At 45.4% G+C, this 72089-nt stretch overlaps 3 protein-coding genes and 1 pseudogene across 3 annotated transcripts; all 4 read right to left on the reverse strand.

Annotated features, from left to right (window-relative positions):
* Nucleotides 1-8501: 8501 nt before the first annotated feature.
* On the reverse strand, nucleotides 8502-10871 carry LOC136525988 (protein FAR1-RELATED SEQUENCE 5-like). Its single transcript, XM_066518794.1, has 3 exons — nucleotides 8922-10871; nucleotides 8681-8755; nucleotides 8502-8579 (listed from the first exon to the last, which is right to left on the reverse strand). Exons 1-3 carry the CDS (start codon nucleotides 10869-10871, stop codon nucleotides 8502-8504), a joined length of 2103 nt encoding a protein of 700 aa, XP_066374891.1.
* Nucleotides 10872-14498: 3627 nt separating this feature from the next.
* Nucleotides 14499-14922, reverse strand: LOC136525990 (very-long-chain 3-oxoacyl-CoA reductase 1-like). The gene is made up of 2 exons (XM_066518795.1): nucleotides 14775-14922; nucleotides 14499-14683 (listed from the first exon to the last, which is right to left on the reverse strand). The coding sequence occupies exons 1-2, from the start codon at nucleotides 14920-14922 to the stop codon at nucleotides 14499-14501; spliced, it is 333 nt and encodes a 110-aa protein (XP_066374892.1).
* Nucleotides 14923-17149: 2227 nt separating this feature from the next.
* On the reverse strand, nucleotides 17150-34435 carry LOC136525991 (probable L-type lectin-domain containing receptor kinase S.5; annotated as a pseudogene).
* Nucleotides 34436-35426: 991 nt separating this feature from the next.
* On the reverse strand, nucleotides 35427-35768 carry LOC136525992 (very-long-chain 3-oxoacyl-CoA reductase-like protein At1g24470). The gene has a single exon (XM_066518796.1). The coding sequence runs from the start codon at nucleotides 35766-35768 to the stop codon at nucleotides 35427-35429; it is 342 nt and encodes a 113-aa protein (XP_066374893.1).
* Nucleotides 35769-72089: the final 36321 nt, after the last annotated feature.

Here is a 72089-nt window from a genome sequence, read left to right on the forward strand (position 1 = left end):
TAGCCTTGTCTACATTTCTTTGTGCTAATTCTAGTACTTATCTGAGCCCGTAGTGTCTAGGTGCATTGATTGATGTATCTAAGGTGAAAGAATGGAATTGGTCAAAGTTCATCTATGATTGGATGTTTTCTTCCATTACAAACTACAGAAAGAAGCATCGGAGTACAATTGGTGGTTGCAGATACTTTCTAGCTGTAAGTGTGCCTATATTTGTATTTTTTTCCTTTATTCAGTTGTCCGTTTTTTGGTTATGCAGCATGTTTTAGTGATGCCTTTGAAATCATATGTAGGGTTATTATCTTGATTATATCAACTTTGGAGTATGTAATCAGCTGCCCCTAGATCTGCCAAGAATCCATTGTGGGAAGGGCTCGATGATCAAGACCTTTGCTTCATATGATCGTGTGTCTAGTGACATTTATGGAAAGCGACCGGTGAGTAGTGAACCTGAAAATTCATATTTGTAGTTGTGATGTTGTGTATCCATGAGCTTTATTGATGTATCATGTATCCTTGCTGCATGAGTTTAGATCTTTCTGGAGTTGTATAAATGTTACTTAGTCTTAGTGCCCTAAGGCTCTTCTGATTCTTACTGTCAGCAAAATGTTGACCTTGTGCTTTCTTAGAAAAAATTCTCTTCTGATTCTGCTAACACAACTTTTCATCTATTTATTGTGGTTTTGCTTGCCCAATATACATTGGTGTTGTATTATCTAGTATGAAAAAAATCTACCAAAAATCTTGAGTGTTGATCTTAGGTTGCTTACTTGATCAAAGGCATTTATTGCAATCACCAATAATATAAATTACAAGTTACGACCATTGCAATTTTAGTTATAAGCATGTGCAATATGCATGTTAAATTTGTGCAAGTGTCATTCTTGTATTAAGTTCATAGCTCAAGATTGTGATTTCTGTAGCGATGTTGTTGGTCTGACTGTGATTAATTTCAGAGGCTACCTATTTAGTTTTTAGAACCAGTGGCTATCTATTTAGTGAAATTTGGTAATACATTGAAGAAGCATGTTTTAGCCAATTATCTTGATGGATTGATAATGTTCTGTAGTCATAGAAGAACAAATCTTTCTGTAACTTTTTCCTTTTTTTATATCTTTGTAGTAGTTGCAGGCAGTGTTTCATTTTGTCCTGTGCAGTATTTATTAAGTTTTAGAAGTAATTTATCTACTGTGTGATATCTCAAAACTTTCTACATCTACTTGTCCTATCCAAATAAAAGCTCTCCTTTACTTCTCTTAGCCAAATAAATGGTCTAAACACCCTACTAAAAGAAAGCTGTGTTGAAATAGAAAATATCTTCCTCTAAATTTTATTCTAAAAATCATACATGCATGATGAATCCTAGGGCGTTGGATGGTAATCTAATAGCCCCTAGTTCTCTATGAAGTTTGTGTGGCTGCCCATGCCTTGTTAACATTCTGTTATTGGGTTTTTGTTGACTTCTAATGCACATCTAGAGTTGTATTAGCTATAAGGGTTTTTTGAGATCACTGGTTGAGTTGATTTTATGTAGGTGAAATCCATCGATGACACATGCTATGCTGAAGAGTATCTACCGGAAGAGGCTTGTGCTGTTTTTAGGAGAACTTTGGATAGACGTTGTGATTTCATCGGGACAAATGTATGTGTCTTTGTGCAATTCTTTGATTTGATCATTTCATTACTCTTGTATAATGAAATTTACATGATTCATATGTTACTATTAACTTGGCATTACAGGACATGGATAACATGTGCAAGATTTTTGAAAACCACCATACAAGACTAGGCTTTAGGAGCCTGGGCACACTTGTTGCTAATATGTTTATGTACATGCATAGGACTCATGTAATTAATTGTGGTGGTGATGCTTCTGATGAGGCTGAGGGTTCTGCTGCTAGAGTGCCCCCTCCAAGACATGATGATGGTGATGATGGAGTTGTTGATGGTATCCCTGCTGAATATGAAGCTCCTCTTCCTTCTCCAGCACATCATAATGGTGATGATGATGCTGTCCGTGCTGAATATGAAGCCCAACTGCCTTCTCCAGGACATTTTGTTGTGCAAGATGATGTCTTTGATGCGGGAATGGCTGGTGATACAAGTAAAACAGCTGTGAAAGAAGTGGATGGTGCTGCTACTGCTGCAAATAATACCATTATTGAATATGTGCATCCTATAGTTGCTGCTCCTACTGAAACAAATGAAGAAGAATGCTCTGTGACTGATAAAATTGAATCTGATGGATTATACGATGGATCTGGTGGTGAGAATTGTCGTGCTTCTCAGTCAACTGAAATTATTCCTTCCAAAGACTCATCGGCTGAAGGTACATGGAATGTTGTGTAACATTTATTTCTCCATTTAGTTGATTTGTTTGTATGTGTGTTCATAATCTTATGATTATTTTCAGGTTTAGCTATAAGTAAAAGGAAGAGGAAAAGATGTGCATCACAATATTCTAGCGCCAATAGTGTAGCGTCTAGGACTCGACTCTCTCAACGTCTTAGCGAGTCCCCTCTAAGTCACATAAAAGATCATAATGCTGAGGTGAATGTTCCTATTTCTCATTTTATTTGTCTTCAGTTGTATATTTTCTAAATTGTTGGGTCACTTTTGTCTTTTTAGGCAACTATGCCGGATCAAACTGGAAATGGATGTAACAAGGATAATCCTATAGTTATTGAGGAAGACCAAGTGTTAACTACTAATGTTGCAACTAAACGTCAAAAGCTCTATCTAAAAGTGAGTTTTGCATTATTTGGTTCTTGTTTTTATATGCTTTTGTAGCTGTTCTGCTATTCCATGATCAGATAGGCATAGGTTCTAGCATATTTTTGCTGTTAGTAATATACCCTACTAGGTATTGATGTAGTAAATGAAATACCCTACTGAATAGACTTGTTTCATTCTGTTCTCTATTGTTTAGGAAGGCGAAGCAACTAGTGCATATACTGCTTCCCCCTTGGTTCCTACTATTCATGAAGGCGAGACAACTAATGCGGCCGCTGCTATCCCCTTGTTGGTACAGTTGAGAGGGCCCTAGGTTTGTCCCGCTGATGAAAAAAAATGCTTTACGAAATCTAAGATATATGAATTGGGCTCATGTTTGAGCATGGTCTCTATGTAGGACAAACAAGAGAAGCACCGAGTCTAAGGAATGCTATTGGTTCTCTGAGTGGTCTTGGTCCTTGTGGAGTGGAGAATGCTCAAGCTGGTTCTAGAGCTGACTTGGATGAAAATGCAGTTTCTGCTCAAGATCTTAATGGTTAGTCCCTATGTTTTATGTTGCATTCTCTTTATCAGTAAATTGTACCTTTGTAATTCTACAATTGTAGTATTTGAATTGTGCAATATGACTTTTTTTATTTCATTTAAGTTTCAGCCTTCTTTATTGTCTTATATTTTTTTTGCTGGAAAAGCACCTGTCAAGGAACCTTGTCTGAAGACAAAGACTCCATTCTTTCGTAGCCCTAGTGTACCTTCGTTCAGAATGTTTGAAGAACTAGATGACTTAGGAAATTATGTTGCAGATCCTAACTTGAGGCGCCCTGTTGGTACAACTTGTGATACATCTTGTTATCTTGATAGAGCGTTGTCTATGGTACATGTCCTCTTCCATCTTGTTTATTCTTCCCATGCTAAGTCATTATATATTATGTATATGAAATTTTATTTATTCTTTGTTGCTGCAGTTGAGTAGAGTTTCTACTTCAGGTCAGAAAGTTGGTGCTAATATGTCCCATGGAGGTGTCCTTGGAAATGTATGTTGTTTTGTTTCTGTAGATGCCAAGTAGTTTTTGATGTACAAGGAATGTTTTCCCACCTGATTTAGTTTCATTTTTTCATAGGTTGAAACCAAAAGCAACTTGAACTTGAAATCTAGGTCTGCATCTAAAGAATGGGTTTTTGTTGATAAGCCGACGTCTCCTAGAGGTGGTAATGTGAGCAATGAGGAGACCATTGGCACTAGAAATGCTGGGACTAAGATAAATGGGAATGTTGAAAATGTAATCCTCCCTATTGCATTATATCGATTTTGTATTGTGATGTAACTTTTGATCTCTCTGGTCTTATTTCTGCATTTATTGTTGTTTTAGGACGTTATCCGTATGGAGTCTTTACCTTTTACTGAATATTCTGAGATCAAAGAAGATCCAAGTCAACCTGTTCCTCTTGCTGTAGTCAGTCCTTATGGAGATCCTATAAAAATTGTAAATAGGCGTACCTAATCTTATCATTCTGGAAAGTTTGTGGTGGGAGATAATGTGATGGTGCCTGCTTCCTTTTGCTTTATCTTTTTTGGAGACATGGTAGTAGAAGGGGAAGTAGTTAGTACAATGCTACATGGTAGCAGTTGGGGCTGCTTTTGGATCATGTAATAGCTTGTATAAGTAGTTGTAGTAATGTTCATACTCTTGCGAACCAGTACTAGTGTTGTATATATATTTGGAATAAATGCCCCCTTCTTTTTTCTTTGTAAGTGTATCGTATTGTGTTTGTGTGATTTTTTGTGATGCAGTTTTAGGATATATTGAAATTATTAGATCCTTGCTCTAACACTATTAGTTTTTCCATTTTTCGAACAATTTTATGTGTTCCTTGTTGTATGTTTTGCAGACACCTATTCAATCACGTCTTCCATCCCATCGTGAAAAGTTTGTGGTTGGTGGGCCTTGCTTGTCTGCAAAGTCTGTTGGCAGCAATGGATTTGTATTGAACTCTGAGTCGTCCAGTGAAGCTGTTTGGCAGTCTTCGAGTTCAAAGGTTGCTATTCATCGTCCTAGACGGCTTGCGAAGCCCAGCATGTACAAGATCAGCCCTTTTATCATCCCTCAATCCAAGATTAGTGTGTCCAAACTTGAATATGATGTGTATGAAGCTGTTTTGAAGATGGGAGAAAGCAGCGAACACTTGAAGTAAGTTTGAAATTTACACAATTTTCCCATTCTTAGCCTTCTGCAGCACCGTGTGTTAATACTTGTACCAATTCACTGTGAGTTGTTTTGTTTTTGTGTTTGCAGTCTAAAAGTGGTGGATTATGGGTTTGTTGTTGTCTTGTTGAGTGCACTTTCATCTTCTCTTTGGCCTGGCGGAAAGGTCAACCATTTTGTAGTGAACGCATTTTGCAAGCTGATGTTCCTGAGAAAACACCCCAGGGATTCTAGAAAGCATTACTTCTTCTCTAAAGTTGGGGTTAGTAGTCGTTGATGTATTCTTTGTAAACTATATGTTTGCACTATATGAAAATAATATCGGTCAATTTGTTATTGTAGGATTATCTTATTGGAAATCATGGTCGTGATGATGAGAAGGAGAAGGAGCTATTTGAGACTGCTGTGAGATGCTTTAAGGGTGCTCATCGTGCCAGGCCTTTAACATCCAGCGACTATGTGCGAACATATCTTCTCTATTGTTTGAAAAAGAGTACTAGAATAAATGTTGTGTTCTAGTCCTACTATGTGATGTTACTAATAATCACAATGTTTGTTATTTTGTTAGCTCTATTTTCTAATACTCTTCCATGATCGGTGGTATGTTGTTGTACTGTATTTTAGCCTGAGATGGTGTATAATCTTGGATTCATGCACAGTGTGCTTTGGAGTAGACTCAGCTTTCCACAAAGCTGTGAAAGATGAATTTGTAAGTATCAGTTTGTATTTGTATATGCACCATTTGTCTATTTTCAGTATTGCAGTGGCAGTTTTCCCCATTATTTTTAGTGCTACAGTAGTTTACTATATCCTTCATCAAAACAAATATTATTTTGCATGGTGTAGTCATTTTCTTTTTGCCTAATTTGTAGCTAGACAACTTGGCCATCATCTGGAAACAAGTTGTTAATATTGACTATGGCTTACATGCATTCCATGTCTTCTTTGGAACTGTACCCTAGCAATCTGATAAGTATGTGATTGAAATGTAGTCCTTTGATTTATATAGATCATGTGGATTTTGTTTGTGCTTATAGTCCCATTGTTTCCTGTTTTTCCCTTTTTGTTTTTCTTTTTTCAGCATAATCAATGATAGTGGTGTGTATGCTATAAAGAATCTAGAGCATTTTGAAGTCCATCTGAATATGTTGGAGAAGTACACCGAAGATGATATTAGTCAACTTCGCATCAAACTTGTTAATGACATGGTTTTCAATGAATACAATAGTGCATATGATGGTACAAGCAAAGTGAAGGAGGTAATATTAGTTCCAACGTCACTTTGTTTATTATAACTTCACGTTTTTTAATCTGATTGTTTGTTTCTATTTTTTTCTTTCTCAGGTCTCTGGCAATTTGAATCAGGGAGCATGATTTGAGGCTTGTCTCTAGATCTTGTGTTTAGGTCAATATAGGGTGTAGGTTCTTGCTATGAGTGCATGCCACTTTGTAAAGAAGTAGCTAGTTTGGTAAGAGCATTTGATGCTAAAGTGGTTGTAAATTTTAATATACATTGAAGAGGCTAAAGTAAACAAGATGATAATATTATGTTGGATTGCTAATGTTAACTCTTTTGTACCCATTATTCTAGCTTTATGGTTTTCTCTATAAGTTTTTTTTGTTGTGTACTACTAACCTTTTATAGGGAAGACAAGGAGAAGTTTGAGGGTTGTGCATGTTCCTCTTGTCTTCTTGTTTATAGATAGTTCAATTGGGTCTTGTGTTATATTATTATGAGTTTGATTTTGTTCTTACAGACCAAGATGTTGAAGTATGACTTTTGTGCATGGATACTAGAAGCACCATGAGGGTACGCGGTCAGTTAAAGTCCAACCAGCATCTTATTGAGATCCTTTATCCTCAGTACCATGGCAACAGGTGAGTTTTGCATTTTTTAAATTTAGTCTGTGTAGCACTTGCTTTTTAACTCATTGATAGTTGTTGAATTGATCATATGATGACAATATGAGTCGCCTTGTTATATGTTTCTTGTGATTTCTTTGTTATTTGTGATTGTGCTTACCCTCACCAAGTTTTTATCCTTGTCCTTCCATAGAAAGAAATTGTCCTTTGTGATTTGTGCTAACACACCTTGTCTTATGTTTGTTGTGTTTGTGATTTCTTTTTTATTTGTGATTGTGCTAACCCTCACCAAGTTTTTATCCTTGTCCTTCCATAGAAAGAAATTGTCCTTTATGATTTGTGCTAACACACCTTGTCTTATGTTTGTTGTGTTTTGTGTCAGCCCACACCAAGTTTTTATCCTTGTCCTTCCATAGAAAGAAATTGTCATTTGTGCTCTGTTCTATGTGATCTGTGTTTGTGTTAGATGAAGGTTTGTGGAGGTAGGCCAAGATGTGGGGGCTGTTCCATCTGTGTTTTTCAACAAATTCTATGCTTGGTCTGAATATACCAAAGTATTTGTTACTGCATAGTTCACAGGAGGTTAGATGGCCTCATCAACAATTGTTATGTGTTTTTCTTGATCTAGAATGATTTCATCATTTAGTTGTCTTTCCTGTTCTGTATATTCTGTGCAACCATTTCTTGCATATTGATTATGTATGCAACCATGCTTTTCTTGATTGGGTTGTTTTTGTATTTTATTTAATTTGGTTGTTTTCTTTAGGGGTTTAAGAATTTTCCCAAGTCTGCAAGAGAACTAGTAGACCGAATGCAGAAGATTGATAGTCCACGAGGAAGTAAGTTTATCCATTTGCCTTTGTCGTTACAATTGGATCTGATTTTCCCTTTGCTTTTAGTCTTATGAACTGCATTTATCATGCAGTTCTACTTGTGTCCGTGGTACCTTGCAGTATATTATACTGTAACCATGCTGCCATGCTTGCTAATATTTCTGTCAACTTTTTCCTATGTATTGTGATTTGACTACATTGTCTTGTTTGTTGGGTTTGTCTGTACAGGAAGATGGGAAGGCCACCTAGCTCCAATTCTGCCGATATCAAGAGTGGGAGGCCACCTGAGCAAGTTAGAGCAGAACATGCCATTGCTCAAGCAGAGGGTCGCCTTTCTTGATATTGCTAGGATTTGTGAACTCTTTGTGTGAGTGATTGAAATATTTATGTGTTGATAATTTTAGTTGTGAAGCGTGATGGTAATTTTCATAACAAGGATGACTCAAAAGTTGTTATTTTTTTGCAGCTTGCAACAAAAAAGAAAAATGACAATCCAATTGAAACCATGGATGAAGCATATGGCAGGTATGTATGTCTGCACCAAGTTCTCTTAGCAGTAGCAGTAGCAGTAGCTGTAGGCCACTGCATATGTAAACCAAACAACTTAAATATTCAGTTATGTAATTGCAGTTTGATGTAATGTAAATTGCAAGTGTAGGGCACTGCAATTTTAGTTATGAGCACGTGCAATCCATGTTTTATCAAGTTGTGGCCCAGTAGTCTCTTCCAGTAGCCTCAGATAGATACATTTCATTGTAGGTCTAAAGATATAATAGTACTGAATTTACAATTGCTCTATTACTAATAAATTACATAGATTATTTGGCCATTGTAATTGCAGCTATTAGCATTCCATCTCTTGTTTTTGGTTTTCTCAATTCTTGACTTTCCCCTTCTTTGGTTTGCTTGCTGCACTTACACTGCTACTATTTATTGGTGTTGTTAACATCTCCTGCATGATAATATCAACAACATTAGATGAATATACATATGAAGTGACATATGTTGTTGTAGTGCTAACATTTACTTTTTGCCTATGTTTCTCTGTGTTACCTGATTTCCTTTTCTTTGTTTTTTTAGGCACAGGAGGAAGATGCTTTTTTTGGCATGTCTTGATGTTATGCCCTCCTTCACGACAGACAGCATACTGTCAAATAGGCAAACATATGTAGTACAGTAGCTGAGATATATTTAGGTTTGTGAGCACCTTGATGATATGTCAGCATATTATACCATCTTTTTCAAATTTGCAACACAGACATATGTAGTTTTTCTGTGTCAAGTCTACTGTTACAATGTATCTCCTTGTTCTGAACTCAAACTGCCTGTGGTACTCTGATTTTAACACTGCATAAACTTTATCTTTATGGAGTTCTTGAGCCTCATACTTTCTTGCCAATATGAGCTCCTTTTGAAACTTGAAGAATATCTTTCTGTTGTACAGCCTTGTAGCCTGCCTTTCGAACTCATATGCTATACTCAACCAAGGCGTTGATCTGGTTTCAAAGTCCTGTTCTACTTGATTCATTTCTGTTGTATCTGAAATTCTTTGGAACTCATTCATAAATCTCATAATACTATACCTTGGTGTAACATCCAGTTTGAATAATGCATTTGTGCCTTCACTTCTCGCTGTAGAGTTATTGAAAGGGAAGAAATGCTTCTTGAAGTAACATGGAACAAAATTTTCCCTATTAAACCACATGTCATCAAGGTATCTGAAGCCACCGACATCATATGTTTGTGGCAACTTCTTGTACAAGCACTCAAACTCTGTTTCGGTCAATGAGTTCCTAAGAATGTCAAAGAGATTGTCATGCAGCTTCTTGTTCCTTTCCAATGAAAATATCCTGCCACCTTTCTCCTGAGCTTTCTTCACAATGTGGAAGAAGCAGTTCTGATGAATAGTGTCCAGTAGAACATTTCTGATACCAGCCTTCATTGCTAGGTCCTGTTCAGTGATTATAGTTTTAGGGTGCTTTCCTCCCATACAAGTCAGCATTGTCTGAAACAACCACTCAAAAGTTTCTGTAGTTTCATCCATTATGAAAGCGCAGCCAAACAGGCAATTGTCCCCATGACTTGTAATACCAACAATTGGTGCAAACTTGAGGGAGTACTTGTTTGTGTTGTAGGTTGTATCAAAACTGATGCAATCTCCAAATTCCTCATAGTACCTTCTGCTTGTACCATTGGACCAGAAAATGTTTTTCACTTTATTGTTTTCATCTATGGAAAACTTGTAGAAGAACATTGGGTCCTCAGCCTGTTTCTTAGAGAACCAGTCATACACTTGTTGCATGTCATTACCCGATGTTGCCTTATTTATCTTTGTCTTCTCATTGCTGATATGTTTCTTGTTGTATGGAGTGACATCCCCTCTTATATAAGATAGGACTACCATAATCTTCCTATCTGGTAGGTTCACTTTGTTGAATGTTGCAATAAGTTCCTTCTCCATTTCAGTCATCCTAATATATGAAAACAGTTTATTCTTCTGATCCTTGCTTGCAAACGCATGATTGTGCTCAAGATTCAACCTGGTTATTGTCCATTCTCCATTCTGTAGTGTGACAACAAGTTCAGTGGGGCACTCAGTTGGTACAAGCGTACTTGTTTTCCTTTTGTTTGGCACAGGATTAGGTGTTGGCGGTGTACCAGAAATCTTCCTTTTGTTCTTTCTTGCGCTTTGGACTCCTAAAACAGAAATCTTCCTTTTGTTGTTTCTTGTGCTTCGTACTCCTGAAACACCAGTGCTATCATCCTCCTTTCTCTTACCAGACAAGTTACACTTGTATGTGACCCTTGTTACCTGGCCATAGTTGTGATCTTTCGTGTCTTGGCACTTGTATGTGTGCCATTTGACCAATGAAAACCCGACTATAAATGCGTAGTCATTGTAGAAACTATACGCATCTTCTGTTGTTTTGAATTTCATGCCTAGCTGAGGAACATGCCTGCTAGCATGTTCGTGAGACAAACGCTTAGCTGCCATAATACTTTGGCTTTCAATCTGAATTGCCCTGAGCTCTTCTTCAACTTGTTCTTCACTTGCTACTAGATGTTGTTTTGTCATGTTGCCCACTGTATCTTGCTCCCCTTCACTGCCTTGTTCATCTTGTCTTTCCTCATGTACCATGTTTTCTTCATTTGCAAACTCTGGTACTGCTTCTGATTCTTCATTTCGATGGTCGTCTGCATCATCTTGTGGTGGCTCATAGATTCTACTGGTAGTGATGAACATCTGGTTCTGTTTTCACCGGTAAGGAAAAAGGTGTACTGTTAGATATTTCATCTTGTATTGTAGCAAACAAAGTAATTTAGCTGTATATGTAGAGAACAAGTAAATACCTCTAGTGGAAATGGCTCATTGAGTATGTCCATGAAACTTCCTGTCATTTCAGATGACAAAAATTCTTCATAATTCTGATTTGAAGATTTAGCCTGAGCTATGACTTGGTTCATAAGGCTTGTATAGCTTGATCCGCCCTATGATAATACATAACTTGTTCCTCCTGGTGACATGATCACCTGCAAATTTTGGGGTTCACCATTACAATAAAATCTTAGTTCTTTTGTTAGTACCCATTTTTTAAAAAAAATTGTGAAATGCGAGTTTTAGGAATCTCACTTCTTGTCTCTGCATTTCTTGTTCTTGTCCATAGCTACTGTAGTTCACTGGTGGTATTGAGCTCTGCTGTTACAGCATGAGGTCAGTCAAATGCCAAGGAGACAGAGAGGAAGACAAAGTAGTGGAATAACACATTGAAGCAAGACAAAGTAAGTCAAACTTGTAGTGCCTGCTACATTATTATTATTATATTTTTTGCACAGGGTTTAACAAACTTATATATGTCACACTGACAATATGTGTTATAAGTTGAATTCCTTTTTACCTCATGAGTATTGTTGGCATTTTCAATGTTTGTATCAAACATGTAGTAGCTCTCAGGATTGAATTCCACTTCTCTTTCGGACGCACCCTGCATATGAAGAAGACTATCCTGTCCATAACAGTTGTAGTCCAGTAGTGCTGATGAACTATCCTGTTCATTACAAACAAACAAAAAGAAACTCAAATATCAGTAGTTGCAATTAGGAATAGTCTAAATTACAAGTTTGTAGCATTGCAATTGTAGTTTTCTTAATATGTAATAACTACAATTTTTATTTACCTCATTAGTATAATTGGGGTTTACAATGTTTGAATCAAAATTGTAGTAACTTTGAATATTGGCTTCTAAATCTCTTGCTAAAGCACTCTGCATATATTAAGATAAACCGATTAGTGAAAGCAACACTGCCAAAGCACTCTGCATATAATAAGATAAATCAATTTTTCAAACCTGTTCACAATGTATGTTAGTTGTTATCTCTGATAATTGTGTAAGTTCCAATCTAGTGTCATCATATCCAATACCCATTTCCCTTAAGAAGTCTTCATCTCCTATTTGATGCAGTCCTTCGTTGTGAACCTGCATAAACATGCAACAAACTATTATTTTTAGGTGTAAGAAGATCTTTTGCATTGCAGTCAGCCAGTGGGCAGTGACATTTGTGGTGGTCATCTAAACTTACAACCAAAACAAACAAGCAAAAAAGAAGGGTGTCTACCTCTATGGCAATTCTGTCATGTGCAAGGAATTCCACAAGCTGATCAATTTGTGATCAAGTTGCCTCTGAGTTCTTTACAAGTTTCCCCAAAATCCTATACAAGTTACCTCTAAATCCTATACTAGTTGCCTCTGAATTCTATACAAGTTCCCCCTAAATCCTATACAAGTTGTCTCTGAATTCTATACAAGTTGCCCCTAAATCCTTTACAAGTTGCCTCTGAATTCTATACAAGTTGCCCCTAAATCTTATACAAGTTGCCTAGGTTTATAACACATTGTTCTTGTAGTCATCAACCACCATGTAGGCATGGATCCCACTAGATTTGCTCTATAGTCACTGTTATGATTTGTGCTACCACTTAAATGCAGTTTACATAACTTATGATGTAGCATCCTACTCTTAAATGCAGGTGAATGTCTTACTAAATTTTTTAGGCTCTGTGAAAATGCAAATGTGACTTTGACATACTACTATGTTCCTCACTCCTTGATGGGCTTATAATACTAGTAATTAGTTTGTATATATACATGTATTTATATAAGTAACAATACGTTATAGTTGCACTATTTGAAACTTGCAATTTTCATATACTTGTTTTGTAATTGTTGGAGACAGATAACTGGAAATCTAAATCGGTTTGACAAGTGTACTTTACTTTGGATAACTATAGAGCTATAGCAACATCAACAAAGAAGACAGAAGCAAGATGGTTACGGTTCAGGTGTTTCAATGAACTGATGCAATGAGAAAAAGGAGATGAAAGCAAGAAATAGAATAATCTTGCTGGTTAGTACCTTTTTCCTAGGCAGATCATATCCTTTGCCCTTGTTCATCTTCTTGTGTTTTACCTGTGCATTTATTCTCTAATTTTCGCTCTTCTCTCTACTCTAATTTCCCTTCTAGATCCAGATTGATCGGGGGTGTTTCTTTCTTGCTGGAGGGTGTAGTGGCAGAGCTGTAATTTCTGTGTACTGTTTTATTGGGCCGAATAGCTGCTTTGTGGCTCGAATGAGTAGTTATTTGATATAGCGGGTATCAGATCTTGCATCCGTTAAGGTTTGGCGGGCCCGGTAGCTGTTTTGGTTGGGTTTGCGGGTTCATTTGCGGACCCGTTTTGTTGCCTGCTACAGAAAAACAACAGAGAACAGATCTGACCCTTGGATGCAGATCCAAGGACCCTGGACGTCGCCTGAGATGGTTCATATATTTCAGGCGACTGAAATATAGCTACTCCCTTTTTTTAAATAAGTTCTCTTTAGAAGTTTTTTTTCCTCAATCGTGTTTCATTTTGTTTCGATTAATAACATTTCTTAAATATTTTTTTTATAAATTGTCCAAATTATATATGAATATGAAATTATGAACTAATTATCTCTTGCTTTTTAGACTATAATACTTTTTTTTGAAGGAATTTCGATACTATATAATACTAACAGCCCGGCTGCATCATACGTTGCAATTAGAGTTTTCATCACTGGGTCCACATAAAATTCGACGCAATTAGTCTTGCAGAAAGCGTTTGGCTCGTTGGCTCCTGCCCACCACCTTCAAGTACTTCACGGTTCTGGAATATAAAAAAAAAAGTCCTTCACGGTTCTTTTTTTTACTGGGTCCACATATTTTTCTTTTAAAAAAAACACACCAACAATACTTTGCTTCTTCCTCCTCCGTTGACAGATAGATCCGGAGTCGCGGCGACGCCTTCGGTCCTGGCTGCTCCCCTGAGCCTGCCAGCGTTCGTGTCTTCCTCCTCCTTTGACCTCTGCCACACCGCGATGAGCTGCACCCTTGTTCGCGATCCAGCCTCCATCTTTGATCAGGAGGCTTGGACGCCTCTCCTCTTGACACGCCGAGCGGCTCGGCGACGGCGATGACGTCGGGTCCAATTGAAACTTTGTTGCCGCACTGTGACGACCGAGAGAGAGTCGAGCTGTGTGATTAAGTCCGTTGCGCAGGGGTACGTGACCGAGAGGGAGTCAAGCCATGGGATTAAGAGGGCATAGGATAATGTAAGATCTTGGACGACGGAGGACTCATATGACACGGTGTCTAGATCAAACGATTATTAATGAGGAAGAGTAAGATCTCGAACGACGAAAGGCTCGTATAAAACGGTGTCACGATCAAACGGTTATGAAAGAGAGATAGAAAAAAAAAACTCGCTCTTTTACAGATGACGATAGAATAGATTAGCATTGATTCTAGGATCACATTTTTTTTAGTAAGTACTAAGAAAAGTCACTTTGCAACCGGCCTAGTTTTCGGGCAGGACAGCGGCTGTCACCTCCGTGAGGGCCCACAGGTTGACACGCACCATCCGCACCAACGCCTCCACGTCGGCCTCGTGCATGGACGGCCTTGACACGCCGGCGTTGTTCACCAGCGCCCCGACGTCCAGCCCCTCGATGGCTGCTCGGAGCCGCCTCATGGACTCGTCGCCTGCCAACCAAGACACACGCACTAGGGAGAAGTGCCCGTGGCCCAAATGCTCAAGCACGCGCACTGACGATGAGAGGTACGGTGTCCTCACCTCGAGGGGTGCCCACGAGTGAGAGGTCGAACACCGCGGTCTTGGTCTCCACGCCGTGGCGAGACACGACCATGTCGGAGGTGTCCTCAAGGTTGGCGGCGTCGAGGTCGAGGAGGACGAGGTTTAGGCCGCGGCGCGCGAGCTCCATAGCCACGGACCGGCCTATTGCCTGACGTCGGGCCGGTGACCACGGCCCACGCGCCGTACCGGCGGCGTAGGTCCCTCGGGGGGCGCAAGGAAAGTGCGAGGTAGGAGAAGAGGCGGAACGACAGCGACGCCGAGTGGGCGCCGCCGACGAAAGCGATCAACAGGAAGAACCATGCGGGCGGTGGCGGCGCCTGTTCTGTCATGCTCACAACTCAGCAGAAGCGCTGTCTTTCTCCGTGTTCCTTCCTGCTACGCTTCTCAGTTTTCAGGCTGATGACTACCTCTGCTGTTACTATCTCGCCATCGATCATGACTGCCCCCAACTACCGTCTCTGCTCATAACATCCACTAATGCTGTTACTGTTCTCATGGCGTGCAATTGCCCCGGCAGCCACCAACCATCATCCAACCGGCTATACACAGACACAGGCGTGGAAAACGGACTCAATACGCATGTATAATCAGATACAAATATCACTACTTATCATATTTTTTTGTCCTATATATGAATAAAATATAAATATTCTTGATACGAATATAAAAAGAATAGCTCAGATTCAGATTCACATTTGAATATATATTCAATTTAGGGGTCGTTTGGTAAGGTGAAACAGTTCGGGTTCCTCAGTGGAATGCAAGAATTTCGTTGCCAAACGAATTTAGGCTGAGCATTTCCTTCTAGAATCCAGCAGAACCATTCTCCCTTTTAAACTAGGCACGTAAAACGCCTCAATTCTGGTTTCGATCGACTCAGTTTCTAGCCTTTCTGTATGCACTAGTGATTGTATTTTTTAAGTGGAACAAGTTAAAATGAGTTGTATTTAAATTGTTCTTCACCTACAAAATGTTTAAAAAATTTAAGTACATTATAATCAGTATGATTTTTTATTTAAAAACATCTTTTTTGTTGAATCAGAGTTCAGTCGATAGCTAAATATTTTCATAAAATGATTCTTATTCATGACCTGAAACATTCTTTTTTAGAGAATCTGGATCTAAAATATTTCTATAAGAATCTGGATCTGATCCATACTACACGCACCCTTAGTTGTCCATAAGTATACACCCAGGTAACCAATGGTTTAAAAAATAGGTTATATAATGAGAGATCAAAAAATAAGTATACTACAATCTATACATGTAAACAATAACTAAAATCTTTATAATTGTAAATCATATATCAATTATTATATTAATTATGAGTGCATCACTAGTATATAAAATAAAATGTGGACTATTAATTATTGCAGACACAAACTTTTAAATAGTTTCGGCTAGTGTTTGTCTAAGCGCATTTAAATGGCCGTCTACATGCGTTTTAACGTTAAACAGTGGGTTCACGTATAGTTTAGGCCCTACCCACTGAATTAAACGCTAGACGCGTCTAAATGGTCAAACTGGTCAAAAAAACGGTTTAAACAATAGCATTAAACAGTGACTAAACAGGTGTAAATGCCAAAACATGAATTAAACAGTCATGTAGGCAATAAACCATGAAATTTAGATGCTAGAAAAACATTTTGAGCAGGCATAATTGGAGTGGTGCGCCTGGAGAGGAATTTTTTGTGCTAATTAAACGATGTCTATATGACTGTATGCATGACTACATTACAATTACTTAGTGTCTAGTCAAATTTTGCAACTATGTTGCTGCCTTAGTTGCACTGAAAAATGTATATAAAAGATTATAATTTTATATGTATATTTATTGCTAAAGTGCAAACCATTTTAACCATCTAGTTGTTGGTCGTCTAAACCATCTAATCGCTATGGTTGACCGTTTACCATTTATATTATAATCTAGGATAACACTAGTTTCAACTTTTAAATGTTGAGAATGAAAGTTATTGACAAACAAACTTATATATCACTATCATTTTAATTAAAATTATCTTTTTTTCAAAGAGAACTAAAGTTAATATATTTTTTTCCATATTAACACTAATGAAAATTGATTATACTAAAATTAAATAATTATGTAGTATTTATCATTAATTATATTAAAAACTTGTAAATATTTCCAATGGGTACATAATTAGTAGTATTAAAACTATGCCATTAATAATTACTTTTAAATAGCTTCATCGTGCACATAATTATTAGAGGTATATGCATCGTAGGCCCTTGAACTTGTCTCGTGATGCCACTTAGGTCCACAAACTCTCTAATTGTACTTTTGGCACCCTAATGTTGTTTAAGTATGCCACTTAGGTCCATAACTTATCGGATCAAGGTTTTACCGACGTGGCGGGGACAGAGCGCACGTGAGCCGCGCGTGAGCCTGGTTTGGGCGGCCACACGAACCGGGGCTTGAACAGTGGCACCTCGGGCGGCGGCGTGGCCTTGGTCAGGACCTGCAGCACCTGCGGCATGGTGGGCCGGTCACCCGGGTTGGGACTGCTACACGCCAGCGCGAGCAGCAGCAGGCGTCTGGCCTCGTCGTGGTCGAACTCGTCGGCACCGAGGCTCTAGTCCACGGCGCCGAGCAGCACCGAATGCGAACACGTCCGACAGCAGCGGGCACTGAGGGTCGCCGGCGCGGAGCGCAAGCTGCCCCGTGACCACCTCCAGCACGAGCGCACCGAATGCGAACACGTCCGTCTCCCGCGACGCCTTGTGGCCGACGGAGTACTCGGGCGCGATGAAGCCGCACGTGCCGGCGACGTGCAGGTCGGTGAAGGCCTCACGGTCGTCGTCGAGCACTTGCGCCAGGCCGAAGTCGCCCAGCCGCGCGCGGAAGGACGCGTCCAGCAGCACGTTGTTGGCCTTGATGTCGCGGTGCAGCACCATGCGGGTGTACTCGTGGTGCACGTAGTGAAGCCCCGCCGCGACGTCGCCCACGATGGCTTACCGCCTCGCCTAGCTCAGCACGGGCCACCGCTGCTCGTGGACGCCGCGCCGAAACAGGTGCTGGTCCAAGCTGCCGTTGGGCATGTACTCATACACCAGCAGCAGTTGCCCTTTCTTGTAGCACCAACCTAACAGAAATGCAAGCGACACAGTGCTCATCAAATCAGATTGGAAAAAGAACAAGACGCATCTCATTGTCCAGTGGACATCACTGCACATTCACTCTAACAACTATAACCTACTATGTCATACGCGAACCCCCTGGGCATCCCGGGGAGGTTGCTGAGCTGCTGCTCCAGCCGCTCCTGCCGCCTCTCCATGAACCGCCTTGCGCGTAGCTTCCTGGCGAGGAAGAAGGCGGCGACGCCGACCGCGACGACGGTCACCGGCACGACGACGGCGACGATGACGACCCATGTCGTGCTCTTCTTCTCCGGGATGACCTCGATCCACAGCGTCCAGTCGAGGTTGCAGTTGAGCTCGAAGTCGGTGCCGGTGGACGCGGTGAAGCCAATGTACGCCTTCTCCAGGACATGCTCGCTGAGGTCCAGCGGCGAGTCCAGCACCGGGGACGCCGGCTTTGGCTAGCCCTGGACGCCTGTATGATATACAGGAAGATAAAGGAGGCCTAGAGGGGGGTGAATAGGCCTGTAAAAATTCAACTCAAAACTCTGTTAGAGCAGAGGGCGGCACTGCCGCTCTACGAATATAAATCTAACATAGCTGAGATTTTACAGAGATGAACCTGACCCCATTAGCTGCTTAATCCTGCAATAGAAAGACAAGATCCAGTTCAAAGACTGAATACCACAGAAACTCCACACAAGAGTGGATCGAGCAACTAAACCCTAACAACAGCTAGCAATGAGCTAAAACAGTAAGTAAACAAGATGAAACACGCGAGACATAAGATTTATCCCGTGGTTCAGCTCACCACAAAGGTTTGCCTAAGTCCACGTTGTTGAGGAAGCCACAAAAGGCTTGGGCTTGCCACAAAGGCTTGTCTTACCCTCGTTCTCAAATCAAGAGAGCGAACTCTTAAGGTGAGAGGTGATTTCTTAGCTTTTGAATGAGGTTACAAACCTCCCAAGGCTGCCACACGAGTTAGCAAGCGCAAGGGCGACGCCTAGCCGGCTAGGAGCAAGCTCCAAGAGTAACAAACCCTAGAACCGCTGGCCAAACATGAACCAAATGCTCTTAGACTTTGGGAATCAGTGGATCTTCTCTCCAATCGAGTTTTGCTGCCTTTTCTCTCAAGTTTTGATGGTTGGAATCAAGGATTTGCTTGAGGGATGGAGGAGCAACAATGGAGGAGAGAAGGTGAGCTTTGGTTCTATCCTATTTCGAGCAGAATGACTCAGTGAAGAAGATGACCATTGTGGGCCGGGCCTAAAGGGTATAAATACCCCTCAAGCCCAACGGTCAGTTAAGGGCGGCACTGCCGCCCTAGCCAAAATAGGTAAGATGATATAAAATTTGGCTGGCTATTTTGACTAGGTGAGAGGATGTAAATCTGTAAAATTGAGCATCTGGTTCAACAATTGACCAACTATCCTAAAATCCCTCTTAATAGTACGGATTTCCCTAAACTCAATTTCAAAACATAAAAGAATTTAAACCTCCTTTGAGCTAGGTCTAGCCACCTTTTGTAATTAAGACACCTGCAACCTGTACATCATCCTCATTTTTCGATTCCCTGCTTGTCATCTCGATAAGTCTCATTAGTCCTCTAATTTGGTGGTCATCAATGCCAAAACCCACAATAGGGCTTGATTGCACTTACAATCTCTCCCTTTTTGGTGATTGATGACAACCCAATTAGAGCTTATAAAAGATATGAAATCTAAACTGAGATTTTTGAACCATTGGTGTAGGAGCCTCCCCCTAAATATGTGAATAGAGATTTGAATTCTCAATTTAGCATGAAAGGCCATGATTCACATTTTAGGTGTGATGGGAACCTCCCCCTACATCCATGCCTGCTGTGGGGTGCTGAACAATGTGTCACAGGAATAAATATGATGCATATGACAGGTTATATCAGTTCAAGCACACAAGACCCTGACTGATATAGCACAGGGCGGCACTACCGTCCTGACTATATCAGTCAGGTAGCAATCAGATTCCTATAACAGATCATATGAATATAAAACAATTTAAACTCAGAATATGACAAGCTAAAAAAGTAACCATGAATACATGTCCATATCCAAAGCAAATTAAGTCACAAAGTAGCATATTTCATAAAATAGAGTTTTGAGCGACTCTCAAACTCACAACTTAACAACTACTCTCAACGGATCTGGACATAAGGCGTAGCTGCAGATAACTCATGGTGTCGAAAATCTGTTGACCCCTCTAATTTTCTCCCCCTTTGGCATCAAGTACCAAAAAGAAGAAGAAAAAGAAGAAAAGTCACTCATCACTGTCGGAGTCGACGCGGGCACATCCAGCGATGTGGGTGTGTGAAGTGAAGCATGCTGAACGTCGCGGAGAAGATGCCCCAGCGGAAGTAGAAGGCCCTGGCTGATCCGTCAAAGGACGCGGTCTCCTGGAATATGTGCGAAACAAGGCTGTCTGAACCTGTGGATCGGCCTGTGTAGGGTGAATCTCTGCACCAAGGTCCTGCTGCCTTGGGGGCTCCTCAAAATGTTGTCCCTGTGGATACCCATAGTACTGACTGAATGGCTCATATGAGTGCCCATACTGCTGATCATCTGGTTGTTCATCATGATGCTCATGTGGCTGATCCTGCTCTTTGTTAGAGGAAGATAGGCGAGGCAAGTTAGGAAACTGAGGTGGCGACTGCACTGGTGGAAGGGGTGGTAGCCCTGCCATCTCCCTAGCATGCCTCACTGCTTCCCTGTTTTCTATTCTATCCTCATAAATAGTCTATGAAGCATATGCACAATGAGCAAAGATTGCCTTCATCCATGCACTCATCTTCCCCCACTTTGACTTCTTCTTTTGTTCCCTAGCCCTAGATGGCTCAGGAATATCTCTATGTGCAGCTCCAGAAGAGTGAAAGCCTGCTGCCCCACTATCTCCAAGTCCTCCAGAACTAGTGTGCTGAGTAGCTGAGCCAAGTCCCCTTAAGCCACCATGGGTCTTTTTGATCTTGTAAACAGTGTGATCACAATCCTTAGGGAACCACATGCTAGTCACTCTCTCAATCATAAACATGAGGTAAGGAGCATAGGGCAAATATCTCCTCCCATCATCCATGGCATATGCTAGCTCAACCCAAATAAATCTTGGAACATTAAACTTTTCACAGCTGGGAAACCTAGACAACACATTAGTGATATAGCCATTCAAATATGTTGCATTGTCTTTGGGGTTAAGAGTGATTATGAAAAGATTGTTCATGATGTAATAGAAGCTCTTGAGCTTGGTCCTTGACCAATCAGGAACTGCAAGATTTTGATCCTCCCACATGAAGCTTACTTCCATTGGCTCAAGACGACGCTCATTATGAATCCTCTCATATCCCCTGTGGATGTGTCCAAAACCAAGAATACGACAGAAGGTGACAAAATCAATGCGATAATGTCGCCCATCAGTCATCCAATGAAGCTCTTCCACTTCCCTATTCCAATAGTAAGTGGCATGGAACTATGCAAGAATCTCCCTGTTCCAATCATACCTAAAACTCATGATGTCTGTCATCTCAAAGCGGTCATAGGTCTTGATGGCTGTAGCAAATTGATGATCATCTCTGCTCTCCAAGTCACCAAAATGAACGTACTGCATCTTGCTGATCTTGCCCTTTGACTTGGATAAGATGGCTGTGGCATAAAAATTAGATTAGAAAGCATTCCAAAATCTATAATCAATGCCATTGGATCTAGCAGAGGAGTAAGGATCAATCTCTCTAGCTTCACCAGTCTTCTTCCAACTCATAGAATAATCAATGACCTTATGATTATCACTATTTTGGGGAGGATTGAGGTTGAACACATCAGTGTTATCTCTCATGTAGCTACTATCAAACTCTGAAATGTGCAGAGGAGAATCAGGCCACACACGAATGGTCATTCCCATCTTCTGAATTCTTTCTTCTTCAGCAAGGTCTTCATCAAGATTTCTGTCACTAGGAATATAGGTTGCCTGTCCCCTACCTCTCTTGACCTTTTGCTTAGTTGTCATCACCTTTCTTTTTGCTCAGTCCATCTATGCAATCAAATGAGACTTGATAAGAAACTATAAAAGATGATGAGTTAGAGACAGCTGCAAGCAGGTTTTAACAAGAAAAAGAATTTTGAAAATGACACAGGAAGCTTTGCTGGATTTGGAATCAGCATGGTAGGGCGGCACTGCCGCCCTCAGTTGCTTTACTAGTTCATTTTCACCTTTCTCGTTCTGGCTAAATCCTACTTCCAACAGTGTCTATCCATCATCACAATTTCATAATCACAGTCTAAACAAAAAATATATGAAACCCTAGCCATGGATTTGAAAGATTGAATATGAAAAACTTTAGAAACAATTTTGATAAATGAATCTAATCCATTCTGAACTTCATTGATTTTATGAGATTGAGCATAGCAGTTAGAATATGCTAGAGGTACCATTAATGGTCCCATGGGCGGCATTGCCGCTCTCCCCAAAATTATCCAACCGGTGAAATTCAAAATCAATCCGATTCAACCATCAAAAACCTTTCTAAACCCTTCATACTCCCCCTAGAAACATGAATCCGTGACTAAAAGCTTCACATTGCATAGATCGAATGGGGTTAGGGTTTCACCTTGCTTCCAAAATGTTGGAGTGGAGGGAGAAGAGGAGAAAGGGCTCGGCCAGGAGCTCCTATAGGGACCAGTGATGAGGAGACTCGGCCGGCTGCAGGGGCGGCACTGCCGGGGTGGCAGGCCGCAAGGAACGGCGGCGGCACGTGCTTGAGAGAGAAGAAGAGAGGAGCACAGGCGTCGGCGTCGGCTGGGAGAGAAGGGAAGAGTTGAGTCGGGGGCCAGAGAAAGAAATAGATAGAAGAAAACGGGCCCCGTAACCCAGCCAAAATTGACAGAAAACGGTCCAGTTTTCAGAGAGCGGCACTGCCGGCCATTAAGAGCGGCACTGCCGCCCTGTCAATTTTGCAGGATTACGCTAAAACTCTATGACCTTCTTTACCTCAGATATGGGTATATATTATCTAAATATCATGACCAGTAAGCAATCAACAATACAGACAATGGTCATGACACTTAGTTGGCCTTTTGAAATGGTTTTGAAACACAATATAGTATCATTTTAAATCATTTTCCTATGTCGCTAGGTTGTCAAACAGAGGTGTGCCATATTTCAAACCACGTTACGAGAATCAAGTATATTTAGCTCACTACGCAAAGCACAAAACCTTGACTCATCGAGAGGCTTAGTGAAGATCTCGGCTAGTTGTTTTTCGGTGCTCACATGATGAATTTCGATATCTCCTTGGATTTCGTGGTCTCTCAAGAAGTGATGTCGGATGTCTATATCTTTGGTTCTTGAGTGGCTTACGGGATTGTTTGCAAGCTTTATGGCACTTTCATTGTCACACAAGAGTGGGATTTTAGTGAATTGACATCCGAAATCACGAAGGGTTTGCCTCATCCAAAGTAGTTGAGCACAACATGCACCAGCTGTAACATACTTGGCTTCAGCGGTGGAAAGGGTTACACAATTTTGCTTCTTTGAACTCTAAGACACTAGGGACCATCCAAGGAATTGACATGTCCCCGAAGTGCTTTTTCTATCTACCTTGCAACCGGCATAATCGGAATCCGAATAGCCAAGTAGATTGAACTTGGAGCCCTTGGGATACCACAAGCCAAGGTTAGGAGTGTGTACTAAATATCTCAAGATTCTTTTAACAGACACTAAGTGATACTCTTTCGGGTTAGCTTGAAATCTAGCACACATGCACACACTAAGCATTATGTCCGGCCTAGATGCACATAAGTAAAGTAGAGAGCCGATCATGGATCGATATACCTTGATGTCCACGGCTTTCCCTTCTTCATTTAGATCAAGATGTCCATTGGTTGGTATGGGAGTTTTGATAGGCTTGGCATTCACCATGTCAAACTTTTTAAGCATATCATGGGTGTACTTGGTTTGGCTAATGAATGTCCCTTCCTTCTTTTGCTTGATTTGAAATCCAAGGAAGAACTTCAGCTCACCCATCATGGACATCTCAAATCTCTTAGTCATGATCCTACTAAACTTATCACAATACATATGGTTAGTACTACCAAATATTATGTCATCGACATATATTTGGCACACAAATATATCATTTCCAATTTTGTGAGTAAAGAGTGTAGGGTCAGCTTTGCCTATTTCAAAGCCTTGTTTGAGCAAGAATTCCTTAAGGCATTCATACCATGCTCTTGGTGCTTGCTTAAGCCCATAGAGCGCCTTTTGGAGTTTATAGACATGATTAGGGAACTTGGGATCTTCAAATCCTGGTGGCTGCTCCACATATACCAACTCTTGTATTGGGCCGTTGAGGAATGCACTCTTGACATCCATTTGGTACAGCTTGAAGTCATGATGGGTATCAAAGGCTAGAAGCATTCGAATCGCTTCAAGTCTTGCCACCGGTGCATATGTTTCTTCAAAGTCCAAGCCCTCTACTTGAGTGAAGCCTTGGGCCACCAATCTTGCCTTGTTCCTTGTCACCACGCCATTTTCATCTTGCTTGTTGTAGAAGACCCACTTGGTACCAATGACATTGGTATTGGGCCTTTCCACCAAGTTCCACACTTGATTTCTCTCGAAGTTGTTGAACTCTTCTTGCATGGCCGTGACCCAATCTAGATCTCCAAGTGCTTGTTCTACCTTGAGAGGTTCCAAAGAGGAAACAAACGAGTAATATTGACAAAAATTTGCAAAATGTGAATGAGTTGTTACCCCCTTTCGAATGCTCCCAAGGATGTTGTCAACGGGGTGATCCCGTTGTATAGTGTGACGTAGCCTTGGATGCTCAACACCTCCTTGTTATTCTTCTGGACCCTCAGCCTCTTCTTGTTCAAAGATAGGCTCTAGGTTGAGCCCTTGAAGTGGTGGAGTAGGAGTTGAAGGAGCTGCTGCTGAGGTGGATGGGGTGGCACTGCCGCCCTCAGGAGCGGCACTACCGCCCTACTGATTTTCAGTAGGTGAGTGCTACCCTTGTTGATGGAGTACGTCAGCGGAAATTTGTGCAGCAACATCCTATGGATCCTCATCATCAGTGGCTTGATCTTCTTGTGGCCTAATGTCGCCTATAGCCATTTGCTTGATTGCTTCACATGGTGGATCCTCCTTTCCTACAACACTTGAATCAACTTGCTCCACTTGAGAACCATTAGATTCATCAAATGTCACATCTACCGTGACTTCAACTCTACCCATGGTTTTGTTGAAGACACGATAGGCATGCTCATTTGATCCATAACCAAGAAGAATGCCTTCATCAACTTTAGGTGCGAATTTAGAGGTTTTGGGTCTTTTGTTAAGTATAAAGCACTTGCACCCAAACACTCTAAAGTATGACACCTTTGGTTTGTTACCGGTTAGAAGCTCATATGAAGTCTTCTTGAGTTTCTTGTGTAAGTAGAGGCGGTTGATGGCATGGCAAGCGGTGTTGACGGCGTCACTCCAAAAGAGGTCTAACATCTTGTACTCATCTAGCATTGTCCTTGCCATATCAAGAAGTGTACGGTTCTTCCTCTCTACTACACCATTTTGTTGAGGGGTGTAAGGAGTTGAAAACTTATGCTTGATGCCCTCATCATCAAGAAACTCTTCAACTAGAGTGTTCTTGAATTCGGTCCCATTGTCACTTCTTATCTTCTTGATAGGAAGACCGAACTCCCTTTGTGCCCTTCTCACAAATATCTTGACTTTCTCTTGCACCTGGGACTTATCATAAACAAAGAACACCCAAGTGAAATGGGAATAATCATCAATAATAACTAGACTATATTTGTTACCCCCGATGCTTAGGTAGGCGACCGGTCCAAAGAGATCCATGTGAATCAACTCCAACGGTTGTGTGGTGGTCATGATGCTCTTTGGAGGGTGAGGTACACCTACTTGCTTTCCAGCTTGGCAAGCACTACAAATCCTATCTTTCTCAAATTGAATATTGGTTAGTCCAAGGATGTGGTTGTCTTTTAGGAGTTTGGCCAAGTCCTTATCCCAACATGAGCTAGTCGGCGATGCCATAGCCAACCCATGCTAGATTTTGCCACTAAATAGGTCTCAAACTTAGCTTTACTTTTGCTAAAATCAACTAGGTAAAGCTTGTTCTTGAGGCGACCCGTAAAGACAATAGAGGAATCCTCCCTCTTAGAGACTTCCATACCCTTATCCGTGAAGAGACAATTGTAGCCCACCTCACATAATTGAGAGACGGACAACAGATTGTACTTCAAGGAATCAACATGTAAGACATTTGTAATTGAATGATCAAGTGTAATAGCTACTTTACCAAGTCCAATCACACCCCCTTTGGAATTGTCACCAAATATAATATTCTCATCTGAATTTGTAGTTGGGGAGTATGATGAGAACATACTCCTTTCTCTGGTCATATGATTTGTACAGCCACTATCAAGCCCCCAACTTGACCCACCGAAGGAGTATGCCTGCAACACAAGTTTAGTTCCTAGTTTTAGGTCCCCAAATATTCTTAGGGCCTTGCATGTTAGTCACAAGAACTTTAGGAACCCAAATGAAAGTATTATGATGAATATTTCGACCATTGCCAACAAACTTGGCAAACACTTCCCCCTTGCTGTTGTGCTGTAAAACAAAGTTAGAATTCAAACATTGTTGATGTGCTTTTGCCTTTGGTTGATAATCATATCTATTTGGAGTGACCCAGATAGATTTCTTTAGTTTCTGGACAACCTGCTCAGGATGAGATACCTTCTTCTTGGGCTTGACATGAGCAGAGGAGAAGGAGGTGGTCTTCCCTTTTCTGTGGGGGGCGGCACTGCCGCCCATAGGCTGCGGTGCTGCTCTGGGCTAGCCTTGTGCCACCATCTATGCAGACCTATCTATACCTTCCTGCCCTTTGCTCATGAACTGAACACACTCATATCCATTGATTACATTTCTCCCATTGGTTTTACCTCCATGAGTGTGCCCAAGCCCATCTTTGATGCATAGATTTCTTCCACCTTTGTATTGCGACCTCTTTGGTTTTTCAACTTTGCCACCAGCAGGTTTCTTGCCTTCCATGCACCTTTTTCCTAACATAGCATTGAGCCTAGCAATCTCCTTTTTCATAAACCTCCAAGTTTGCAAGGTTAGTGGAATAAACATTTAAGTCAAGATTATAGCATTTTCCACATCCTTGGCTAGTGAAGGGAATAGAAGTGTCATTTGTGTTAGAGGGGAGTGGGGTTCTCTCGCATAGAAGATTATATTGCTTCTCAAGTTTGTTGTGCTTTTCAACTAAGACACAATACTTGTCATTGAGTGCAATATTTGCCTTCTTTGTGAGAGCATGTTCTCTTTGTTCTTCGGCCAAGGCCTTGTTCAAAGAGTTCACCTCACTTCTCTCTAACTCAAAAGCTTCCTTGCAGCCAATATACATCTTTTCGGTTTCCTCAAGATATTCATCTCTATCGGCTAGCTTGGCTTTGACACTTTCTAATTTCTCTATTAGATTTATGATGAAGAGCTTGGTCTTAGGATCTGTGGGGGATATACCCCCAGGTACCACAAGATGGTACATGGGCCGCACCATCCGAGGTGGCCCGGCCCGTGAGATCAAGGCGTGCACGGCGCTGCTTGGCGTGCACCGCAAGACATTGTAATAGTACCAAATAGGATACTTTACTTGTAACCTTGTCCCTTCAGAGTATATAAGGAGGGGCAAGGGTCCCCTAGAGGACAGATCCATAGAGATCATACAGTATACATCTCAATACAATACACCAAAGACACAGGACGTAGGGTATTACGTCGACCAGACGGCCCGAACCTGTCTAAATCGCTGTCTCTGCGCCTTGTGTCACCATCTGGTTCCTGATTACGCGCACCGTCTACCGATAATCTACCACCACGGGCACCCCCCTCGGTGGACTGCCGACCATATTTCGTCGACAGTGGCGCGCCAGGTAGGGGGTGTGCGTACTGCTCTCCAAGCAAACAAGATGGTCATCATCTCCGGCTCCATGGCCACGCCCAGCGGCCTCACGTTCACCGTCGGCCAGATCACCTGGACCACCAGCTCCGACGACTCCATCACCATGACCACGGGGGAGGCATGGATCCAGCCTGCGCCGACGACTACTTCACCTGCATCGGCTACGGCTCCGACCACGGTGAACACGGCTCCGACCACGGTGAACACGGCTCCGACCACGGTGAACACGGCTCCGACCACGGTGAACAAGGCTCCGACCACGATGGACCTGGCTCCGACCACGGGACATCTGGCTCCAACCACGCCTACAGCCACGCCAACAACCCATCGTCTGCTTCCCCGCTACAGAGGGAAGCAGATCGACAACACCGACCTGCTCGATTCCGTCGATCGGGTCGGCATCCAACTCGCTGAAACCCTGGCTCTGGTAAGTACGATTCAAACCCAACCTAACGAGCAGGTAACAGCCCTCCACGACAGATCTATCCGACCAGCTCGGACCAGTCGTCCTGTGCGATTGGGAACAGATCTTGTGGTCGTATCAACTCCTGAGGGGCGTTTTGCTCATCGCCGGTCAGACATCGCGACGGGTCTCCGACTCTGCGAGTACGAAGCCCCGACGGAGAACCACCAGGTCCAGCCCTACGGCCTGCAAAACGCTGCCTCCAGCTACGCGTACAACCTGCGACACCGCTCGGATCTGTGTCCTATACACCGATCTCGGCCGAAGCCATGCAACATCGTCAACATGGTCCGGATCGAAGATTATCGGGAAGGATCCGTCCACACAGTCCGAGAAGGTGACTCCAGCTCCTCGTCCGGCATCGCGTCCAACGCATCTGTCCACACCGAGCTTCAGCGTCACGAAGATGAAGGCGTCCAATACGACCTGGATCTACCAGACCACGCCCCGGGTTTTCCCGAATTTCCGTCTTTCCCGCCAAGACGAGGGGATTTGATCCATGTTGTCAGCAACGACGAGCCGCCAGCAGTTGGCGAAACAGAACAAGAAAAGACCGCACGCGAAGCACGCAATATTAACCGGTTTAATCGCCGGCAAATCGAAGCTGAAGCAGACCAAGAGGCACGACGCATAAGGGTCCAACCGCGCGACCTCAACAATGCTTTCGACAGGGTGGGGGATAAACAAGTCTTCAAGACCCCAAGCGCCAACGTAGCCGTCGCCATGGCGACGATGCAGCGGCTGCCCAACACTCCCGAGACTCAAGTAATCCGTGATGACATACAAGCTTATCTGACGGCTGCTATGGCTCAGACCGCAGAGATGAACCAAGCCCGGGCTCCATCCGTTTCTGTCGAATCAAGCCACAGCCGCCAATACTCAAGTCGCTCACAGCCACTCAACCTACGTGGCTCGCGCAATAACGACCCATCGGACAACCGTCAAGGCGGGAACGGTGGTCGTGATGGTGGTCGGGACGACAACCGCCGCCGGGAGGATAACCGCCACGACGTTCGAGGCGACAACCGCCGAGATAACCGCGACAATCGCCGTGATAACCACGGTCGCAGCGCTAATCCAGGTGGCAATCGAGATCGCCGCGATGGCAATAACGATCTCCGCCATTACCTCGGTGGACGTGATTTGCGTGCTCGCATCAACCAGAGAGCCGACGATCGTGCATCCCACGAAAGCTATCGCCGTATGGAGTACGACACCGTCCACGGTCCGCCGGGTCTGAAGCAGTTCACTCCACACCTGCGCCAAGTCATATGGCCCAAGAATTTCAAGCTCGAGAAGCTTCAGAAGTACGACGGCAAAGAAAACCCTGAATTATGGGTCATGCTCTATGAAACCGCGTGCCGGTCAGCCATGGCTGACGAGCACGTTATGTCTAACTACTTCCCAGTCGCCGTTGGCCATGCAGGTCACCAATGGCTAGTTAGCTTGCCGGCAAATTCTTTTGACTCTTGGCAGGAACTCAAGCAGGCCTTCATCGACAATTTCATCGCTACTTGTGAACAACCCGGCAACAAGTACGATCTGCAACGGTGGGCACACTTCCCAGGATGGAAATCTTTTTCTTTCTTCTTAAGAGCACCATACATTCTTCGGACAACCTCCTTCTCCGGCGACAACGGTGGTCGGAGATGTCAAGAACTCAAGCCTCACTGTTCGGAGAAGGTTGAAACGGCGTGTCGCATCAGAATACATGGCGCTCGGGGACTAGCTGTGGGGGATATACCCCCAGGTACCACAAGATGGTACATGGGCCGCACCATCCGAGGTGGCCCGGCCCGTGAGATCAAGGCGTGCACGGCGCTGCTTGGCGTGCACCGCAAGACATTGTAATAGTACCAAATAGGATACTTTACTTGTAACCTTGTCCCTTCAGAGTATATAAGGAGGGGCAAGGGTCCCCTAGAGGACAGATCCATAGAGATCATACAGTATACATCTCAATACAATACACCAAAGACACAGGACGTAGGGTATTACGTCGACCAGACGGCCCGAACCTGTCTAAATCGCTGTCTCTGCGCCTTGTGTCACCATCTGGTTCCTGATTACGCGCACCGTCTACCGATAATCTACCACCACGGGCACCCCCCTCGGTGGACTGCCGACCATATTTCGTCGACAGGATCCAACTTTTTAGTCAATTTAGCATATTTCTCAACATCACTAGTATCATCATCACTAGAATCACTAAGTTCACTACTAGAGATGTCACTAGGAGGTGGAGGAGATTTGGTTCTTTGTTTTACCTTCTCACCCTTTGCCATAAGACAAACGTGAGTGGAGAGGTGGTCATCATCATCGGACATGTTGTTGAAGAGCCTTGGTGTAGAGAATGACTTTTGAATGGCCACAGTTGCAACCTTCACATCCTCATCACTTGACTCCTTAGTTGAGTCCCACTCATGCCCAATATGTGCCTCTCCCATTTGCTTGTATCTCTTTTTGTGTTCATGCTTGCCTTCATTGTTGTCCCTCTTGTATTTGTTTTCTTTCTTTTCATAGGGACACTTAGCAATGAAGTGCTCCGTGCTGCCACAATTGTAGCAAGTTCTCTTCTTCTTGTTTGGGAACCTTCTTTGCACTATTTTATACCCATTCTTTTTCAGCCCCTTGTGATAGCTCTTCATGAACAAAGCCATGTCATCAATCTTCATGTAATCAGCCCCATCATCTTCATCTTCACTTGAGGATGAACTTGGATCATCATTTTGTGGAGTTGGCTTGATTTTCTTGGGTTGACTTATTGATGCTTGCTTGCTGCCCTTTGCCTTGTTGGAGGTGCCTTGATTGCTTGATTTATTGGCCTTGAGAGCTACTTCCTTGATTTTCATGCCTTCTAGCTTGGCTTGCAACTCACCAAGTCTTCTCCTCTCATTGGCTTCTTCTCTTTGCATGTCAAATGTCAACAATCTTCCAAGCACATCATTAGGTGTGAAGTGCTCAAACTTCTTCTTATCTCTAATCAAGGTAACTACGGTCTCATTTCTTGGTGAGTAGGCTTCCAACATAACCTTCACCACTTTGTGATCATCAAGCTCATCACATCCATAGCCTCTAATCTTGCCCACCAAGGTCATCAATCTATCAAACATTTCTTGTGGCCCCTCTCCATCAACAATCATGAACCTATTGAGCTTAGCCATCAACAAATCAATCTTTGTTTTCCTCACTTTATCAACACCTTCATGTGCTAGATGCAAAGTGTCCCAAATCTGTTTTGCAACATTGACATTCATCACTCGGTTCTACTCATTTCCATCCAAGGCACTAAGAAGAATGATTGTGGCTTGGCCATTGAGATGGACATCAGCTAACTCTTCATTTGTTGGCACTTCGGGATCTTCCGGTGGCTGCAATCCATTCACCATAATCTCCCAAAGACCGGGGTGAAGACCTACAAGATAGGCACTCATCAAGTGCTTCCACTTGGCAAAGTTTGTCCCATCAAAATGAGGCAACTTGCCCGTGGGTACATTGATAAAGGACCTTTTGTTATGGTTAGACAAATAAGAAGAATTAAAGGATACGGCGGCATATTTGTTCTTGTTGTTGATGCTGCCCTTCTTCTTGCTATCCTCCTTCTTGTTATCTTTTGAAGCATGGTATGACACATCACCATCTCCATCATCCGAGCTACTAGAAAGCTCACTAGATGATGCATCATACTCATTCTTCTCTTTCTCTTGAGCTGCCCTTCTCTTGGCTCTTGCCTCTCTTGCGATTCTTCTAGCTTCTTTTCTCTTCTTCTTTTCCTTGAGCCGCTGCTCTTCCTTCTTTTCTCTAGCTTCTCTTGCTGTGATTTTGGCGGCTTTTCTTTCTTTTCTTGCCTTTCTTCTTTCGGCATCGGTGGTCTTGGCTTCTTTGATGGTGGCGTAACTTGCTGTCGACATGGACAGCTCGCTGCTGCTGCCGACATCCTCGACGTGCACACCACTTGCGTCCGCATCGCGAACGGTCCTCGAACCTCCTCCTTCTTCCATACTTCACGCGGTGAAGCGTATACGAAGCAACCTCGCTTTGATACCACTTGTAGGATCTACAGAAAGATAAAGGAGGCCTGGAGGGGGGTGAATAGGCCTGTAAAAATTTAACTCAAAACTCTGTTAGAACAGAGGGCGGCACTGCCGGCCTTTCAGGGCGGCACTGCCGCTCTACGAATATAAATCTAACACAGCTGAGATTTTACAGAGATGAACCTGACCCCACTAGCTGCTTAATCATGCAATAGAAAGACAAGATCTAGTTCGAAGACTGAATACCATAGAAACTCCACACAAGAGTGGATCGAGCAACTAAACCCTAACAACAGCTAGCAATGAGCTAAAACAGCAAGTAAACAAGATGAAACATGTGAGACACAAGATTTATCCCGTGGTTCAGCTCACCACAAAGGTTTGCCTAAGTCCACGTTGTTGAGGAAGCCACAAAAGGCTTGGGCTTGCCACAAAGGCTTGCCTTACCCTCGTTCTCAAATCAAGAGAGCGAACTCTTGAGGTGAGAGGTGATTTCTTAGCTTTTGAATAAGGTTACAAACCTCCCAAGGCTACCACACGAGTTAGCAAGCACAAGGGTGACGCCTAGCCGGCTAGGAGCAAGCTCCAAGAGTAAAAAACCCTAGAACCGCTGGCCAAACGTGAACCAAATGCTCTTAGACTTTGGGAATCAGTGGATCTTCTCTCCAATCGAGTTTTGCTGTCTTTTCTCTCAAGTTTTGATGGTTGGAATCAAGGATTTGCTTGAGGGATGGAGGAGCAACAATGGAGGAGAGAAGGTGAGCTTTGGTTCTGTCCTATTTCGAGCAGAATGACTCAGTGAAGAAGATGACCGTTGTGGGCCGGGCCTGAAGGGTATAAATACCCCTCGAGCCCAACGGTCAGTTAAGGGTGGCACTGCCGCTCTTAATAGGGTGGCACTGCCGCCCTAGCAAAAACAGGTAAGATGATATGAAATTTGGCTAGCTGTTTTGACTAGGTGAGAGGATGTAAATCTGTGAAATTGAGCATCTGGTTCAACAGTTGACCAACTGTCCTAAAATCCCTCTTAATAGTATGGATTTCCCTAAACTCAATTTCAAAACATAAAAGAATTTAAACCTCCTTTGAGCTAGGTCTAGCCACCTTTTGTAATTAAGACACCTGCAACCTGTACATCATCCTCATTTTTCGATTCCCTGCTTGTCATCTCGATAAGTCTCATTAGTCCTCTAATTTGGTGGTCATCAATGCCAAAACCCACAATAGGGCTTGATTGCACTTACAACGCCCATGTACACAGACACGTGCCGTGCCGCGCCGTCGTACTCGACCTAGGGCATGTAGTTGGTGGGGTTGTTGTTGTTCGTGGCGATGCGGAACGCCGTCAGGTTCGCCGTCTTGACGGACACGACAGAGCCGACGTTGAAGCCGACATGGTTGTCGCTGGGATCGTAGTCCTATTTCATGGTGTCGAACTCGACGGCCACGAAGCGGTTCCTCGCCGGGGTTGGGTTGGCCTCGAGCGTGGCGTTGGTGAGGCCGAGGTAGCCGTCGTAGCTGCTGGGGGCGGCTCGTCGCGGGACGGCGCGACGACGAAGGTGAGCCCCTCGCCGTGCCGCGGCGACGAGTCCGGGAAGTGGAACACGTTGATGGAGAAGGTGTTGTTGAACGACACGACCTGGACGCGCGGGGCCATGGCACTGCCACTGCCGTTGTCGACGCGACGCCACATGGTGAAGCGGCGATGGAGGAGCACGGAGCCGGACTTGTTGACCATGATGTCCTGGTAGCTGCCGACGTTGCCGGTGTCTGGGGAGACCTGGATCGCGCCCTGGTAGATGCGGGCCTCCCTGTTGAACGCCAGCTCCTTTTGCTCCCGCGAGTTGCCCTCCTGGAACGACGTGTAGTTGTAGGTCTCCACCTCTAGCGCCGGCAGCGGCTGCAGTTGCCTGTGCCCTGGCTCCTGAGCGCGGTAGACGACGGCGCGGAGGCAGAGCAGCGAGAAGACGAGGAGGCAGCCTAGTAGAGGTGACAGAGCAGAGCGACCACATCCACGTCCGCCGCCGCATGCAGCAGGCGCCATGACCACTCACGCGCGGCTCATGTGCGCTCTGTCCCCGCCACGTCGGCAAAAACCTTGATCCGATGAGTTATGGATCTAAGTGACATACTTAAATAACATTAGGGTGCCAGAAGTACGATTAGAGAGTTTGTGGACTTAAGTGGCACCATGAGACAAGTTCAAGGGCCTACGGTGCATATACCTCTAATTATTAATACTGAAATTAGTATATTTAATCATTAGTCATATATGTGAATAACATTTACATACTTTCACATAGTACTACATTCTTGATGGATACGGATAAATATACATATATTTTTCCCCGATACGGATGTGGAATCATATAGAGAAAGAAATGAAAAATGGATTCGAATATATGTACTCCCTCCATACTAAAAAATAAAGTCATTTTGGACGACGACACGGTCTCCAAAGTATAACTTTGACTACTTATTTTTATAAAGATATTTATCAAAAAGTGATATATGTAAATTTTTGTGAAAGTATTTTTTAAGACAAATCTATACGTATGGTTTTCACATTTTCAAGCTCAACAACTTAAAAGTTATTCATGATTTATATTCCCAATGTTTGACCCAAGCCTTGTCCAAAACGATTTCATTTTTTATTATGGAGGGAGTATTTATTAGAAACGAATATCAATACATATATCAGTATTTCATATTTTAAGGCATACAGATTCAGATAATTACGATCTCCAGACATCCATTTCAACCCCCAGGTTAGCCAATCCTCTTTTATTAAAGTAATAAAACCCTTTATTATAGTATATAGTAGTGTAATGTGAGAACAAATCTGGTTTCGTGGGCGATGCGAAAAACCGACAGAACGACATATGAACTGGTCACGCGTACGTGCCCACTCAACAATGAGATCCATCAACAAGGTTGTCTACCATTTTTGCATTTGTGTTACAATTTTCACGCGTAAGACCACCACCATTTGTAAATTTGCTTTTCGTGCACCGCGCCGCGCCACAAACTCACTGCTAGTAGAATTTGTCCACTGATGAACCGCCGTTCCCCTGCGGATGCGCTCTGGACGATCTGAGCATCCGGAAGATGGCCCGCTGATGCAGATGCAGCGCTAGGCGACAGGTGTCGCCAAGGATCTCCGGCAGGAAGGCCGCGGCCCACCACTGGAGCTGGTGCACCAGGTTGGGCACGCACAGCGGGCCGTGCCCGATCCAGCGCACCGCCGCGAGGGCGCACGCGTCCGGGCCCACCACGAACAGCGGGAACAGACTGTTCTTCGCCGCGCTGGAGACCACGTTCGTCTCCACGTACAACGGGACCTGCAGGTAGGTCTGGAGAAAATAATGGTGGCTCATCAACTCGTTCGATTCATGTCCGGTTTGGCTCGACTCATTTTAACTTTTTCATAAGCTGAATCGAAAGTCTAGCTCGCTGTTTTAACGAGCCACCTCGCGAGCTGCTCACGAGCTTAAATGAGCTTAGGTCTATCAGCCCACGACTATGAATCTAGAAGATGATGATGCTGGCCTAGAAATGTACACCTATTCCATTGATATGTAATCCTTATTTTTAGCTGTTTTATATGAATTTTGATTTTATAATTATTGTGGTACTTAAATGTTGATTTATGGATTGTTTTTCAAGGAGAAAATGATGATGCTGACATTGAATTTGTAGACTTTTCTAAGTCTGTGGTGGCAACCAACTAGTAAATATGTTGAAATTGTATGGATCATGAATAGACCAGCTATGTTGCATGATTGATACTTTTGATAAACCTGATATGTATTAATCATGTATGGTTGCATAATGGTGTACGTTACCTTCTGAAATTATTATGGCATGAACATTATAAACATGTGTGTCCTATTTTTTAGTAGCTCGCGAGCTAAACGGACCAGCTCGAACTCACTAACGAGTCGGCTCGAGCTGGACCTAGCCGAGTCGAGATAGCTCGATATCCAGACCTACCTGTAGGATTAGGGCATAAAACGTCTGATGAAATCTGTGCATGCATAAAACATATAAATTTAGAGTATGTCTACTGTACAACCGTGTGTTTCAGCAAAAACTAGCACATGGTTGTTTGCTGGCTGCAAAACACACTATTTATAATAGAGGAAAAACCATGTGTTTTAGTACAAGCTAGCACATGGTTGTTTGTTGCCTACAGAACACATGGTTTTCAACAGAGAAGAAACAGTGTGTTTTAAAACAAGCTAGCACACGGGTGTTGGTTGTCTCTAAAAAAATTGATTTTTAAAGAAGACCCACGCAGAGAAAAATCTGTTATAATTTCTGTGCAACTAAAGAGTAAAACAGTACAACTCATTAACTAAAATGACAAAATAGCCCATTAAACAGCAGCAACCCATAAGAAAAGTGCAAAACCATGAATATATAGGAATATAGCAGATAGACTTGGGAGACAAACATAGCAAAAAAAACAGATCTGCTGTGAGTGGGGAAAGCCTCTGCTCTGCTCACGCAGAGCAGGGGAAAGGGGCAAACGTCAGATTGCAAAGAAGAACATGAAATTTCAAGAAGAAGCACTACAAGACTAATCCAACCTCATCAGCAAAGGTTAGTATCCCAATCTTTTAAATCTACTTTCTAAAAAAGCAAAAAAAAAAACAATAGCAACTCAGATCAAAGACTAGGAGAATATAGATCTATGAAAAAGATATTCAGGATAACAAAGATGGCATGTTGCTTGTTGTGGGGGATATACCCCCGGGTACCACAAGATGGCACATGGGCCGCACCATCCGAGGTGGCCCGGCCCGTAAGATCAAGGCATACACGGCTATATTACAAGTTGTACTAGATATTGTAATAGTACCAAATAGGATACTTTACTTGTAACCCTCCTCCTCCAGACTATATAAGGAGAGGCAGGGGTCCCCCTCAGGGAACATCTACAATGGAACACCTCAACCAATACAGAATAATGAGACACATGATATTACGCCAACACGGCAGCCGAACCTGTATAAATCTTGTGCCTCTGTAACCATCTGGTTCCTGATTACACGCACCGTCTACCGATAATCTACCACCACAGGCACCCCCCTCGGTGGACTGCCAACCATATTTCGTCGATAGTGGCGCGCCAGGTAGGGGACCCCTTTAGGGGTTGTGCGTGCTGATCTTCCGACGAATCAGATGACGATTTTCTTCATCAACACCATCCGCAGCTCCAGTCGACCACGACGACATCCTTCAACGATGCATGTCAACGTCGGCAGGTCGACAACCTGCTCCACTGGGTGCAGCCGCCGAGCTCCGATCACCAGACCACTAGACCACGTCCCGAGCGGCTCCGCCGAGCTCCGACCACCAGACCACCAGACCACGTCCCGAGCGGCTCCGCCGAGCTCCGACCACCAGACCACCAGACCACGTCCCGAGCGGCTCCGCCGAGCTCCGACCACTAGACCACCAGACCACGTCGCAATGATGATCGCCACAAAGAACGGCGCTATGACGACCGCGACCACCGTCACAACAGGCCGAAAAGCTCGAGGACCGGACAACTTCATCGCCACCGACCAGATTTCTATCAAAGATAAGTACACTTCTAATATTTATATTTAACACAATTTTCATTGCGACGTTTCTCCACAACGTCCTTGTCATGATTATTCTTCAAATAACGTTTGTCCATGTATACCATCTTAAATATAACATACAGCTATACTTAATGCAAATCCTCGACCAGTCATGTTGACGCTCGATGCCTCTAGAGATGGCCCTATCTCCGGCTCCTCCCTACACGTGCATGAGCGTCTGCCCTCTGCGTTATGGGTGGTCGACAGCGGCTCCTTAGCGACGCTTTGTTCTTCCTACACGTGCACGGGCTCCACGCCCTGCGTTATGGTTCACGGGCTAGTTAGGGCTAGAGACTCAGCTACATACTAGCTGGTCGGGCGGTTTATATTAAGTATAAACACAAACTTCATATAAACACTGATGTTTACAAAGCACCAACTGCTTTATCACATCATGCTTATTTGCAAATGACTGCTAAGCGTTGTTTCTTCACTGCTGATTTTTTCTCCATAATTTATTATTTTGTACATCATGTACTACCATTCTACATATTTATCTACAGGAATTTTGAGTTATGCTCGAGGACTTCGTCGCTCGCTTCTCGACCTACGCTCGGGGACTGCCTCGATCACTCTCCGACCATAGCTTGGGGACTTCGTCGCTCGCTCCTCGACCTGTGCTCGGGGACTGCCTCGATCACTCTCCGAGACCACAGCTCAGGGACTTTGCGTCTCAACTACATGTGACTGGCGACTCGCATACAGTTGGGATATTCTTTCTCGTTTAGACCTTGCTACAAGGCTCATACCTCGCCTTCCAGCAAGCTCGGGGACTATATCGGTACGATGCACCTGCCGGTGCATCTCGTATCGCCTATACAACGATTGGATTCTCAACTTAACGGGGAATTCTTCTTAGACCCTGGCACCACGTGCCTACGTCACCTACTACCAGGCTCGGGGACTAAGTGGGCACACTTCACCTTGCGGTGAACGTGTTTGTTTTTCGACCCCTACACCTCTGATGATCAAAGACGCTACGCTTCAAGACGCACTTACATTTCTTTTCATAAATACAAGTGGGCACACTTCCCAGGACGGAAATCTTTTTTCTTTCTTCTTAAGAGCACCATACATTCTTCGGACAACCTATTTCTCCGGCGACAACGGTGGTCGGAGATGTTAAGAACTCAAGCCTCACTGTTCGGAGAAGGTTAAAATGGCGTGTCGCATCAGAATACATGGCGCTCGGGGACTAGCTATGGGGGATATACCCCCAGGTACCACAAGATGGCACATGGGCCGCACCATCCGAGGTGGCCCGGCCCGTAAGATCAAGGCGTACATGGCTAGATTACAAGTTGTACCAGATATTGTAATAGAACCAAATAGGATACTTTACTTGTAACCCTCCTCCTCCAGACTATATAAGGAGAGGCAGGGGTCCCCCTTAGGGAACATCTACAATGGAACACCTCAATCAATACAGAATAATGAGACACAGGACGTAGGTATTACGCCAACACGACGGCCGAACCTGTATAAATCTTGTGTCTTGTGCCTCTGTAACCATCTGGTTCCTGATTACACGCACCGTCTACCGATAATCTACCACCACGGGCACCCCCCTCGGTGGACTGCCGACCATATTTCGTCGACACTTGTGCTTGCTACAACAACAGGACATGACCCTAGTTGCTCAGTATTCCCAAGAAGTAGGTCCAACACTTGGGAGTTCTGATGTAGTCTAAAGGTACAAACAAGCCTACAGAAATAAAAAGAAACCAAGACAAAAGTCTACTAGCTTTTGCACCATCGTATAAAACCACCTATGGTGTACATAGAAATAAAGACAAATTGGCACACAACCACACAAGCATGACTAAAAACCTTGATGACTCATACCTGCACATACAACATTGTGTAGAACTACGTGTCCTTTTACATCTGCTTTCATTATATCAACACCATGATCAAGTAGATACTTCATAGTGGATATAACACCTGACTGTGCAGAGGCCACAAACGGTGTTGCACCTACAAAAGGAAAACATAAAAGTGCAATTTATATAACTCACACTGGCAGGTGCCAAAGAGTTACACATATGAGAGCATACAATTTCCAAAAGCACCAAAAAGCTACAATAAGAGTTATATGTATGAACCTCCACTTGCAGCCATATTTCGATCACACCCTAGTTTTTTTACCAATTATTTGCAGACATACAAATGGCCCTGGCATGCTGCTGGACCACAATTTTATATGCCAAGTGCTCAATCACCATTTCCTACATCTAATTAATGCTCCAACTTTACACTAATGACATCATTTTATTTCTAAATGCTTGTACTTGCTCCAACAGCAGGGCGTGACCCTGTTGCTCACTATGCACAAGGAGCAGATCCAGCACTTGAGGGGTTGTGATGTGGTCTAAAAGGCTAAAAACACAGAGAGCATAGTGCAAAACAGAGAGCATGAGATCACACACACATGTAGCTAGCAGAAATCACACACACATGTAGCTAGCAGAAATCACACACATACAAATCGAATATTCTAGGCCAATTTTCTAAAAGTAATTCTATAGCCACACCACTCAGCAATTCTCAACTAATCCTCAACTAAAATCACAAATATATGTATTATGCATTTTCCATATTCCTATTGTAAATAAATTACATAACAAAGATAAGGAAATTGTACATTTGACATAGTGCAACTTGTACTTGCTGCTAATGCAATTATACTATACATATATACAATTTAAAGATCCGGCTCATGCAACTTGTACACGCAAAGCAGGGCAATGGGGCAGAAATAAGATCGAAGAGGAACCACAAACCTCAACAGCCAAGGTTAGTACACCGATCATTTGAATCCAATCTCCTTGTGTGTGTTAGATGCATGGAATATGTAATGATGAGAAACCTTCTAAGTGTCAAAACATGAAATCTGGATGTTATAACAGAACATGAATCTAGAAAGAAGAACAAAGCAGCAGAAAATGTTAGAGGCACAATATCAGATTCAAAATTATGAGGAAATGATTCACCAAAAAGAAAGCAACAATGATGTAAAATTACTCCTAATTCAAAATAGTTGACACAAACAATAAATAAATGAGAACTAATAGCTTCTTCATTTTCTTGCAGGTTTTAATTGCTTCCCTTATGCAACTAATATAGGCACCAGTCGAGTTTGATCAACTACTTGAGGTAAGAAACACAATTCAATGATGCAATGAAAAAAAGAAGAATCTGATAAAAAGCTATATAAGTACTCAGCTGCTTGCTTTTTTATGAAGCAGAATAATATGTATGTCACAACAAGCAGATGTGATGATTATCCAACATCAATAAACTCACAAGAAGCAATTAAGGAAGTGCAGTCAGCTCCTTATCAAATATTTGCAGGCACAAATTGTTCTAGTGACCTTTCAAATACCTACAAATACAAAAAGGTGAGCAAATTCATTACTTAGATTAAAAAATGCCAAGATAAGAAGGTTGTTTTTCGACTAAAATATATTTCAATGCAGGGAGGCTACACTGAACTTATGATAGAACAGATCAGGAACTCTTAGGAAGATAATCAGACTGACTGAAATACGCAGGCAAAATTTATAATACCAGTATACAAAAATTACAATTCAAACATATGCAAATTACACACATATGTTCAAAGTAATTTCAGCATAATAGGACTGTAATTTCAATGCTTCATTATAAACTATGTAGCAACATGAAGAGATGCAAGGATCATTAACAAAGATGATACTTGGAAATGACAGGAATGAGGTAAAACTATATTATATATGCTTGTCAAACTAGTTGTGTTATATTATAAATGGTAACCATTCTCATTATCAAACAAATAAAATAGAATATGAGCCTTGAAGATCTAGATAAAATCTTTAGACCACAAACTGACTGGTCAATATCAGAGTCAAGAATACATATGAGGTAGATACAGACAGCTGAGCCAATTTGATCACATTTATAAGCAATACAAATATATACTGGCATCAAAGTAAAACTTATCTTAGCAAAAATAGGATGGAGAAATGATAATCGTCGCTAATGATGATGGAGCAACGACAAGCATAGTTGATGATGATAGATCTAAAATTCGACAATACCATTGGCAAATTAATGTATTCAATAACATGGACATTGATGAGGTACATAAAAATAATCTCTTCAACTATTTAAGTCCACACTGAAAAAAATCATTTGTATTATAAATGACATTACTCAGAAACTAAGACTACTGCTAATATATTTACAGGTGCAGCATGAAAATCAAGATAATCAACCAACAATAGGAGAAAATGACTTGAAGATCATAGCAACAGAACCGACAAGTTCAGATATTACATCAGCTATAACAGATGATAATGAGCATGTAAATGGCAGCCAGGAACTGACGGAGGAAGAGATTGAATAATTCATAAAAAATGAGCAGGTTGCAGCATCTGAAGGCAACAATACACCAATCAACAGCAAGTACACCCCACAACTATCGATGTAATTTAAGACTAGGCATGATGCTCACCATTTCTTCAACTTCTATGCGTTCCTAGCCAGATTTCAAGTTGCCATAACACATACAACAAGAACTCAAAGTAAGAAGAAAAATAATGAGGTAGTCAAAGTGACAATGAGATGCAATCATTAAGGAAAAGAAAAGGAATAAAAGTCTTTAGAGCAAGAAGAAGCTAAAGTAGACAAGGATGTTGGAAAGAAACCGGTAAGGAGAAGGAAAACAAATGTTCAGCAGAAGTCAGATTGTCCTTGTGTTATGATGGTGAAAGAAGAAAGAGGTGTATGGAAGATTAAAACTCTTGATTTGGAGCATAATCATGAGCTATGCCCTGGAGACAGGGATCAGCTATTTTCTAGTCACAAGTATATGATAGAAATGGAAAAGGGACTTATCAAGACTCTGAACGATAACAATATCCCGACTAGGAAGATGGTTTCTATTATATCGTATCTGAGAGGGGGCTTACAGCTCTACCGATGAAAAAGAAAGATATCCGTAACTATAGGACAAAGCTGAACAAAGAAGTTAAAGGATCAGATATGACACAAGTACTGGATTATTTCGGAAATAAACAAACTGAGGATCCATCTTTATTTTACAAGTTTGATTTAGATGAGGACAATAGAGTGAGAAACTTGTTCTGGACAAACTGTTCTTCTATGAAATATTCGATAGATTATGGAGAATGTGTAAGTTTTGACATGACATATATGACCAATTGATACAACTTACCTTTTGCACCATTTATTGCAATCACAGGACATGGGCAAAGTTGCCTTTTCAGATGTGCTTTCCTGCATGATGAGAAAGTGGACACTTTTAAGTGGGTATTTCAAACTTTCCTTGAAGGAATGGGAGGAAAACACCCTCAAATGATTATCACAGACCAAGACATGGCGATGAAATCTGCAATAGAGCAAGTCTTCATAAACACAAAGCATAGAAATTGCTTGTTCCATATAAAGACCAAATGCTACAATAAGAATGTCAAGGTTTTTGCAGCAAACAAAGGACTATATGAAGACTTTGAAGATATAGTGAACAATAGTCTAAAAGTGGAAGAATTTGAGCGACTTTGGAAGAGAATGATTGAGGAAAGAAACCTTTAAGGGAATCACTACTTTTTCCAAAATGTGGGAAATGAGGAAACGGTTTATCCTAGTCTACTACAAAAATGACTTCTTCCCTTTCATACAGACCACATCCAGAAGTGAGGCAACAAATGCAAGGTTCAAAGACAATGTAGGGCCAACCTATAGTATCATTAGCTTTCTAAAAGAGTACAATCGGATTGTTGATACCATAAATCGAGCAGAAAGGCTAGAGGATAGCTAGAGCAAGCAGAAAAGGCCAAAGGAATTTATATTTGGCTACAGAATAGAGCAGTACGCACAACAACTATACAATAGAAATATATTCAAAAAGTTCTAGCTACAACTGAAGGCAACATCAAGGCTGAACTATAGGGAAACCGAAGATGGGAAAACATTTTAGGTGTGGCAAAAAAGTAACCAGATTTAGGAGGTTCATAGGTTCAAGAGATATACAGTAAACACTGACCTAATAGAAGGCGAAGAAGAATTTACCTGCATATGTGCAAAATTCAGTAAAGATGGGATACTCTGCTCTCATATCCTAAAAATAGTCATTGAAAAGGAAATCAACACAATTCTAGACAAATACTTCTTAGACCGGTGTTAGTATTTCGAGTAAACACCAACTAGTAAATTTGTATTTGTTGCGCGTTAGGCCCGAATGATGTGCTAAAAGACACAAGGTTTATACTGGTTCGGGCAGAATGTCCCTACGTCTAGTTTGCTACTGCTCGTGTTATTAGCACTAAAAGGTTCGTAGTAGGGGGTACAAACGGTCGAGAGAGGGACAGGTCCCAAGTCTCTGATGGAAAGGTTGAAAGGGCGCTGAGAGCTTGGTTGAAGCTCAACTGTGTGTTATGTGATGCGTGGTGTTGAATCGATCCATCCCCTTAGTGGGATGCCCTGCCCTCCCTTTTATAGATAAAGGGGGAGCAGGGATTACAAATGGGAAAAAGGAAAAACTAGAAGCAAAGAAGGCCCTTCGAAGGTGTCAGGTCTTCCTTTTCCTTTGAGCCTACCCTGCTAACACAGCAGACAGTGCCAGGGATAGCACATTCGGTGATCCTGATAGGGCCCTGCTCTAGCTTCGTTCAGCAAGTGGTCACATGCCATCCCACCTCGACAGGCGGCACGGCATGCTGGGGTGCCAAGCCATGACCCTATGAGGAGCAGATGGCGTAGAGGCCCTATGTTCATTTCTATAGATGACAAGAGTTTCCTCCTAGACCATAGTGGTTGTCGTATGTTTCTATCAGGATTTGTGTTCGAGGTCAAATACCGGCGCCCATAACACTGTAGGACAAATGTCGACGCCCACAACACTGTTTGGGCTCTGACATGCTTGGAAGGGATTAAAGCGCCCATCTGGTCATATCTTGATGGTACTTTCCTACAGGCATGTAGGGTATGATCCTCGGTATTACGGTTGACTTGAGTGCCCCGCCTAATCTACACACGTAGTTTGAAGGAGTAGTGCATAGATGTCAGGCGAGGCGAAGTCTGCCCCTAGACGTTGGGCGAGGCAGAGCTAGCCCTTAGACGTCGGGCGAGGCAGAGCCTACCCCCACATGTCAGGTGAGACAGAGCCTGCCCCCGGACGTCGAGTGAGGTGGAGCCAGCCCTCAGACATCGGGTGGGGTGGAGCCTACCCTTGGACGTCGGGCGAGACAGAGCCAGCCCTTAGATGTCGGGCGATGCGGAGCCTACCCCGGACATCAGCTGAGGTGGAGCCTGCCCTCAGATGTTGGGCGAGGCGGAGCTAGCCCTCAGCGGTCGAGCGAGGCGGAGCCAACCTTTGGTCATTAGGCAAGAAGTGTAGTTGTGTTCTTGTCTGTTCAGAAGCATCAACGTTTGATAGTTATTAGCTCCTCCTCTTTGGGTACCCCAGTATTCGGTCCCCGATAGTAGCCCCCGAGCCCCCGGGTGATTCGGATAGAATCACCTATGGGGTGATTTGACTTGCTAGAGGATGCGCACGAGCGCACCCGATGGGTGTAGCCCCCGAGCCCCCGGGTGATTCGGATAGAATCGCCCAGGGGGTATTTTGGTTTGCTAGAGGGTGCGCGCGAGCGTACCTGTCGGGTGTAGCCCCCGAGCCCCTAGGTGATTCGGATAGAATCACTTGGGGGGTAATTCAGACCCTTCGCGGGTATGGCTATGAGGTTTGGTGTTTTTATAACTGGATAGTTCGATTGGAGTCCCAGTATCCTGTTTGCGGGGATCTAGCAAGAGTCAGCCTGGCTGAGACTCAATCATGGGTTGAGATATTTGGAGCACTCGTGCGCCTGGGTTTTGGCTACTTGTGGGCCCATCCTTCATTGTAAGGCTACCTTGGGACAGTCATCGAACCAGTTGATGGGCTAGCCCTCGAACTCCTAGGCCTAGGCGAGCTGGAGGAATGCTTTTTGACCCGTATCTCTTCTACTGGTAAAGAGTCCTGGTCCGCACGGGAAGGCGAAATGCCCGGCGCGATTTTGGAGAGAAAGGATAGGGATTGGGGGCAAATATCCTACATAGTGACGTGGTGGCGAATCATGGCAGGTGTGGAGATCTAGGCGAACGGCTACCTTCTTCACATCCATCGCCCCTATAAAACCAAAGGGTTCGGCCCTAGGGTTTCGTACATTGCCTCCTTGCCTTTGCATCTACAACCTCCACCACCAATTGCCTAAGCCGCCCGCATCCGCATCTTAGCTGCTGTCAAGTTCGCATCTATCCACCCCAATCATTTAATGGAGCCATGGTGTAGATCTAATGTCACCCTCCAGTGCCTGGAGGGCCTCGTTCGCCATGGCCTTCTTTGCACGTGGACCGCGGCTGAGGAGTGGCGGCTGCCCAGCAATGAGGATGTGCCATCGCCGCCTGAAGGCTACGTTGTGTCCTTCGCTCACTACCATGAACGGGGATTCGCCACCCCCGCCCACAAGTTGCTGCATTACTACAAGGTGGAGCTCTAGCACCTTACTCCCAATGGCATCCAACACATTGCGACATTCGTCACCCTGTGTGAGGGGTTCTTGGGGATTAGTCCCCACTTTGACTTGTGGTGGTATTTCTTCGTCGTCACCCTCCTAAAGAAGCAGGAGAAGAGGCAAGAGCTGAATGTGCCGATGGGATGCATCGGCATTTAGCTCCGCAACAACTAGGTAAATGAATACCCGCTGATGCGTCTGTCAACCTCCAACAAGGGGTGGCATTTGCATTGGTTCTACGTCAACGATGACATAGCCACCCCCTTGCCAGCGTTCACCGGGCGCCTCATCGAAGAGGTTCCAGAATCATGGAGGAAGTGGGGGTCTCGGACAAACACAAGAAGAAAATCTAGGACCATCTCACCACCATCTGAATTCTAAAGGAGAGGGGCGTGAATGGGTCAGGGATCATCGGTGCCTACCATATGTGGAGAGTGGCGCCGCTGATGTGGTGTGTGCTTCCCCTACACATGATGGCGCTTGGAGTGTCACTCGATGGGATGGCGCTCGGCGAGGGAGTGCTCTCCCCCTCTGAAGTGGCATAGCGGATCAAGGAGGTGATGGAGCCTTCGTGGGACGACGCCGGCGCCGTTCTTGATTTTGTGTATCCAGTGTCGGGGCATCCCCTAATGTGGCCAAAACTAGGGTACATTGACTTTGTAAGTTCTCTTTCCCCGTGCCCCCTTTTTAATTGAACTCCCGACCCCTTGATGCTGATATTAAGATAGCGGGACCAGCCAAAGAGACTTGTCTTTATGGATCACTCGGCCCTACTACCAAAGGACCCGCTCGTGGCAGTGGTGAATCGCACTACGACCGAGTGGCAGAAGAAGGCCAAGGAGGTTGAGAGGAGGAAGAAGCAACATATGTTGCGGGCATGGGAGTGAGGAGAGGAGACAGATTGTGATGATGACGATGACAATGATGATGATGAGGATGACGAGGTAGTAGCCGACATTGAGTGGGATGACCCAACGGGTGAGGATACACTGGCAGGTATCCACACATCCGCGTAGGGGCTTTTCTCATTCCACGTGGGGGAAAGCGCGTCCACGGGGCCAGCGGAGATGGGCCGAACCATTGGCCTACCTCAAGAGATAGTAGGAGCGAGTGGGTCTACCACCACGCCTAAGGTGCTAGCGTAGGAGGGTGGCCCTGCCGCCACACCTTAAGAGCCATTAGGGGCGGGCGGATCTGCCACCGTGCCTAAGCTGTCGGTGGAGGGGGGTGGCTCTGCTGCTGCGCCCCCAGATGCAAGGGAGGTGGGCCCCTCTACCCAGGAGTAGGGGGCAGCCTCAAAATAGTCCTGCCCTGATGAGGCAGAGCAGAGGCCCAGGGGTTATCCCCCAAACATCTCCACCGCCCAACAGCACCAATGTAAGTCACCAACTTCTCTGTTTTCTCTGTTTTTGCCTGTTGTCATCGTGACTCATGCCTTTTGTTTCTTCTACAGCGTCGGGAGGTGGGTCAAATGGGGCACTTCTTTAGCGCTGACGCCCAAGAAGAGCGTCACCATTTAGGCATGGCGGGGGCCATCGCCTGATGTTGGTCCCATTTTAGGCGAGAGCAGAGCCGGCGTCATAGCTTCATCGGCTAGTCAGGCGCTGCCCACGACGGTGCTCGTGCCCTCGGTGGGTCAAGTGGTCGGTGAGGCTGATGGAGCACCCTCAGAGGTCACCGAGCAATCGATGACGGAAGCGATTTCATTGCCGACGTCGGGGCGGGCGGAGCTACCGGCCACACTCATTGTGTCGACCGCGGCGGGCATGGCATAGCTGGATGAGGTCCCACCGATGGAGGCGGAGGTGATGGTGGCTATGATGGATGGGTCATAGCCAGAAGCTACAGTGGCGGCTCTCGGGGTAGCGGCACGTCCCGTGCTACCGGCGGCCCCAAAGACGACACCGTCGTGGGTAGGACGGAGGGGGTCATGGCTGAGGGACCCCTGAACACTGCGGCGGTTGCCGAGGAGACTAGCAGGGAGCTGTCCCTAGTTCTAACACAGGGGGCAACCACCCACCCACACGGGATGAGCCCCTACTCCGGTGGGTGAGTCCGCAGGACCCATCATCAGAACTCTTCACCTTGACGATGCCACCGAGGGCATGGAGTGGGAGAGTCTCAACAAGAGGATCTAAACTAGGCTAGGGGCACCCTATGAGATGTCATCGTTCCCACTGGCTGGGTATTCACTTAGTCTTGCCTCTCACTCTCCTCTTTCTTCATTTATTTTTGTTTTCTGACCACCGTCTTTTTTTAGTCTCTTATTGCTCGCAGCCGGTAGAAATCCCGGTTCCTTCATGAACATAAGGAGGACTAGGACCACCTCATCGATGAGGCATGGCTGCATAGGGACGTGACTGCCTAGCTCTGATAGAGGGTGGCCAAGTTGACTCCCCTTGCCACGAAGGCGGATAATCTTCGACGGTGGGAGGCCGAGGCCTGCCAGGACGCGGAGGATGCTGAGAAGTCCTTTGATGAACTATCAGAGAGGGCATGGTGGGATGAGGAGGAGGCCGCTAGAGTGCGGAAGGAGCAGGACAAGCTACTCTAGCGAGATGCCATGACCCACCAGTGGATCATCGACCTCCTGGCTAAGACCGAGAAGGAGCGAGATCTCAGGCTAGGAGCCGAGGAGAGGTCCACGGCCCTAGAGCAGAGGGCAAAACTAGACGCCGAGGCGGTCGCTTGGCTGCGCAAGGAGCAAGATGAGCTATGCCATACTATGGAGAGGCTCCTCTTGTAGCGTGGCGCGGTCCGCGAGGAGCGTGACTAGGCCATCTGAGAGCATGATGAGGTGCAGCAGAGGATCAGCTCCCTCCAGGCTGAGCTTGGAACCATAAAAGCCTAGAAGCTAGAGGTCGAGGGTGCCGCTACTAGACTGGTCATGGATCTTGCCGAGGCGAGGAGTCTTCTTCAGGTGGAGAGCAACAAGGTCAATGTCCTGAATATTGCCCTTGGCATAGTCTGCGACGACCTGCAGGTGGTGCAGGCAGAGGGGACTAGCTCGCTCATGGCCCATGCCATAGATATCACGGCATGGGTGTGCCAGCTAGAGAAGGAAGCGCTTCACTCAGGGATCATCCAAGCCTTCACCATCGCCCACTCGCATTACGATGAAAGCATCGACTTGGAGATATAGTTCTCCCCTGAAGGGGGTAGTTAGTCAAATAGTTCTGATGGACATTATTTTTAATCTATGGACAAGTGTCGGCACTTTTGTATCCTAAAAACAGATTCATGATTTTGTTTCGTTAAACAAATTCGTAATTTTGTTTCGTTTGATTGAACTTGGTTTCCTCCCTTTTTGCATTTGAAAAAGGGGCTCATGCAATCCGACCCTTCTGTTTGTTAAGATCGTAGGGCCTAAGGTGTGTAAGAGGGAAACTTTGATTATGCTAGTGAGCAAAGTTACCATAGCCGTCGGGGCGTGGGTTTTTTGCAGTCTGACCAGACACGCTCGGTTATTTGTTCCCACAAACCTTGCCACTAACTTTAACGTTAGGAAGAGGTCCGACGCAGCGACTGTTTCAAAAAAAGGAGGTATTTATACCTTTATCAGCCCCTGAGTGAGATCCGACCCCTTGCGGTTGCTAGGGTCGAATGTCACTGAAGACCAAAGAGGGGATAGCGAAACTACTTTCGTACTCGCACATACCCCTTCCTTAGGATTTTAGCTATTGTTCTACGACTGTGCGCTTGGTCTCTTTGTAAGTCCAACTTTCCTCAAGCCCCCACGTATGGCGGGGATTTGGTCAAGGGTCGGCTCATTTTTGTGACTATTGCCCCATCCGCGGTTTTCATAACCAGAGGGGTTGACATCACTTGCCTTGATGGCTCAACTGATGCGCTTGATGAGCTTGCTAACAGGGATGTTCGAATGGAATCTAGTCCCATCGCTCACGACAGGGTCGACAAAGCCCTTGGGTGGCATTCCGTTGCTCCTTAACCCGCCTTCCAACAGATTCCCCCCTCAATGGGGATTCTATGGGCTTGGCTAGAGGCTGGATCGAACAAGATGGTTGAGATGACCCTATCTACCTCTATACAGGTTGGGCGAAGGCCACTGAGGCTCATCTATGATTTCTCCCCTAGCCCTTGTTCGACGTGAGGCGACCTCAGGCCCTTCGCGGGCTGACCTTCGAACCTCACTCTCTCAATCTAGGATCGGGTGGCTCGAGCCCCCGAGCCCCTTAGGGTCTGATAGGGGTTGGCCGTGTTTCACGCGTCACCCTGTCCTCGGTTTACGCAATCAAAGGGGTTGAGCTAACGACACTTGCCTTGATGGCTCGAGTGTTGCGCTCAATGACCTCGCTAACGGGCATGTTCGAGTGGAATCTGGGTCCGTCATCCGCTAACGGGGTTGGCAAAGCCCTCATGTGGCATTCCACTACTTAACCCGGCTCCCAGCAGATGCCCGAGCCGTTCGATAGGCTTGGGTGGCCTCTTGGCCTCTCCTCGATGGAGATTCTGTGTGTTTGGCTCGAGGTTAGAATCGAACAAGAAAGGTTGAGATGTCCCTGTCCGCTTCTAAGTGGGGTCAGGCAAGGCTGCTAGGGCTCATCTTGGTTTTTCTCCCCTAGCTCTATTTGACATGAGGCGGCCTCGAGCCCTTCGTGGGCTAGCCTTCGAACCTCGGTTAGTTGCCGCTCATATCGAATGAGGCGACTACCGCATCATGACACGACGTGAAGCGTTGAGATGTAGCAATTGCATATGCAATGCTTGGATGTATGGGATGAATGTACGATATAATGGAAATGAAAACGAGGGTCGGTGATGTTACCTTGGTGGCATGAGTGATGGGGAACTCTTACCAAACATGTCTGTGCGGGGTTTGGGTCCGATGTTCGTGACAGGGCTGGTGTAACTAGCACGAGCATGGCAATTTTTTGTTTCTATCTCTCGGCAGCAATCCGAGCCATTTGATCGACATGGGTGACCTGACAGCTTCTCCTTGAAGGAGATTTCACAGGTAGACCCCTCTGAACCCTTGTCGAGAATGCTTGGGGTACGGGACAAAGAATTCGATCACGTTGGTGAACAAAAATGCCATAGCCACTGGGGCATAGGGTCTAGTGGTTCGACCAGTTTTACTCAAAGTTTACACCCGCACACCAAGCCTCTGGTTTTTAAACATAAGGAGGTGTCGGGCATAGAGAATGTCTAAATGAGTAGACACTCTCAGCAGCCCCCGAGCGATGTCTGCGCCCCTACCGTTGCTAGGGTTGGAGGCTAAGTAGTGAAATTGATACATAAAGTAAGTAAATAAGGGTGCTTATCTTTCGGCGGCCGTTTGGTTCCTTAACCCCATCACTCGGCGTTCGTTGGGGCTGTTCGATCGACTCAGGAGGCCCGTTGGTCTCTCCTTGATGGAGGTTCCGTCGTTGGGCCATTCTAGGTCCTATCTAGGGAGGCGGAGAGCCGCCTGCATGCAGCTACGCCTTGTTTCTCGCGCCCCGCATGTAGTAGTGGTGGGCCATGCCTAGGCCACGTCCCATTTGACCAAGCGCCATCTCATTGAGCGGTGCACGTCCCGTCGGTCAAGATGTGTCCCATTGAATTCACATCTGCATTGAATAGGGGAAGGGAGAGGGTTTTTCACCCCAACCCTTTGCCTTTCTCCAACTGCTATGTCTCCTCCTTAAATAGGGGGAAGGAGAGGGTTCTCGTCCCATTCCTCCACCCATTCTTGAGCTGCTGCCTCTCCTCCTTCTTCCTTCTCACCAAGTGTGTTCATGCGTCACGGCTGTTCCCAAGTGAGAGAGGGTAAAGCGAGGGAGAGGAGAACTCACAGATCCATTCCTAAATCTAGAGTGCGATGTCGAGCTGCATGTCATGCAACGTAGATGAGATGGTGCTGGCCGCCTTCGCCGAGAAGGTGCCGCTTTTGCCAAAGGAGGAGGAGCACTAGAGGGTGCTACACATCGCTAGCTTTGTCACCATCTGCGAGGCCTTGGTTGGGATGGAGCCGTACATAGACTTCTTCTAGCGAATCTTCTCTGGGCGAGCCTTGTCGGTGGGGAAGCCATCCAGGACTACACCAATGGGGGGTTTCGCCCTGGCAGCCGCTCCGGTCGACCAGTTCATGAAGTTTGATGAGATGTCAAAGACATCCACCAGCCATGGCATCCATACTTTGATGGGCAGCGTCCCCATCTAGGAGCTGCCTCGTCTCGAGGTGCCGTTGTTAGGGTTGTCACTGATTATGATGGCGTACTCCCTGGACTCCCTGGCAAAGACACCACGATCACTGACGTGGTGCTCGACGTTGCAGACGATGGCTCCTTCAGGGATCCCATGGAGCAGTAGGACATTGCCAATGGAGAGCATGGTGTGGCGGCCATAGTAGTATTTAGAGTTGTAACGCCCAAAAATTTCATTCTTTTAAAATAAGTAAATTTGATTTAAATTATGTTATTATGTGTGCATTTCAAATTTAGGAAATAATATTTTTATGAAATTAAAAGTAAATATAAGGATAGAAACATGTTGATGCATTCATGCTGCTGCACATTTGTTTTTGTAATGATTAGCTTTGACTAGAATTTGAATCGAATTCAAATTCAACTTGAAAATGAGTTTGGAAAATTTATCTGGAAAAAGAAAAGGAATTTCTTTCTTTTCTCTCTCCTTTCCTCACTTCTGGCCCATTTGGCCTTTTTCTTTCCCCGCTAGCCTTCTCGCTCTGGCCGAGCCGGCCCACTCACCTCCCTTCCTTCCCCTCCTCCCATTCTCCTTCCTGGGCCGGCACAACCCACGCGTCGCTCTCTCCTGCACGCTGGCAACCGTCCGCCCGCTCTTTCCTTCGCACTGATAGGCTGGCCCCACCGTTCAGTTCCTCCTGCCACCTCCCACTGATTTCGGACACGAGCAGCGCTAGCCGAAACAGCCGCCCCACGCCCGCTCCTCACGACGTGGGCACATCGCCCCACTCCCTAGCCTCTTTAAAAGGGAGCCTAGACCCTGTCGCTGCTCTCTTTCTTCTCCTAGCGCCTGTTGCTGCCCCACTCAAGCCACAGCAACCGCCGCAGCGCTCGCCGGATCCGCCATGCGCAAGCCGTCGTTCCCGTCGCCTCGCCGTCGCGTCTGGCCCTCCGCCGAGCTTCGCCGAGAAGTAACGGACCTCCTACAGCATTTATCTTCTTGTTTTTCGCCTTCAATCGCTAACTCGTGGTCGTCGATCTTCACAGGACACCGCCGTCCACCGTTCTACGTGGTCCATCGTCCCCGAGCCACCTCCGCCTCCATTTTTCACTGTGGTGAGCTCGCCTCTCTCTCCTCTTTCTCCCTGTGTTGTCCCTAGGTCGAATTGTGAATTATAGGGGCGGATTCGCATGCGCCGGCGACCCTCTCGCCGCCGGCCATGGCTAAGCCAACGCGCTGGCACTGTTTTCGGCAGGCGACATCCTCTCTCCCCGTCCCCTGTTTTAATCTGCGCCATCAAACTCAGATCCAATGGTCCAAGGAGGCCGGTACCCCTTCGCGTGGTGATCTTGTTAAAGAACCCCTGGGTTATTCCAAAATCCCGCCCACAGTCCATAGCGTACACCAGGTTTATGCTTTCTCTTTCTGAAAGCGCGGATCTCCCTTATTAGATTCAAAATACGTTTTCAGTATTTACAGAAATGCCATTCCACGACTATGGAACAATTGATGGGAATGCAAGCGCAGTTAATGCAAGCCATGATGCAACTCTTGGATAACGAACCTGCACGGGGACCACCGCCGGTTCAGGTCAGAGATAAGCGTGGAGAGTTTATGAAGGGTCTCCCACCGGTGTTCACCCATGCCTCAGACCCTTTGGAGGCAGATGATTGGTTGCATGCTGTGGAAAAACAACTTAACATAGCACAATGCAATGATCTTGAGAAGGTGTTGTATGCTTCTGGTCAACTCTAGGGAGCAGCTCAGGATTGATGGGATTCTTTCCAGTATGGATGCCCCAATGACGCTCCTGCTATCACCTAGCGGGACTTCAAGGACAATTTCCAGTCTTATCATATCCCTGATGGACTCGTGGAATTGAAGCAGGAGGAATTCAGGTCCCTCAAGCAAGGATCCATGACTGTGGCAGAGTATCATGACAAGTTTGCTCAATTATCATGCTATGCTCCAAATGATGTAGCTGAGGACAAGGAGAAGCAACGCCGTTTCCTCAAGGGACTTTATGATGGACTGTAGCTCCAGCTGATGTCCAACACCTACCCTAACTTTCAGTCCTTGGTGAACTGCACTATTGTGATTGACGATAAGCGCAAAGAGATGGAAGCCAAGAAGAGAAGACTTTAAGGGCAAGCTTCTAGAAGCAACACCCGCCTACGTGCCTATCCCCAGTAGGGTTTTCAGCAGAGGAATCAAGGACCATCTAACCAGGGAAACCGTGGTTAGTATCCTCAGCGTAACCAGTACCAGCAACACCCTTAGTACTAGCAATAGTATGGTAATCAGCATCCCCTGCAACATACCGGCAATCCGGCAACACGCCAGGGAATGCCCAACAATGCTCCTATGAAGAGTGGTGCACCCAATAACCCCAACGCATGCTACCGCTATGGAGAAGTAGGTCACTATGCTCATCAGTGTCCAAAGAAGTAGAACCAGCAAGCTCCTCAGAACCAGAATGGCAATCAGAAGTTCAACGCCCGACCACCTCACACTGCGAAGGTGAACTATGTGTCATCTGATGCAGCTTAGGAGATGCCTGAGGTCATGTTGGGTACGTTCAGCGTCAACTCTATCTCTGCTATAGTACTTTTTGATTCCGGTGCTTCGCATTCATTTATTTCCCAAGCTTTTGTTAGAATGCATAGCATACCTTTATGTGCCATGAAAAACACATACTAGTAAATTCACTAGGAGGTAGCATGCCAGCTTCTTATTGGAGTCCCTCACCTAGTATTTCCTTAAGGGGGTAGACTTCAAAGTGAAACCTATTGTGTTGAGAACAGTGGGAATTGATCTTATTCTGGGTATGGATTGGATGAAACAACACCGGGCAGTGATTCAGTGTTAGGAGAAATATGTTGTTGTGACATCACCCAATGGAGATAGAATCTATGTAGAAGTGGTAGTGCAAGCTTAGCCAACGGCCACTGTGAACCAGCTGGATGGTGATGTTAATAAACAAGATCGTGTTGTGGAGGAGTTCCCGGATGTCTTCCCTGATGACTTGTCAGGTATGCCACCTGACCATGACATTGAATTCATTATTGAATTATTACCTGGAACTGTACCAATAGCTAAACGTCCATATAGAATGGGGGTTAATGAATTAGAAGAGCTTAAGAAACAACTAAAAGAGTTGCAAGAAAAAGGTTTCGTACGCCCCAGTTCTTTCCCATGGGGGCACCTGTGATCTTTGTGGATAAGAAGGATGGTAGCCAACGGATGTGTGTGGATTACCGTTCACTTAATGAGGTTACTATCAAGAATAAATACCCTTTGCCTAGGATTGATGATTTGTTTGATCAGTTGAGAGGAGCCTATGTGTTCTCCAAGATTGATCTCCGCTCAGGTTACCATCAGCTTAAGATTCAAAACTCGAACATACCCAAGACAGCATTCACTACACGGTATGGCTTGTATGAGTATACCGTTATGTCATTTGGATTGACCAATGCACCTGCATACTTTATGTATCTGATGAATAAGGTGTTCATGGAGTTTCTTGATAAATTTGTGGTGGTATTCATTGATGACATACTAATATTCTCCAAGACCGAAGAAGAACATGCTGAACATATAAGGTTGGTCTTGCAAAAGCTTAGAGAACATAAGTTGTACGCAAAGCGGAGCAAGTGTGAGTTTTAGTTGAAGGAGGTCTCTTTTCTGGGTCATGTTGTCTCCAATGGTGGAATAGCAGTGGATCTAGGCAAAGTGCAAGATGTGTTGAATTGGAAACCACCAACCAATGTAAGTGAGATTCGTAGCTTTTTGGGATTGGCTGGATATTACAAGAGGTTCATTGAAGGTTTTTTCAAGCTTGCTAAGCCTATAACAGCTCTATTGGAAAAGAATGCTAAGTTTGTATGGTCTAATAAATGCCAGGCAAAATTGATGAGCTAAAGAAGAGATTGACTACAGCTCTAGTGTTGATTTTGCCAGATTTAAGCAAGAACTTCTCCATATATTGTGATGCATCTTGTTTGGGCCTTGGATGTGTTCTTATGCAAGAAGGAAGAGTGGTGGCATATGCATCTAGACAATTGAGGATGCATGAGTTGAATTACCCTACTCATGACTTGGAATTGGCAGCTGTGGTTCATGCTTTGAAAATCTGGAGACATTATCTAATTGGGCATAAGAGTGATATCTATATAGATCACAAGAATTTGAAGTATATCTTTACCCAATCAGATCTGAATCTGAGACAACGTCGTTGGTTGGAATTGATCAAAGACTATGATTTGGAAGTGCATTATCATCCAGGAAAAGAAAATGTCATAGCTGATGCACTTAGTAGGAAGAGTTATGCCAATGGACTTGGGATGACATTGATGCCAGCAGAGTTGTGTGCTGAAATGGAGCATCTCAACTTGAGTTTTGTCACAAATGCAATGGAATTGGTGATAGAGCCTACATTGGAGCAAGAGATACGCAAAGATCAATTGGAGGATGAAAAACTAAAAGAGATAGCAGAGAATATAGTGCTTGGAAAGGCACCAGGATTTAGGATGGATGAGAATGGTACTCTTTGGTTCAGGAAAAGGATATGTGTACCTGAAGTGAAGGATATCCATGATGCAATTCTGCAAGAGGCACATGAGTCTGCTTATTCTATACATCCTAGAAGTACCAAGATGTATTTGGATCTCAAAGAGAAGTATTGGTGGTATGGTTTGAAGAGAGATGTGGCAGAGTATGTGGCTTTGTGTGACACTTGTCAAAGAGTGAAAGTTGAGCATCAAAGACCTACAGGGTTGCTACAACCAGTGAAGATTCCTGAATGGAAATGGGAAGAAGTTGGTATGGATTTTATCATAGGTTTGCCCTGCACTCAAAGAGGTTATGATTCAATATGGGTAATAGTGGATCGACTCACCAAGGTTGCTCACTTTTTACCAGTCAAGACTACCTATACGGGTGTAAGGCTAGCAGAGTTGTACATGGAAAGGATAGTGTGCTTACATGGTGTTCCCAAGAAAATTGTGTCTGATAGAGGCACTTAGTTTACATCGCAATTCTGGCAGAAAGTACATAGATCTTTGGGGACAAAGTTGAATTTTAGTTCTGCTTACCACCCACAAACTGATGGACAGACTGAAAGGATCAACCAGATTTTGGAAGATATGTTGAGAGCTTGTGCACTACAGTATGGTACTAGTTGGGATAAGAGTTTACTATATGCTGAGTTCTCATACAACAACAGTTACCAGAAGAGTCTCAAGATGGCACCTTTTGAGGCATTGTATGGACGTAAATGTAGAACGCCCTTGTTCTGGAATCAGACTGGTGAAACTCAAGTGTTTGGACCTGATGTCCTTAGAGACGCAGAAGAACAAGTGAGAATGGTTAGAGACAACTTGAGAGTGGCTCAGTCCTGACAGAAGAGTTACGCTGATACTCGGAGAAGAGAGCTGACTTTCGAAGTTGGAGATTATGTGTACTTAAAGGTGTCACCAATGAGAAGTGTGAAAAGATTCAATATGAAGGGAAAGTTGGCACTAAGGTATATTGGACCTTTTAAGACCCTAGAGAGACGTGGAGAAGTAGCCTATCAATTAGAACTGCCTGAGAGTTTGTCAGGTGTGCACGATGTGTTTCATGTTTCTCAATTAAAGAAGTGTTTGCGAGTACCAGAAGAGCAGATTCCTTTAGAAGAACTTGCTGTTAAGGAAGATCTCACATATGAAGAGTATCTGATAAAGATCTTACAGACGGTAGAAAGAGTTACAAGGAGCCAAGTTATAAAAATGTGCAAGGTACAGTGGAATCGTTATACAGAGGATGAGGCTACTTGGGAAAGAGAAGAGGAATTGCGGAAGTCTTATCCCCAACTGTTTGAGTAAGCAATCATCCGAATCTTGAGGACGAGATTCATCTTAAGGGGGGTAGAATTGGAACACCCAAAAATTTCATTCTTTTAAAATAAGTAAATTTGATTTAAATTATGTTATTATGTGTGCATTTCAAATTTAGGAAATAATATTTTTATGAAATTAAAAGTAAATATAAGGATAGAAACATGTTGATGCATTCATGCTGCTGCACATTTGTTTTTGTAATGATTAGCTTTGACTAGAATTTGAATTGAATTCAAATTCAACTTGAAAATGAGTTTAGAAAATTTATCTGGAATAAGAAAAGGAATTTCTTTCTTTTCTCTCTCCTTTCCTCACTTTCGGTCTGTGTGGCCTTTTTCTTTCCCTGCTGGCCTTCTCGCTCCGACTGAGCCGGCCCGCTCACCTCCCTTCCTTCCCCTCCTCCCATTCTCCTTCCTGGGTCGGCACAACCCATGCGTCGCTCTCTCCCGCACGCTGGCAACCGTCCGCCCGCTCTTTCCTTCACACTGATAGGCCGGGCCCGCCGTTTAGTTCCTCCCTCCACCTCCCACTGATTTCGGACACAAGCAACGCTAGCCGAAACTGCCGCCCCACGCCCGCTCCTCACGACGTGGGTGCGTCGCCCCGCTCCCCGGCCTCTTTAAAAGGGAGCCTAGACCCTATCGCCACTCTCTTTCTTCTCCTAGCGCCTGTTGCTGCCCCACTCAAGCCACAGCAACCGCCGCAGCGCTCGCCGGATCCGGCGTGCGCGAGCCGCCGTTCCTATCACCTCACCGTCGCGTCTGGCCCTCCGCCGAGCTTCACCGAGAAGTAACGGACCTCCTGCGGCCTTTATCTTCTTGTTTTTCGCCTTCAATCGCTAACTCATGGTCGTCGGTCCTCACGGGACGCCGTCGTCCGCCATTCTGCGTGGTCCGTCGTCCCCGAGCCACCTCCGCCTCCATTTTTCACCGTGGTGAGCTCGCCTCTCTCTCCTCTTTCTCCCTATGCCGTCCCCAGGTCGAATCATGAATTCTAGGGGTGGATTCGCGTGCGCCGACGACCCTCTCACCGCTGGCCATGGCTAAGCCGCCGCGCCAGCACTGTTTTCGGCACGCGACATCCTCTCTCCCCCTCCCCCGTTTTAATCTGCGCCGTCAAACTTAGATCCAACGGTCTAGGGAGGCCGGTACCCCTTCACGGGGTGATCTTGTTAAAGAACCCCTGGGTTATTCCAATATCCCGCCCGTAGTCCATAGCGTACACCGGGTTTACGCTTTCTCTTTCTGAAAGCGCGGATCTCCCTTATTAGATTCAAAATACGTTTTCAGTATTTACAGAAATGCCATTGCACTGTTTTGCTTATAAAATCGTCGTTATAGCTCCGATTTGACCCATTCAAATTTTGTTAGGTTCGCAATTAAGTTTTCTACATGTTAATACCACTGTTAACCCTGTTTGCAACATTTAAATTTTGAGATTAGATTTAGTTAAATAAATTGCTATAGGAAATCCCGTTTAAATCATAACTTTCGCGTTTTAGCTCCGTTTTTCATGAACTTCGTGTTGATGTGATCATAGCGAGACATAGAATCTTTTCATAAACATTTTATCTTGTTTTCTATACTACTGGTGTTCTATTCTAATTATAGGATTGTTTGCTTTGCATGAATGCCTTTGGAATGTTGTATGTTGTCGTGTTGGTCGTGTTCAGACGGTGAGGAGAACGTTGGAGACCAAGAGTTCTTTGACGACCAGCAAGACCAGCAGGAGTTTGCTAACCAAAGCAAGTATATCATGGGATCTACCTTGATGCCTATTCACCATTTATTAATTACTCATTTGCATGTGTCTAATTTTGATACCCGTAAGGACATCCTAGTGTTTGATTATCCTGTTCCTTGTTCTCCTATGGGTTATATGCATATGGGTAGTTTGCTAGCGCTCAAAGTTACTATACATGATCTACATAATGAAATAATAGTTCTATGGAACAAAAAGGTAAAATTGACTTTTAAACAACTGAATTATAGGGCGAAGGAGCAAATGACTTTCGATCATGATGCTCTCGGCCCTCCATAAGGACTTATCTGTCGACAAAAGCTAGGACTGACAGTGCAACCATGAGGGTCATATGGCTCTGACTTTAGCTTAGTAATAGGACTTTTTCTAGCTTGTTAGAGGTTACCTTTATGGCACAAAAGGGGCTTGCCACATTGGGTATAGGACTGCCTTTGTTCCTATGTGTATAGCCGCGAAGGATTTGTGTTATAGGAAAGGGGGGTTCCTACATCTGCCTGCCGAGGAAACCTAGCGGCCCTAACTTGTTAGAGAAGCCTATGAAATGGCTTCATAGTGTACCCTGCCCGCTCACCTTGGTAGTGATATGGGAGTAATTAACCTGGGCTTATGGGAATCACGACTTGCGGTGAATGTGCACAACCTCTGCAGAGGATTACAAACTGTTATAACAGTCATGCTCACGGTCACGAGCGGCCCGAAAAACTCACAGAATAACTGGTTACTTATTGTTGTTCAGTTATGATGTTATACGATGATAATATGACCCAAATGATTCTGATATATGATTATATGGGTTTAAATGAGAGCTTAAGCATAACTTGCTAATAGTAGAAGATAAAATCTTGACTCACTAAAAGTGTTAACTACAGTAAACCGGTGTCAACCTTTTTGAGCTTTCATAACCCCATGTTATCTTGTTAAGTACGGGAAGTACTTATGCTTGTTTACTTTCAATATTTGGATAAAAATCCTGGATGGGTAACAGATGACAACATGTATGAGGAGTTTCCTGAGGACTATTAGGCTTGTGGTCAACCAGTCGACCGTCCCTGTGTTGGAGCTTCCATGAGAGAGCTATCTTTATACTTTCTGTTGTGTTGTGTAAGACAATGTGATGTTATTAATCATGATGTAAGATACACCGTGATGATACTTTATATAATTTGTCAACTTGTGTGTGTGACTGATCCCTGGGCACACATGAGTTTGGTGCATTCAATTTTATCCTTAAAATTGGGTGTGACAAGAGTAGAAGTGGTTAGCAAATGTAACCGTCTAAGTTGTGGAGGAGCCCCCGTGTGAATAGTTTTTTGTATTCATGAATACATCAGTCCCTTTTCATGATGAAATCACTTAGTAAGGGGAAGTTTGTCCCATCCATTTCCTAGCAATGGTCGTGTCATTCGGTCGATTCGGGCTACCTGCTTGAAACAAGAATTTCCTATAGATATAAAGGATGCGGACATCCCGCACAAGAATTTAGTTAAGTAGGGAAGCTAGGCGGTGAAACTTGTAACAAATGGACAAGCTTTCAAATTTTGTTACAGCAAACTACCTCTTATTTCTTCTCCCCTTTTTGTGTAAAAAGGTTTAGCGCATCCCTACCCTTTCCGTAGTTAAGGTCGCAAAAGCTCGGAGTGTGGGAGAGCCAATTCTGATCATGTTGGTGAGCCAAGAGACCGTAGCCGTTGGGGCGTGGGTTTCCCGCAGTCCTACCAGTTATACTTAGGAATTGTGCCTGTAAATGAAGCTCCTATGAATTAATGTAAAAAAGGAGGGCGTGAGTAGAGAATGTTCGCAAGGTAAATGTACTCATACCAGCCCCCGAGTGAGGCCCGGCCCCTCGTACTTGCAAGGGTCGGACATCACAAAAGATCGGGGATTTCAACAACAAAACTGATAAGAGAAAGTATGTGTTTATTTTGGGGTAAAAGCAACGTAGCTACTCAATGTTCTAGGCGTTGGTCAAGACCACACCATCGATGGTTTATAGCTTGTAGGCACCTAGACGGAGTACTTCCACAATGACGTATGGCCCCTCCCAAGGCGGGGAGAGCTTGTGGCGGTCCTTGTTGCTCTGCACGAGGTGGAGAACTAGGTCCCCAATGTTGAAGGCTCGGTCCCACACCCGTCGGCTATGGTACCATCGCAACGCCTGCTGGTACTTGGCCGAGCGGAGGAGGGCACCATCGCGAGCTTCGTCTAGCCTATCCATGGCATCTTTGTGGGATGCCTTGGCTCTGTGTTTGTCATATGCCCTGATCCTCGATGCTCCATAGTCGAGGTCAGTTGGGAGGATAGCCTCGAAACCGTAGACCATGAAGAAGGGCATGTAGCTGGTGGATCGATTGGGTTGTCCTTAGGCTCCAGAGTACCATGGGGAGCTCAGTGACCCACCGTGCAGTGAACTTGTTCAACCAGTTGAAGATCCTAGGCTTGAGGCCCTGTAGGACCATGCCGTTTGTGCGCTCAACCTGCCCGTTTGTTTGGGGTGCGCGACGGCAGCCTAATCGACTCCGATATGGTATTCATCGCAGAATCGAAGGGACTTTTTTCTGGTGAACTGTATACTATTGTCCATGATGATGGAGTTTAGAACTCTAAAGCGATGGACGATGTTAATGAAGAATAGCACGACTTGCTCAGATTTGATCACGGAGATCGGTCGAGCTTCTATCCACTTTGTAAACTTGTCTATGGTGATAAGTAAGTGGGTGTATCCCCCAGGCGCCTTCTTGAGAGGTCCAACTAGATTGAACCCCTAGCTACAACCGGGGTGCCAAGCACTCCAGGTGTTGTGCCGAGCACTCCGGTGGAACAGGGAACTCCATCAATGCCGATCGAGTTCGCCTCACCTCCAAGTGACATCACTGAGTTCGTGGATGCCTTCCACGAAGGTGAGGAGGTGCGGTTTTGTGGGCTAGATGACATCGTCTGTGGCACAGGGCCCTTAGGCCTAGCTGGTCGGCTGCTCAATGACCAAGAGCTGCTACTCGTCAGTGTAGAGGAACCACTCACGTTCGTGTTGGCGGATCATGATGGAAACTGGCAACGAGCGATGCTAGAGGAGATGAAGGTGATCGAGGAAAACGAGACATGGCAGCTCATCGATCCACCTCCCGGATGCCGTCCGATCAGCCTAAAGTGGGTGTACAAGGTCAAGTGGGACGAGCTCGACGCCATTGTCAAGCACAAGGCATGCCTCATCGCCCAAGGCTTTATTCAGCACGAGGGCATCGACTTCGAGGAAGTCTTTGTGCCAGTAGCACGCATGGAGTCTATTCGTTTGCTGCTAGCCTTGGTAGCAGCAAAGGACTGGCATGTCCATCACTTGGATGTTAAATCGGCCTTCCTCAACGGGGAGCTGGCGGAGACGGTCTTCATTAGGCAACCTCCAAGTTTCGCCATCAAGGGAGCAGAGCACAGGGTGCTCCAACTATGCAAGGCACTCTACGGGCTATGGTAGGCCCCACGAGCATGGAACGCCAAGCTTAATGCCACGCTAGGCGAGCTTGGGTTCCAACAGTGTGCAACTAAGCACATGCTCTACCCACGGTGACAGGGGAAGGAGAAGCTCATCGTCGGCGTGTATGTGGAATGATTTGATCGTCATCGGTGCATGCATGGAGGACATCAATAGCTTCAAGCACTAAGATTGTGGGGAGGAGCTCATCGTTGGTGTGTATGTGGATGACTTGATCATCACCAGCGCGTGCATGGAGGACATCAATAGCTTCAAGCACAAGATGGTGGCTCATTTTGGAATGAGCAATCTCGGCGCACTCTCCTACTACCTCGGCATCGAGGTGAGATAGGGGAAGGAGGAACTCACGCTCGGTCAGAGCGCATATGCCTCAAAGCTGTTGGAGCGGAGCGGCATGGCTGAGTGCAAGCCATGTATGACTCCAATGGAGGAGTGGCTAAAGCTAACGAAGGACAGCACTGTGGCGAAGGTGGATGCAACACTCCACCGGAGCATCATCGGCGGTCTGCGCTACCTAGTCCACATGAGGATGGACATTGCATTCACCGTGGGCTATGTTAGTTGCTTCATGGAGGATCCCAGAGAGGATCACTGGGCAGCGGTGAAGCGGCTATTGTGCTACATCAAGGGGACGGTGGATTAGGGGATCATCTTTCCCAAGACTGGCGGGAGAAGGCTGTAGCTCACTATGTTCAGTGATGCAGACATGGCGGGGGACATCGACGGATGACAGAGCACCTCTAGCGTGCTCATCTTCCTCGGGTCGGCTCCAATTTCATGGCTATCGCTGAAACAAAAGGTGGTGGCGCTATCTACGTGCGAGGCGGTGTACGTAGCAGCGGCCACAGTGGTGTGCCAAGTTGTGTGGCTGCACTGGCTGCTGGGCGAGCTAACCGGTGCGGAAGCTCACCCACCAGCACTGATGGTGGACAACCAGCCTGCCATCGCCCTCGTGAAGAATATAGTTCTCCACACCGGAGCAAGCACATGGATGTGAAGTTCCACTTCCTTAGGGACTATGTCAATGAAGGGTAGATCATCATCGAGTTCATCAAAACTGGTCGGCAACTCGCGGACGTCCTCACCAAGCCGCTCAGACGTCTTCGACTCACAGAGCTGAAGAAGATGATTGGCATGGAGGGGGTACAAGGGATAGCAGTTGGATTAGGGGAAGGATTGTTAGATAATCTACTACTTTCTTGTGTGAACACATAGCAAGAGAAGGCGCCGCCCAAAAGTCTCCCTGCTATGGTACTGTAGCCGCTGTAGGGGCAGGCGCCAAATGGTTCACCTACCTCACTATAGCCACGGCAGGGACAGGCACAGAAGTTAGTCCTGCTGTGTTATCTAATCACTGTTGTAGCAGGGCAGCTGTACTAGGACTAGATGAGTAGAGTTGTATATATAGTTTACCACTGCAACTCAACAAAGAGAGTTTAGATTTGCCATCTCCTATATAGGGCTCCGGCCAATGCTGGTGCTTATACTATGTGTGTGCTCTGTTCTCCCTTCTTTCTTCTACCTCTGGCCATAGTGTGTGGTCAGACAACATCTGTCGTGCTCGGCCGTGGTCAGCAAGACTGGTGAGTGGTCGACTCACCTGAGCCAGTGATCTAGTGGGCTAACAAGGTAATCAACTGTCTTCTCATTCCAAATAAATATACATTGGCCAGTATTTTCTTAGCTTCTTTATCAAAAACATTGGCTACAACAAAGAAATCTACTGACTCGAACATTTCCACCTCAAATCTTTCAGCCTTAACACCACTTAGACTTCCTCTTAGCTTGCCATTTGTGGGCAGCCATTCAAAAGATCTCTTAAGATCTATGTTTCTAAAAAATTTCTCATCATACTTTTTCTTCATTCTCAGTTTCCTGAACATCTACAAAGTCCATTTGGTGATCATAAATGATATCTTTCGAAATGAAGTGTCCAAAGCCTTATTTTGTGACCCCTCTACAATCCATATAAGACCTATCATGCACACACTTGTTTGGCACAAGTATCATCAGTGAGTGTTCTAAAAAAAAGTGTCATCAGTGAGTAAGGATGAAAACGGTCAAAAACTACAAAAGAGGCTTCAATTGTTTCTACTTTCATGATCCTCAAAATGAAATTGAATATCATATTGCTATAATCGAATATATATGGAGATGATATTACAAGAAAAATGAAAAACAAAACTATCCAATCAAAAATGGCTCGATATACAATGATCAATAGAATATGAAACCACACTACTACATGCCAGTATAGGCCTTTTGGTGGTAAAAGTCAACAGTGATAATCAAGCTCATCGATATCGGTTCAAATTGGCAGTGACAATATTATCACCACTGACTCATGTCACGAACCAATATAATGGTGATGATGGATCCAAAAAAACTAGCTAGCAGAGCCCACCGATTAGTCCTGCTAAGCCCATCAACGTTGCTGGTCACCTTATCTAGGTTGCACCGCCATTGTGATGTCTCCTTCAATGTTGTTGATGTCTCGCACCACCAGCCTTGACAAATCTACCTCTCCACCAGCCGATATGCCATGCCCCTGGCCAGATTTGCCTCCTTAGGCCTGCTTGTACTGGAGTGCCGAAGTGCAACTCTAGTTGATTCGAGGTTTGAAAAGCCCATTGCTTAACTGGCTCAATCAAGCTCTCTTGGTGAAGAGCCAATCTGGTGTGATTGGAAGGCTCGATCAAGGTGTGTTAAAGTCTTTGAGTTTGCCTGAACGTGGAGTAAGGGTAACTAGCAAGTCACTGAGAACACATAAATAATTCTATATCTCCATTGTATTTTGTCCATTTGAGCTCATCGACTTTGCATGATTTATATTCATGTTGTTTATGTTCCACTACTACTAGAAAAGTGTATAGAGAAGGTCATAATCACTTTTCAGAGATAGGCATGCTACCCGCCTCACAATCATTGTCTATGTTTTTTAGAGTTTTCTGAGGTGGGCATGATGCTTGTCAGGGGACCTAATACTAGAGTACCCAATGAGGTGGAGCTAATAACCATTAAACGCTGATGCTTCCGAACAGATAAAAACCCAGCTACGCTTCTTGCCTGAATGACTGAAGATTGGCTCTGCCTCGCCTGACATCCTAGGGGCAAGCTTCTCCTCGCCCGATGTCTGAGGGTAGGCTTTGCCTTGCCCGATGTCCGAGGGTAGGACTCTGCCTCGCCCGAAGTTTCGGGCTGGCTCTGCCTCATCCGATGTTTGAGGTCATTCTCCGCCTCGCTCGATGTTCGAGGGCAAGGCTCCGCCTAGCCTGATGTTCTAGGCTGGCTTCACCTCACCTAATGTCTGAGGGCAGGCTCTGCCTCACTCGACATCTGAGGGCAGGGCTCTGCCTCACCCAACGTCCGAGGGCAGGGCTTCGCCTCACCCAATGTTTCGAGCAAGCTTTGCCTTGCCTGATGTCTGAGGGCAGGCTTCGCCTCACTTGACGTCCGAGGGTAGGCTCCACCTCGTCTAACATCTGGGGACAAGCTCCACCTCACCCGACATCTGAGGGTAGGGCTCTACCTCACCCGACGTCTAGAGCTGGCTCCGCCTTGCCCGACCTTTGAGGGTTGGGCTCCACCTTGTCCGATGTCCAAGGGCTGGCTTTGCCTCAACCAATGTTTGTGCCATGCTCCTTCATAATGATGAGCACAGGGCAAGACAAGACATTCGAGTCAACCACAGTACTGAGGACCATATCCTACATGCCTGCGGGCAAGTACCATCAGGATATGACGGGATAGGCATTTAAGCCCTTCCAGGCATGACAGAGCCCGAACAGTGTTGTAGGCGCCAACTTTTGTCTTACAATGTTGTGGGTGCTGCCATCAGCCCTCGGACATGGATCCTAACATAAGCATACGACAACCACTACAATCTAGAAGGAAACTCACATCATCTACCATAACGGACGTATGGTCACTTCCCCATCTGTGCCCCGTAGGGTCACGGCTCGGCACCCTGGCATGCCACACCGTCCGCCGGAGTAGGATGGGACATAACCACTTGCTAAATGAAGCCAGAGCACAACCCTATCAGGATCAGTGAGCATGCTATCCCTAGCACCATCTGCCATGTCAGCAGGGTAGGCTCAAGGGAAAAAGAAGACCTAGCACCTTCGAAGGACCTTCTCTACCTCTGGTTTTTCCTCTTTCTCCCATCTATAATCCCTGCTCCCCCTTGGTCTATAAAAGGGAGGGTAGGGCACCCCACTAAGGGGATGGATCAATTTCAGACACAACACGTCACACAACACACAACCAAGCAAAAACCAAGCTCTTGGCATCCTTTCGACCTTTCTATCAGAGACTTGGGACCTATCCCTCTCTTGACCGTTTGTACCCCCTACTACAATCCTTTTTCATTGCTAATAACACGAGCAGTAGCAAACTGGACATAGGGACATTCTACCTGAACCAGTATAAATCTTGTGTCCTTTAGTACACCATCCGGGCCTAACGTGCAACAAATATAAATTTACTAGTTGGTGTTTATTCGAAACACCGACAGTTGGTGCACCAGGTAGGGGACCTTTGCGCATTCCGATGATAAACATCAGGCCATGGATGGCTAGCCATGATATTAGTTGGGTCGTAGGCACACACATGTGCTTCAAGAGCCTAGACTTCATCATCATAGTGGGAGGAGAGTTGGCATTGGCTCACATCGCCATCCAATCTCTCCCCTCCATCGGACTCAATTGCGAGAGGCTTGAGCACCAGCTCGTGTCTCCCTTGGACCCTAGTAGTCCAGGGAGGACTAGAGCCACCTCACCCTTTCCGACACCAACAACATGATGCAGTTTTCTAGAGGAGGGTCCCTCACTCTGGAACACCATATACGGAGCGCCCCGACAGCGCTTCCGTTCGGTCTCCGCAACGCTACGGCGACTGTTAGCCACCTTGTGGCACGACGCATGGTTCTACCACCCGCGAACAATGAGTTTGTGGGGGTGATTGAACACATCACAGAATCCCTCCGCAACCTCCTCACAGAGGAGCTAGGGTCATCCTCTAGCTCTGACTACAGCAGGGGGAGCCATCACTCCTCCTAGGAATGCTTCATGACGAGTACCCCCAAGGGACACGTCGAAAGCATCTATGTGGAGGAGGCTACCCCGGCGAGCAACCTCGGTGATGAAACCAAAGGGGAGACAGTGGCTCGGTATCACATGGGGGTGGAGCAGCTGAAAGCCCGAAAGTGAGAGATCGAGAAAGCTGGAATCTAGCTTGTGTAGGAATGCGTGGAGCTCGATCGGGAGATCGAGCGCCGTGGACACGGTGGGCACGCATGCGCCATGGCCCGTGATGTGAACTGAAGGATCATCGCTGACGATGAAGCCCTTGCTCGCTTCACTCGGGTGAGCTAGAACATCGCCACCACGACGGCCTTGCTCCATGGCCTTCCAAAGTCTGTGACGCCTAAGGATCGTTAGGCCCACCGTGAGATTCGCACGCTACTCAAGCGTGCGGCGATGTAGCCGGCTGAGAGCTTATTGTCTCAACGACGCGAGCTCGATACCAGTTAGTGCACAACTTCGGCATGCCCCACTAGGGATGCGTTAGTCCACCAGACACCACTAGGCGGCAGGCAGCGCGCCACGGTCCTAGTGCATCAGTGTCTCAACCGCAACCACGACACACGTAGCACCCTTGACGCCCACAGACGCACCTACGGTGACCCGAGAGAAGAAGCCCACCATGGCTATCATCCTCATCGTGGTGGATGCTACGACAGTGGTGAGGACTAGAGCCCAAGCCCTAGCCTACCGAGCCCTCAGGCCTTCAGCCGGCACATCTTCAATGATGCTTTCCCGCCAAGGTACCGACCACCTACCAATATCCCTAAGTACTCTAGGGAGACAAACCCTGGACTTTGGCTCGAAGACTATCAGCTTGCCTGCCAAACCGGTGGTGTGGATAATGATGACTTCATTATCCACAACCTTCCACTATTCTTAGCTGATTCGACACGAGCATGGTTGGAACACCTGTCGTGCAACGTGATCCAGAGTTGGGCGGATCTGAAGGAGATCTTTGTGGGGAACTTCTAGGGCACATACAAGCACCCTAGGAACCCATGGGACCTCAAGAATTGCCATCAGAAGGCCAGTGAGACCCTCCGTGGGTACATTCGGTGCTTCTCCCGGTTGTGCAACGAGCTCCCTAACGTCGCCGACGCCGATGTTATAGGAGCCTTCCTGTCTAGGACTACCTGTGAGTCTTTGGTTCATAAGCTAGGATGTAAGGTCCTGCGAACCACAAAGGAACTCTTGGACATCACCACCAGCCATGCCTCAAGAGAAGAGGTGGTCGGAGCAATCTTCGATCGTCTCGAGGGCAAGGCAAGGCGGGATGAGGGCGCCGGAGAAGGCACCTCCAATCATTCTGCCAAAAGAAAGAATAAGAAGCAATAGCACGAGGACTCGCTCGTGGCTGCTACTAACCGCAAGGGTGGTCGAAAGCCCATGTAGGGCACTCTAAACCACTTCAAAAAATTACTCACGAGGCCATGCCCAAACCACGACTTCCTGGTTAAGCATCTACTCAAAGATTGCAGCCTCATGCGATGGTTCCTGTCCGGAGGCTCCAACAAAGGGGAGCGAGGAAAGGACCCTGCCCCCACCACGGACAATGCTGAGGAGAAGGACGATAGATTTTCGATGCCAGATGGTTGCCTTATGATCTTTGGAGGATCAGTGGCCTACGACTCTAAACGTCGCCAGAAGGTCGCGCGCCGCGAGGTCTACACTAGCGAATCGGCCACACCTCCCTTCCTTCGCTGGTCGGAGTCCGCCATAACCTTTGATTAGACCGACCATCTAGATAGCGTCCCACACCCAGAAAGATATCCACTCATGGTCGACCCGATCGTCAGCCCAAAGGGGCTCACCAAAGTACTGATGGATGGAGGAAGCAGCCTCAACATCATGTATGCCAAGAGACTCGACAAGATGAGCGTCGACCGAACATGCCTCCACCCAACCTAAGCACCTTTCCACGGCATCATTCGAGGGAAGCAGGCCATGCCACTCAGGCAGATCGATCTACCCGTTGCCTTTAGGGATCAGTTCAATTACAGGACTGAAACCCTCACCTTCAAGGTCGTTGGGTTCCCCAAAACTTTCCACGCCATCCTAGGACATCCATGGTACGCGAAGTTCATGGCCGTCCCCAACTATACATACCTCAAGCTGAAGATGCTGGGCCCCCCATGGGGTCATCACCGTCGGCACCTCCTTCCAGCGTGCTTATGAGTGCGAAGTCGAGTGTTGTGGTCACACCACAGCAATCGTCGCCTCTGGGGAGGTCACCACCCTCAAGGAGGAGGTCACCGAAGAAGCACCTGATGCCAAGAAGTCGACCGGGTCGTTTGAGTCGGTAGAGGGCTCTAAACAAGTCCTCGTAGACCTCAGGGGCACCGAGGGCAAAATGGTACACATTGGTACCACGCTTTCCTCTGAATAGGAAAGTGCGCTTGTCGACTTCCTCTGCGACAACAAAGACATCTTTGCATGGAAACACTCAGATATGCTAGGCATTCCGAGAGAGGTCACCGAGCATACCATGAAGATCCACCCAGGCTCCAAGCTGGTGAAGCAACACCTGCGTCGCTTCGATGAGGACAAATGCAAGGCCATCGGTGAAGAGATAGCAAAACTATCGGCTATTGGATTCATCAAGGAAGTATACCACCCAGAGTGGTTAGCCAATCCCATTCTTGTACAAAGAAGAGTGGGAAATGGAGGATGTGTGTAGACTATACGGGTCTCAACATGGCGTGCCCAAAGGATTCATTTCCTTTGCCACGCATAGACCAAATAGTCGACTTCCTTGATGCGTACTCCAGATACCATCAAATCGCGATGAAAGAGTCTGACCAGCTCGTGACATCTTTCATCACCCCCTTTGGATCGTTCTGCTACGTCTTGATGTCATTTAGTCTAAAGAATGCTGGGGCTACGTACCAGCATTGTATGCTCAAATGCTTCAGGGACCTCATCGGGCGGACCGTTGAGGCCTACATTGATGACATCGTGGTTAAGTCCAAATGGGCTGACCACCTTGTTGCCGATCTTGAGCAAACCTTTGCAAAACTCTGAGCAAATGACATCAAACTCAATCCTGAGAAGTGTGCTTTCAGGGTCCTGAGGGGCATGCTGCTCGCCTTCATCATCTCCGAGCATGGCATCGAAGCCAGCCTAGAGAAAATCTCAGCCATCACAAGGATGGGCCC

This window comes from Miscanthus floridulus, chromosome 19, assembly GCF_019320115.1.
Source record: "Miscanthus floridulus cultivar M001 chromosome 19, ASM1932011v1, whole genome shotgun sequence".
Taxonomy (NCBI): domain Eukaryota; kingdom Viridiplantae; phylum Streptophyta; class Magnoliopsida; order Poales; family Poaceae; genus Miscanthus; species Miscanthus floridulus.

Coding starts and splice junctions, on each gene's coding strand:
- LOC136525988 (XM_066518794.1), bottom strand. CDS start 10,871: ATGTTCATCACTACCAGTAGAATCTATGAGCCACCACAAGATGATGCA. Junction 8,756..8,921: donor TCAGAACAAGGAGATACATT/GTAACAGTAGAC, acceptor TCTGTCGTGAAG/GAGGGCATAACATCAAGACA. Junction 8,580..8,680: donor AACAAAGAAAAGGAAATCAG/GTAACACAGAGA, acceptor ATTATCATGCAG/GAGATGTTAACAACACCAAT.
- LOC136525990 (XM_066518795.1), bottom strand. CDS start 14,922: ATGGAGCTCGCGCGCCGCGGCCTAAACCTCGTCCTCCTCGACCTCGAC. Junction 14,684..14,774: donor ACTCGTGGGCACCCCTCGAG/GTGAGGACACCG, acceptor CTTGGTTGGCAG/GCGACGAGTCCATGAGGCGG.
- LOC136525992 (XM_066518796.1), bottom strand. CDS start 35,768: ATGAGCCACCATTATTTTCTCCAGACCTACCTGCAGGTCCCGTTGTAC.